This window comes from Pyrgilauda ruficollis, unplaced genomic scaffold (genome assembly GCF_017590135.1).
Source record: "Pyrgilauda ruficollis isolate IOZ18807 unplaced genomic scaffold, ASM1759013v1 scaffold20, whole genome shotgun sequence".
NCBI classification, from domain to species: domain Eukaryota; kingdom Metazoa; phylum Chordata; class Aves; order Passeriformes; family Passeridae; genus Pyrgilauda; species Pyrgilauda ruficollis.
This window is the reverse complement of record NW_024519207.1, coordinates 9876231-9948319: the sequence shown is the minus strand read 5'-3', so window position 1 is coordinate 9948319 and position 72089 is coordinate 9876231.

The window sequence follows — 72089 nt, the reverse complement described above, 5'->3', positions numbered from 1 at the left end:
CATACCCTCCTTTAATAAATGGGGTTCTACTGAAACTAAGTGGATTACAAAGAAAGTATTTTATAATTGATATAATCATAAAGCAGAAATGTGCTTTACTAGTTACCCTTGCATTTTGTAATCATGCTTGTTACAAGGCTTTTTCCCAAACCTACCTTCTTATATGGTTTTCTCTCTGGCAATTTAGAGAAATTCTGTAACTGTAATTATTTTCCTCAATAAATGTGTTTTAACATATTGTTTCAGATTCTAGAAGCATCTAACAAGATGCCTTGGAAAACAGTGCTGAAGCATCTATTATGGCATTAAATACTTTTGAGTCAATAGTGATTGAGGTTAACATAATAAAATTCTGCATCTGAAAAGAATCTTATCTGGTTCCTAAGATACATACAAATGTATCAAATTTTTTTGATATGGTTATTATAGTAATTTACACTTCTCTGTGCAAAATTGTGCTCAGAATTGATGAGATAGTCTATCACTATTTCTTTCTTCTACCTTAATTCTAAAAGTGTCAACGATTGTTAAGTTTTCCTTCTCTGTGGATTTGCTCTTCAGCAAAAAACAGAGCAAGGGCTAAAGGTAAAAGGTACTTAAATGAGAAAAGCAAATTAATCTGCTGTGTCTGTTAAATTTCTGTCCTTGTTCTCAATTATTTAATCAAAATGCACAGTAAACAAAATCATGTATCTGGAGATAGGATTATCTGGCATAAAGTAAAAGAATGACAGGATTTGCAGACTGTAAATTAAATTGTGTGATTCATGGATTTTCTAAGGGTCTGAATTACTTTCAAATGATGCAGCCACTTTATGCTTTCTAATCCTTTTTATGAAATAAATAAGAAAAATATGCTGATGTAACTTTTTCTAGCAATATATTCACACAAGTGCCTTTCAAAAACATGCACCAATCACTTTATTTATTAATTTTTTATTGCATACTTTTTAATAGATTTGGTTTTGGGTTTTGTTTGGGTTTTTTTCACTCAATCAGAAACTTCTGAGAGGATTTAAAATAACCTCTCTTCTTCTGTGTGGTACTTGAAGACTTGGAACAATCCTCAGCTATTCACACTAAGAGGTTTTCAAACACAAAAATAAATGTTATTAATTGAGTGTTTATTTCATGAGGATGATCTTACAGGACCTGGAAGGAGGCACTGAAGCTAATCCTTATGATTTTATTAATTGAAATGTTATTTATTTATGGGAGATTAATGTATTTGCATTTCTTATCTTTTGGTTTAATGTAAGAGAAATGTAAGAGAGACAGTGCACAAATGGGTTTGAAGTATTTAATCAGAATTATGGACACTTTTCAAGTATGGGCGTTTTTCAATACTAAAGGAGACAAGAAGGTTGTATGGTTGTGTGAGCAAAATACTGTCCTTTACATTTAGTCTCTATCTGTGAGTGCTGTGAGACCAACAGCCAGGCTCTAAAAGACCGGTGCTCAAGTCACACAATCACATCAGTCAGATCAGCTCAGAACTGAGTTATACCAACAAGGATACTTTGCCACGTTTTCTTTCACCTATTGTCAAAATGTCCTTCCAGCAGAGTAAAGCACTGTCAGGATGATATGAGGTGAAGAAAAACAGAAATAGAGTGTTTGCATTCTAACTCTGAGAAAAGTAAATTGTTAGTAGCTGCAGGGAATGGAGCATTTTCATTCCAAACAACATATATTTTCTATTATACAAACATACAGTGGGAGTAGGGTAGACAAAAACTAAAACAGAAAACAGTGTCTATTACAAGGTGAGGAAGAAAAAGATAACACATAAGTGCACATGTTACATAAGATCAGAGTCACCCTATAAGAATTCAGGATTTCTTTCTTTCCTGTTCCTTTTATTCCCAGTTTTCCCATCCCAAGCCATCTGTGCAGATCAGGGTCAGGCTCTGTAAACTCAGGATGAGATTCTTGCAAAGTTTTTTATCAAACTCTACACAACTTGATCAGAGACATGGTTTTATGTAGGATTTATAAAGACAGAAAGACAGTGAATGACATATGACAATAGTCCAGACTGCTTCATTGTATTGACTATATAAAGCAGGGTGTAATTGCTGAAACCCCAGGAATAAATGAAGCATTATGAAAAATATGAAACCAGTTATTGAACAGAAGTGTTAACCTTCACCAAATACAAGGTAAGTATTATTCCCCTTTAAAGAAACAAATGCAGTATCTTTTACATAAATAAAAGCCTGCAATATATTTCAGGCCTGAGTTTTTGCATATGATATCGTTCAATATAGTTCAATATGCTACCTCAGTTACAGACACACTGGTTTTATTTTTCTTCCTTTGACCTTGCAATGAGATACTGACAAGAAGAAAATAATTTTTCCCATTTACCTGATTTTAGCTGAGAAATAGACCCATTTAAGAAGGCAACTTGCTGTGACTGTGATGCATCATCAACTTACTGTAACCTTAGGCATGCTTCTTGTGTCCTCAAGCTCACCTTCCTTAAACTGAGTGTTTGGGGATAGAATAAACTGTCTTTAGGAGACCAGGGTTACAGAAAAATAACTGCAAAGGATTAACACATTTCATTTCTTTAGACAATTGCATAGATCTGAAAATCCCACTGCTCTTTTTTCTGCGTCTTTGAACAGAAGATAAAAGTATTAATTTTTTTCTGCCTTCTTATTTCCGTTTAAAACCACACTGTAAACATGTTTTTATTGTTTTTAAGTCATAAGATGTCAAACATTTTTTCCTAAGGATCAGCAGCCAAAGATTAGTTTTCTCCAAAATTTGGAATACTATTTCATTAAAGTTTTAAAACTAAATTAAGTTTATATATAATCAAGCAAAGAAAGCAAATGGTTTTGATAATAAAATTATTTATTTATTTAAGGAAAGCTCTTTGTTTAGTCTTAAAAGAAAGCAGTTAAAAGATTTTTAACTGGTTTGGCAAGTTTCACAGAAGTGTCTTCCTATGTTTATTTTTTAAATTTATTTTAAAAAATGGTTTTCCTCTCTTCAATTTCTATACAAGTAAATCTAAATGTAAAAGAAAAACATTTAACTACAAGGAAGCCATTTTCAGAGTTAACCTTAAAGAATGAGACTGAGTATCCTATACGCCTTTTTTTGTACAGAGGCTGGAGAAAAACATAAGAGGCAGAAGTAAAGTTGCTACCACTTCGGCTTCCTTTCAAACCAACACTGTTTACATGACCTTCTATTGCTACCATTTTAGCTTTCATATTTTTATCTGCTTGTTGGCAATTAAGAGGTGGGTTTGTGTATTTGCCCTGGAGGTTTCATTTCCTTGGAAATGGTAATAAAAAAGCCTCAGCAGTCATTGAAACAAAAAAAATTTGCATATTCTTTTTTCAATTAACATTTCATATACAGCAAAAATGGAATCAATTACAGCTGTGTAGAAATGTAAGGAAATTGACATTTAGTCCCAGGGAATTCCAGAAAAGAATTCATGGAACACCTATTACATGTTTCTCATTCTAATAAATGTAGAAAGTTAGCACCAGAGCTTTAGAGAATAACTGTGTGCCCATGTCTTCAACATAAAAAGCTACAATTAGACCTTAGCATCACAGTACAATTACAGTGTTTCAGGAAGCAGGGGAAACATGCAATCTAGACAGTTTTGGTTTTTTTATATACTCATAAAATGTATTTGATCTGATCTTTCTTGGAGTTCCATAGATGCATGAGGGTGATCAACATAAAGATCCTTTATAGCAAAGGAAGGGAACTAAAGATCTTTGGGCAACAAAAAAATAACACCCTACTTCCCCAATACCAAGTCTTTCGCCTAGGCACCAAACTAGACCTGAAAACTTTGCATTCCTTCCTCAGTTTGGAAAAGCATAACCTTTCAGCTTTCAGTCACAGTCCAACTATGTTTCTTCTTGAACTATTAACTTAAACAACTATGATTAGTTTCTGAGATAGAAAACTGAAAATTTTACTTGAAGGCCATCCTCAGTCATTGCAGTGGTAACCTGCATTAACCACCTCTCAAGGTCACATCAGCTTGCACAGTCTGAAGAAAAAACACCCAAGACATCTGTAAGAGTTAGCTCTGTACGTAGCTGAGACCATACTGTACATATTTGTGTTTCATACACACTTTCATGCCAAAACACAACTAACAAAAATGGAGAAACATTAAGAACTACACACAGCCTGTCTGTGAGGATCTCATCAGTGTCAAAGCCCTTCCTGAAGACTAGTTAGACAATATTCACTGCTCTTTATGAATGTCCAGTTTGCTTGTGCATTTCCTGACCTGGACAAAAGAATGTCCCCCTGATCTCTGGAACTTCAGATTCCTGAAAGCCAGTCTAGTTAGTAAAGACTTTGGCAAAAACAGCATTTAAAAATTCAGCCTTTTCCATTCCCTCAAGCTGTGTAACCAGGTCCCCCATCTCATTGAACAATGGACCCACATTTTCCATACACCTTTTATTTTTCTTTTATGTCATTCATGTACTTACAAAAGTTCTTCTTGTTGTCTTTGGCATCCCTGGACAGAAGCTATTCCAGTTGGGCCTCAACTTTCCTAACTTCAACCCTGTACACTCATTCAGTGTTTCCGTATTTCTCCCAGGTGACTCATCCTTGCTTCCACCCTCAGTATGTTTCCATTTTTTGTTTGAGTTTGGCCAGGAACCATTTTTACCTGATGTCTTACTCACTATGAATGAGCTCTCTTTACCTTGTAGGAAGTGATTTTTGAATATTAACCAGTGTTCTTGAGTCCCCACTTCATTCCAGGGCCTTATCACATGGAATCTTCCAATGAAAGGTATGCTTTCAGAAAAATGCAGCCTTTTCACTGCCAGAGAAAGTAGCTTCTATTGTTTTTCTATTTCTGTATTTTCCTTGTGTATTAGTAAATATTTGACCAAGGGAAAATTATCACAGAAATGTTTTTCTAGCTCCTGTGAAAGAAAAAATTCTCTCTCTTTCCTGTGTTATTCTGAGACATCATCTTTGACTGAGTTTAAGTACCACAGAAACTGTAATCCATTAAACTCAAAAGCTCTGCCAAAACTGTATGTTGGACTACTGTAGCAGTCACCTGCGAACAGAGTTGAGCAGCTGTCAAAAAAGAGAGCTGCTTGTAAAAGACAATCTCATGTCAGAGAGATAAATCTAGAAGTCTGAAAAAAAAATTTGGGAATTACCAAAACCAAAATTCTCCTACAAATGTGTTATGAAACACTTTCTCAAGCTCAGGTGAGAAACAGTGAAAATACATTTAATCAGTGTAATAGACTACAGATTAAAGGAAAGGCTGCCAATGTGGAGAAAGCAGCTGCAGTGAATCCACTAAAAGGAAGTGAAATTATGCCTACAGGTTACTGCATGATTCACAAAAGTTATTTATAACACCCATTTTTCATTAAAGCAAAACAGCAGAAAGAGATAGCCTGAACTAACCTTACAATAAATTCATGTAAAAATGGCTGTGCCAAAAAACTCACCAGGTTTGTTGAACACATTGGCCCCATTTTTAGAGGGTATGATGATGTAGATTTTTAATCATTGTGCTCTATGCTTTAATAACATTAGCAAATAAGACACATATTTACAGTAGTTCAGTAATTTTGAAAGTTAAAGGCTGTAAGCCATACCTGAATATTGTTAATAGTGATAACATAAGTCTTTATCTTTCAAAATTAGCTGGCAAGTAATTTGGTGACATTTTCCAACATTGATTATCTAAATTTCAGTTACTCAAAATTTCCAGTTACACAGAAGAGACAGTATGCCCTGCATCATAAATTGTAATTCATATTCCTTGAAACTATCCAAAAGCTGTTATCTAAAACATTTTGCCGAACCCTAGAATTAGTTTTATTATCCCAGTTACCTATTATTCTTCATAAAATGTAAACACAAAAGGGAAAGGCAAGAGGAAAATTCTTACTTCATTATAACAATTATGTTCTTTTCATTTTAAATTAAAATTGGTGGGAAAACCAGCCATTCCATATAACACATATATTACTAGAACCTACCTGGTCAAATACAATATGAATCTTATTGTTTTATATTGGTTTTGTGGTTGTTTGTTTCCATGTACACTTAAGATGGAGGGTTAAATTTAAAAGAGGATTTCTTTATGTAAAATTGTAAACAATTCTTTAGGTGACTTTTGAGACTGACTTTTGAGGTGACTGTTCTCTTGAGAGGTATGTGGGAGCCTAGGCTCTGTAACCAGTATCTGGAAAGAGTTAAGGTCTCACCAGATGCCAAAATTTCAGGGCATTGTGAGAAGGCTGACCTGAACTCAGTGAGCTCAGTGTGACTTTAACTGAGAGCTTCCCTGAATGGATCACTGAGCCTCACCTGAAATCTTGGCTCTTGCTTACTGCAGCCAAAGAGTCTGTGTGGCCTCTATTTGATCAGGGCTGAAGACACACTGGTATTTCTTCCACAGGACATTTTTTCACTTTGCCTTTTCCAGGTCTGCCTACATCACAGGGTTGAGGTGATGGATCTTTGTGACTGTGTGCTCTCACAGGTAAGGAATATCAGCTTAGTCTTTTCTGATGCCTTTAAGAAATCATTGAATGGTTTATGTTGGAACAGACCTTAAAGATAATCCAGTTTCAACCCCAAGCTCAAATCATGTTTTCTATTTTCCAGGAGAGAATTTAAATTGCCAAACTCAAACACAACGTGTGCAAGGAGGCTCTCAAACTCTTGTAACACAGCCTTGGCCATGAGCAGAAAGGAACTCAAGCCACAGTGTGCCATGAAGAGACCAGAAGGAAAAATTATCCCACTAGCACCTACAGAGTGAGGAGGCTCCCCTACCTGGAAAAGAAATTTTGAAGTACATTCAGTTGAGAAATCTCTCAGCACACATCATAACATTCTGCTACACAGAGGTTACAGACACCAGGGCTCAGCTAAGGAGATGTTTCTGCCACACTTCCAGCATGTCATGAGCAAAGAGGGAGAGAGACTTGCTGCAGACTTTGGGCTGACAGCTTTTACAGTACAGATAACTGGTATGTTGGAGTGGAAACCTGCAACATTCATGAATGCATCCCAAGCAAGCATTTTTTTTTTCCTCCTTGAGGTTCCTCTTTCCTGTGCAAAGGGCTTCTACTGTTAGGATAGCAAGAGCAGTGGTCTCAGTCTGTCCAGCAATAGCTTCTGTCCATTGTCTAGGAGAGCCTTTAACTTTCTGTATATTTGTTCCTTGAGAGGACAAGAGGTGTTTCCCTGCAGCTCTGCAACTGTGTGTGTGACAACACTGATTTCTTGGAAGACCTTTATACATGATGCTTCTTGGTTGTTTCTTCATTTTCACCCGGTCAAGAAAAAAGTTTTGCTTCTTCTTATGGTAAAAAAAAAGTCTGAATTCTCCCTGATTATTTTTCATAGTAAATTAATGTGAATATACTCAGACAGGGAGGGATTATATACTTGGACTTCTCACCAGATACCAATTTAATCTAATGGTAATTATTATTGTTTAATTGGGGTAAGATTAGTGTAAATTCCACCCAACAGCTGGTGCCAAAGAATTTCATGGTGCTCAATTAAGTGTTTAATAAAAACAGATTTCCTATATTATGTCAATTAATAAAAAATAATTTTAGCATATTAATAATAAATGAATAATCAGAAAATTATAGTATTTATGGCACAAAGTATTCCAAAGTACTGAATGAATACTGCATAATTTGTAAGGCAGAAGTTACCATCACAAATTATGGGAAGAGAAACACACATCAAATAAGAATCTGCTAATATACACTGCAGTGATGACAGCGTGAAGATGGAAATGCACAAGTGTTTTGTTTATCAGACACAAGTACCCTTTACACATCATGGGCTCTGCAAAGGAACAAGGTGTAGAGTGGTTTGGGTTGTAAGGGACCCTTAAAGGCTGTCTCCTTCAACCCCTCTGCAATGTACAGGGACACCTTCCACTATATCACACTTCTCAGAACCCCATCCAACATGACCTTGAATGTTTCCAGGGATGAGGCATCTACCACCTTTCTGGGCAACGTGTTCCAGTGTTTCTCCACCTTCCCCATAAAAATTTTCTTCCTTATATCTAGCCTGAATATATCCTCTTTTATTTTCTACCTCTTGTCCTATCACACATACCCTGTCTATCTTATTAGCCCCCTTTAAGTATTGAAAGGTCACAGTAAGGTCTCCTTGAAGTATTCTCTTCTTCAGGCTGAAGAACTCCCATTCTCTCACCCTTTCCCAGAGGAGAGGAACAGAGGCTTCACAGCCTCACCATGCATCCATAAGAGGTCAGAAGGAAGAGGAGGCTATAAGGAAACTGTTCTTGCAGATTTCACTGTTTTTAAAAATTATCTTATACAAGAGCTACCCAGATGCAGGTGTAGGCACATTTAGGGGAATGAAGTCAAACCCATGTCCATTAATGCCTCTTTTCCATGGGCACAGACCCTGACTAGAGTGCCATAGAACACATTTGGTGTTTTGGTGCTGTTTTGGTGCTTCAGAAAGAACTTTTCAGTTCCCTTCTGCCATCAAAAAGGGAGATGTAAAGGCAAGGACAGAGATGAATTAACATATCAATGTATTCAGGAAAATGGGACTTGCTGCTTCTGCTGCTTCAGTCATGACCAGCCTGACCTTACAGGATTTCAGTTATAAGAAAACTGCCGTCAACACAAACACAGCTCTTAGATTGCTCCGCTATTCAGCTTTTCCACACAGCAATTTTATTTTTGCTGTGCCTAAAGACAATTTAGTCTAGGCAGTGGGTAAAACTGGAAAAGTTGAAAAATGGGATTTATTTCTCTTCCATATCAGTGCAGGCTGGCCTGAGGCTGTCTTCAAAGGTACTATGCACATTTCCTCTGTGTGGAAATCTTGTTAGTTTTCAGATAATGAGAATCATGCTATACACTCCACCTTTCTCCAACAAAATACAGTTGTATGACAGGACACAATCAGTGATTTCTGTGACGAGGACCTCTGACGTGAAACAATTGGCCCAACCATCATGTAGTTTTAACAGTATGTTGTTACAAGCAACTGCAAGGTATTCAAAAACAATATTTCAGCTAAAGCATTTATCTTCATTTTTATCTCTGACCACTATCAATGCTGCTGCAGGCATAAATTCATCCTGCTCTACAGACATTTATACTTGTTTCTTCATTGCAGTGGCTTTGCTCCATCAAAAGCTTTATGAACATAATTCTAGATTTTTCTCTCCTTTGTCTATTTTTTCTTGAAGAGATCTCTTGTTATCAAATTGATGTAAAATACTTGTCATCAAATTTTTCAAGAACCTACATATTATCAAAAATTCATCCTGGCATAAAATCGTCTTATACTTCTGGATTTGAGACGGATGGCAGGAGGGGGTGGGAAGAAAAAGAAAACAAAACAACACAAAAGAACCAAACAAAAGAATCCAAGTGAGCCACTAATTAGTGAAATGCAATGAGAAAAATTCAGATTTCTGAAGATTCACCAAAAATGACACTATATCTAATATTCTGTATGCATTGATTTTCTGGGTTTTGTTTTATTTTAGATTTAAACAGTGAACACTACTGCAGCTAATACATAATAAATCAATGTCATCTGTAATGACATATGTAGGCTGGCAAACAGGAATACAGCCAAGCAAGCTTTTTTACTCCTACCCTTTCTAGTAAAGCACTCTATGTAATTCTTCTGCAGCAGTGAGATGTATTTTTTATTTTCTGAGATTGCTAGCTCTTCAATTTGTGATTATTTTAACAAGATTGATTGATTGTAAGGAAATGTAAGCATTACTTTCTGAAGGAATCTTGTAAAACCCTTCTAGTGATGCAAAAATCAGCTCGTGTTAATGGTTTTATTAGTCATTTCTGTCAAATCAAATACCTTCTGCTATGAAAAAGCAATGCCCTTTAAAGACTTAGAAATATTTTAATGCTTTCAGCTTTCATTATTGCAGTGAAATTTTAACAGAATTTATTCAAAACTGATCTAAATGCATTTTACTAACTTATTAGATTACAGACATTGATTTGCATAGCAATCTTAAAGCTTGTTCTTCAGCCTTTTAAAAAAAAAAAAAACACAAAAAAAAAACCAAACAAAACCAATCTCAACACCTTTTTCTCCTTGACAAAAGTCACAGTTGGAACTATGGAGAGATTATGATTCCTGTGGTAAGGCTTGCACGTCAGATTTAAATTCTATTAAAAACCCCTTCAGTATAGACTGCTAGGAGTGCTCATCATCATAGTTTCGGAGAAATGTGTTTGTTAAATGATAAACAACTCCAATGCATTTGTTCCCTTATACTCTTCTTGTGCTGAAGAATTGCATGCAGTGAAACACTTGTTTTAAAGCTCTTAAATCTTGTAAATCATGCCTTGCTAATTGCTTGTTATAGACAGTGTAGATAGAAAGGTGTTTAAAGTAGGAGGCATTGACCCTCCTCACCATCATAAAATGGTTTGGATTGGAAGGGACCCTAACAGTCATCTAGTTCCAAGCCCCCTGCCACAGGCAGGGTCACCTTCCACTACACCAGGTTTCTCAAAGCCCCATCTAATCTGGCCTTGACCACCTAGACAGATGAGAAGTCAAACACATGTGCCAGATCCCAGGAATGAAACAGGAACCTTTTGATCTTCAGTCTCCCAACTGATCTCATTCAGGTCTTAAAATGCTTCTCATCATCCTGAGGTGGATCCTGAGAGCAGCCCCTGGACAGACAAGGAAAACTGCTTCCTATTAGAAAATGACAACTGCAATGAGTCTTTTGAACAGAGAATTTCTTTATCCTTTCATTACTTCTGTGCACTGCTTTGAGTTTCTAGTAAGCCCCCTATTAAGGAAGGAGATTTAGTCTGATGTTTAAGAGAGAGGAGGAGAGGATAGGAAGACTTTTCTGATATAATAGCCACTGTTTTTAAGGAGGTGTACGGTAGTCCTCCCTAAGTGCTAAGAGTTTCGTGGCAATATATATAGTACAGTTATATGGCTTGAAAGGTGACAAACCAAAAATAACTGAGACTAACTATGATAGGACAGAGTCCTCTAGCCAGCCAGAAATTACAGGAAGCATTACTCACAGATACTGTCATGTCAGTGAGACTCTAGTTTTGCTTGTCTGTTAGAGAAGTAGACTGGCTGAAAATGGGAACCTTCCATGTAACAATGCTTTCACCAGAGGAAAATAGTTCTTTCTTTGTCCTACAAATAGAACTTTTGTGTCATTCAGACTTGAATTCTGAAAATCTGTTTTGTATCTTTGAACTGCCTATTGTCTGTCTTCTGTGTAATAAATCAATGTAATGCAGGGTAGGACTGTCTAGTACTGTCTAGTACTTGTGAGTCTAGATGCTAGTTACAGGCACTGGTAAACCAGGAAGTTGACTATGGTGGCTACTGCTGGGAGCAGTAGCTTTGTTTAGGATCTTTACAGGTTCTCACGACTAGTTTGTCTTTGACAGAAATAATAGAAATCAGCTGAAGTGGGGCTGAATACATAAATCTGTCATGCAATTTCACAGTCTGACTTTTGATGTTTCTCCCTTCTAGGACAAAAGCCAACATGTACAACAGTAACTGCTACCTTGGCCTGGAAAGGGTAGAGTAGATGCTAAATATAACTAGAAAGAGAATTGACCTTGATGGGATATGAAGAAAAGGGTTGAAATGTCTAAGAGTAAGTTTCTTCTCACTTTAGAGAAGGTTGGAATTATTTTGATGGTTATTTTTCTGGATCTCTGTCATGTCTCTGAAATACAATAGTATTATATCACAAGCAACAGTATTAGAGCATCCAGAAGGATAAGAATCTTCAATTATTTAGTGGGTGTTACTTAGCAATGCCACTAATGTGATCTCCATTCTCTACTGTGCTGCATCAAATGCATTTACTTCAGAATTTGCAAATTGATTAAGTGCTCTGTAGCCCATTTGGCATGGTCAGTGTCAGCTTATGTACAGTGCATTCCAAGCAAGTTTTCTATTGCGTGGTTCTGACAAAAGTCTTGCTCCTGGTAGGCTGCTAAAATTTAAAGAGCAATGCATAGTAGAATAAGCAAAGCTATGTGTCACCCATTGCAGCTTATGACCCAACTTTGAAATAAACTTGCCTTCCTGTCTGTGTTTTTCATCTCCGCACCTACTATCACACTGTCAATTCTCATCCTTATTTTTATTTTAAAAAGAAATGCAAGGCTTCTGCAACTCAGTTTCTTGATATTACTTCCATTTTTCCCCAACCAGCTGGATTTACAGAATATATTTGAGCAAACTAAGACTGTATACTTAAGCAGCCTCCAATGAATTTCTAGTTTACATATTGTGATGATAAATTAAGAGCTTATCTCTTGTTCTCAAACATCCAGGATAAGGTTAGTTAAATGTTTAAATTTTACTGTGATTACCTCAGAGCATTTTTTTTTTCTTTGACTTTTTATGGAACAAAAAAGCCTCATTTGTTCTATGGTTTGACTTAGTTACAGCTTTTTTTTTTTTTTTCCCCAGACAAAAGAGGTTTGAGTTTGTGGCTTTTTTTCCTTGTGTTTTTATTTTTTTTGTTTGTTTGGTTGGTTGGCTGGTTTGGTTTTTTAAGGTTTTTGGGTTTGATGAAGTTTTTTTTTTCTTTTCTCTTGATGTCTGAACACGTTGCAGAGTTTATGGGTCTAGGTTACCTCCATACTAGGGAGGGAATAGTCTTTTCTGGATGGTTCTTGCCATCCAAACTTCACTGCAGTAGAATGCTACAACAGCAAGTAACAATTTTAGTGAGTTTGCTTTTGCCAAAACAGGCCATCAGGTCTGCATCCATTTAGAATTTACCTGCTAACCTCTTCAAGAGAAGGAAAAGTCAGCTGTAACTTCTCCCAGGCTCCACTTTTTATTTGTGAACACAACTAGATTGCTTGGTTATGTCACTACCCTCAGCAAACCAAGAAAAGTCCATCAGCAAGGATCCTGTCCAGGCTAATTTTCTTTTGCCAGGAGAATACAAGTAGGCAGTGAGTCTGTTGTTAGGACTTGCCTTCCACAACACAGAAAATCCAAATTTTCCACAGAGACATGATTCAGAGTAGTGTTCACAATATATGGTATGTAAGACCCCCGACTATCTGGTAATTTACCAGCGAATTGTCTACAATTTCTCCACATGCCTCTTCAACTGGAGACTGTGGGATCTAAAACCAGACAAAATATTTCATCTGCAGCCTCACCAGTGCCAATTCCAGAGGGGTGGTACCTTTGCCAGCTGCTCTACACAGTGCACTCCTTTTGAAATGAGTGTGATGTTGATTCCCATTTGACTTGTCATCCACCATATTTCCCAGTAATTTTCAGGCTGCTGAGACCCCCTCTCTAACCTCCACTAGTGTGTAAGGTTCTTGCACCTGAAAGGCAGATCTCTTTCCCTTACTGGAATTTGTGAAGTCCATTGGTTCAAGACTATCAGTCTCTGAAAAGAAACTCAACCAATCCTTGTGTCAAGTGACTCTTCTTGTATTAGTCTGATACACAAACTCACCAAGGATGTATGTTGTGTCCTCATGCACAAGTGTGGATGAAGATGCTGAAAAGTACAGGTCCCAGTAAGATACTCCTTTGTCATCTGACATCTGGATCTTATGTTGTTTATAAATACCTTTTAAGCTCAGGGGTCTATCCAAATTCCACTCCATCTAACAGACCATACTTCCTTAGCTTCCAAATGAGAAAACTGAGATTTAGTGTTGAAAAGCCTTATTAATATTTCACAGAATATTGTGTATAAGCCTCTCCAGCCACAACCTACTCTAGTCTACATTTACTTCAGCATAAATTTTTGGACCATAGAGAGACCAGTGTCTACTGTTATAAACCAATAGTTGGACAAAAAAAATTAGGCATCACTCAATTCTTCCCAAGAATCTGGGAATCATCTTTGAAACCAACCACTAAACAACAGTTTAGTAAAAACAGTGTAGTTAAAAAAAAAAAAAAAAAAAAAAAAAGTTTCCACTATGGTGAGGGCATCCATGTGGGTACTGCATTTTCATAGAATTGCAGAATAGTTGAGCCTGGAGGGCAGCTCTGGAGATCATTAAATACAACCTTCCTGCTCAAAGAAACGAGAGTTGTCAAGCATTAGAACAGACTGCTCAGGGAAGTGGTGGAGTCACCATTCCTGGAAATGTTCAAGAAATGGCTGGACATGGCACTTAAGTCTACAGTTTTGTTTGGTCAAAGTCTGTTCCACTTTTAATGATTTTATAATTCTGTGAAATTGCTCATGGCTTTGTCCAGCTGGGGTTTGAGTATCTGGAAGGATAGAGACTGCACAATCTTCAGTATTCAAACACCTCTAGAGTTAAAAAAAAAAAAGTCCTGTATTTCAATTTGTGCCAATTGCATGCTGTGTTTTTACTGGGCACTGGTGAGAACATCCTACCTCCACTTACTTTAGCCCCCACCTCACGAGTTATTTATACACACTGATATGACCCTCCTGATCCTTCTCTTCCCTGGGATGAAAAGTCCAATCTCTCTGTCAGCCTCTCCTCTTAGGACAGATGCTCCAAAACTTGGTTCTCCAATGAGACTGTACTCCAGCAAGACTATGTCTCTCCTGTACTGGTGATAGCAGAGCTGGACCCAGCACTCCAGATGTGTCCTATCAGTACTGAACAGAGAGGAAGGATCCATCCCCTCAACATGTTGTAAAACTCTTATGCAGCCAGGAAGCTGTTGGACTTATTTACCATAAGGCTATACTGCTGTGTCATGCTCAATTTTTTGTCCATCAAGGCCTTCAATTCCTTTTCTGCCAGGAGAAAAAAAGGGAGTTAAAGCTCTAATTTGTCAAGGTAATAAGACAGCGATGTTTTCAGAAAGTGTTTTCTCTGGAATCTTTTCTTTTTGCTTGGTAACATGTCATATCAAACACTTGATTACCTTCAATTATATAGGTCACACTGACAGAGTGTATTGCCTCTGTTTACTCCTAAACTCTGTCCAAACCATCTGAAAATCTCTTTTCAACAGCAGGCTTCTTCCCCTCCCACTCTTGCAAAAAACCCACTGCTCTTCTTTTGCTGTGTCCGCAAAATACATCTGCCTGTTCCCATGCGCACTGCCCTACTGTGACAGTGATACATAAAGGAGCCTCAATATTGCTTTCTTTCCTCACTTTTAGCAAATAATCCTCCTTTCCCCTACGAAACTGTCCACTTTCCTCTGACCTCAGCCAAAGACTAAGCTGTGAAGTAGCTGCAGTCCAACAGAAGCACTTTGAAATCTTTACACTGATGCAGGCATGCTTTGCTGAGCTCCAAAGCCCAGTTCCTTTTAAGTTAATTCAGAACTGGTGGAGAGCTCATTTCAGGGAGCTTGACACCTCAGAGGATAAGGAACTGTTGCCTACATGTCTTCATAGTTGCAGCCTCAGGGCAAATGAAGTACTAAGAGATCCCAGAACTGATGGAAAATATGTCATTTGGGACCATGCCCAGGAACCTGTAGAAGAGACCACAGCCCATCTGCAGAACTCCAAGCCTCCTCATGGATAGCTTCAGTGTGCAGGCAAAATGAAATCAGCATCTGCTTGGTGGCGGAGTGCTATGCACATTTGGCCAAAATTGATTTCCTCTCCTCAAGCCAAAGATAAATTTTTACTTTCTCATGCGGATGATTGCAAGCCCAAATCTTGTCCCAAGATGACTGCATGGAAAATAGCTCTGGGCAGAAAAGTATCTACTGGCACAGAATTTACTCCAAGTCTAGAAAAGTAACAAGACTCTAAGGCCATCTTAAGTATTGGCAGTAAACTGTAAGCTACAACCAGCAGGAAAAAAACAAAAAGGGGAGAAGAGAAGGCTAGTAATTTCAGTAAAAAATTTGAGTCATCTTGCTGAAGACTGACCACCTGTAACTGCACAGTTCCATGTTTAATCTTTAACTCCTTAGTGTACAGTTAAGAAACTTGTGTTGAAATCTAGGTGTAGTATTTTTCTACTCTTTTCTGATTCAAGACAAAAATTTCACCCAGAATTTGCAGCTGCCTTCTTCAGCAGCACCAGTCCAGGACCTATGTGCTGGACCCCAGCCCAGTGCCCGGAGAGCTCGGGTCAGGCTGAAGGAGGCAGATGCTGCTTTCCCATTTTTAGGTTCAGCCAGAAGTGAAGTTGGGCACATATCCCAAACAAACACATTGAGTGCGGGACACATACAGAACACTGAAACAACTGTAGATATGGTGCTGCTCCAGTATCCCCCACGTTCAGGACCCACACCAGACACTGGCACACAGGGACATATCCCCTCCTCCTCTTGGGCTGCAGAAGCAGAAGGTCACAAGCGCAGCACACACCCCACACTCCCTGGACATTCACAGATTCCTTGAGCTGCCACAGAGCCCCTCTGCCAACCTGGCATCCCTGACAGGATTACAGCCCCCTTACCTCACCCTTAGCAACAGGCCCCATTTTACATGTCAACCGCTTTTCTATCCCTTTCTGCCTCTCTCTTTTTTGTTCTTCCTTGCTCTCCTTTCCTCTGCACATGGTCTCATCAGTTAGCACAGTCCCACTGAACGCCTTCCAATGTTCTGGACACTTAGATTTGCATCACTAGCCATTGCAAAGTCCTGGTTTGCCTTGCAGTTTTTTGATACCCCATCAGTTAGCGTGACAGAGAGGTTTGTTTCTGGTTGTGGTCTTTGTTAGTGCTAATCATGTTTTATTACTTTGTTTCTTTACCTCCTTTTCCTTATCTCAGTTTCCTTATCTCAGTTTCCCAACTGAGAAAGAAACCATCCTCACATTTCACATATCCTTATTAATCAGTGTATCTGAGCAGGGTTGTTCTTATCAAGACCTCCCTTATCATATGTTTGTTGCTGTATGATCTTGTTCATGCCTTGTCTGATCAGATACCATTAAAGGAGTAGACATTCTCCCTCCACATACCTTTACAGGTTTCTTTGAATCCTTGATGGATGAATAAGACACCTGAAGAAGAGGATTCTTTTTCTCAAGTAGAAGACTCAGAAACTGATCTCTGGCCTTTGGGGATGTGTGCCTCTTTCTGTTACATTTTAAAGGATGAGGATGACTGGATCACATGCAACACCTAAAGGGAATCCCTCCTACAGAAGAGGAAAGATAATTGGGAAAAGCTACTGAAAATGGCAAATTATAAGAAGAGTGGCTAATTTTGAGAATAATTACAGTCTCCTATGTATTGGTGTAGAAGTCTCTTTATATATTATAAGTTTCTTTATATATTATTATTGGATATAAAAACAAGTAAAGAGCAAGGTATTAGTAAAATACTGAAATCTCTGTTACATTGAACCTCTGTTACTTCTTGTGATGCATCGGGAAACAGGTTCAGTTTTCATGTTTTGTGAAGTGTATTGCAAAATATTTTTGGATTTTTATTGACTGACTTATTGTGTTTGAGGATTTTATTGGTATGCTGTCTGGCTCATTTCATCGAGACATATTTTTGTTTTCATAATTTCAGACTTCATGACTACTCCTTTGATTCCTTAGCTGGAAGGATTAAAATCACAAAATTCTTTACTTGACTGATTTCTGTTTATGGAGATTCATATACTGTAGAAATGAAACGTGTTTGGAGATTTTCATTTTATATTTATTGTAGTGCTTAGGGATGACTAATGAACTACAAACATACAATGTCCTTTAAAGGTAGTATTTTGCAAAAAATTATTAAAGCACTTTAAAAAACTCCCCAACACCATAAAACTCACATAGAATCAAGCTGTAAATAAATATTATAACAAATAAAAATGTCAGTTCCTCATAAAAGCACTTCAGTATATGTACTTCAAATGTGCAAAATCCTTTTATTAATGGTGGGTGAGCCATTATGGTTTAAATAATATATACATCCAGAAATTGATACAGAGCCACTTGGAGAAGTTCTATGACCTGCTTTATATTCAGAAAGTTCAAGCAAATCATAAAAGTACCTTTTGGACTTAAAGACTAAATGGAAATGCTCTGCATGTAGTGAGGTTGAAATCCCCTAACAGCTACTCTTGAGTTTTCATGTATTTCTGATTTATAACATCTTATTTTTAGTCAAAAAATTTTACAAGTGTGCTCTAAGTCTTCAACCTGCAGTTTAGTTTTACTGTATTTGTTTTGCTAGGCAAGAAAAGAGACTTGATACTAGCACAGAACTTAATTTCAGCTAAAGTGTTGCATCTCTATTGACTTCATTGAATTTAATATCTACAGCTGTAGCATGATTTGAATAAATTTCCACCAAACTTTACTGGATTTATTTTTAAGTCTCTTCTGTTAGTTAGCCTGCATTTATTTCCCTTTTTCTTATCCTAGTCTTTTGTGACACAATTATGTCACAAACAATAATGTGATAAGATTTCTTGTTCTTTGGAATGCCATCAGATAGATCCTGTAGCCAGTGTAGCTGCAGACTAAATATAACTAAAATTGTGATTGTCTAAAATGATAACCTGTGGATGTTGGGATATTGGACCTCTAGCTATTCAATGAGAAACTACTCAATGATAAAATTTTACTCCGTCTTTTCCCAGCTTCATTTTATGGGTATTGCATGGATGACATAAAATTTCAGTCTGCCTGACTGTAAAGTTCAGTGTGTTTCTGTGTTTTATCTCACTTGCTTGTCACATTTTTTTGGTCTCAGCTTGAGAAAAGTGGCCATAGGACTTCCAAATGACTATAAACCATAACATAGATTTTGCCATGAGCTTCACTAATTTTTTTGTAATATGGGCAAGGATTGAACATGGGGGAAGCATGCAAAGACCTGGGCTTGAATGTGGGCCTTTCAATATTACAGCAAGAGTTGAAGCAGGAAATCTCACCTTCTCCAATGAACCTGATCAGAAAGAAACAATGTTTAAAGCCATAGATTTTGTGTTTTACTGCTGGAAGCATCTACATTGAAGGAGTATGATAATGATAAATTCTTCATGTATTTTGTGTAATGGATGACTGTAAAACACTAAAATTTGGAAGGCAATACAGGGCGAAAAAGGAAAGAAAGGAATAAACCCACTTCCTTATTCTTAATATTTTTCTCTTTCAGTGATGTACACCACTATTGAGGCAAACAAAATAAAACATATCCTTAGGATTTTAAATTAAGCATTTAAGGTAACTCTAGAGTGTATTCTGATGTCAAACGACACTTAATACATAATCAGTTGGCTGTATTATATATTTCATCATGCCTCTCCAACATGTTATATTTTACTGAAGGTATTCTGTTCTATAGGCACTATTTTTTTGCTCTGATGGTCTTGTTATTCCTGCCAACAGGCAAAGTTTAGAAGTTTAGTCCACACTGAAGTATAAATTATCAAAGTTTCCTTACCTGGCAATGAATGAAATCCATTTGTGCTCAAAATCAATTTGCAGCAGTACAGAAAAATAAACTAATTTCTAGATATAATGAAGACTTGCCTCAGTCATTTACATTTACATGAAAACTTGTAAACTTTGAAAGTGGCCAGGTATTTTTTTAATTAATTCCTGTACAGAAAAATTTTAAATTGTTTATTAACAAATGTGTTTTCTTATATATGTACATAAGTATAGATACATTAAATTGCACACAAACGGCACAAGATGTCATTATGTATATGGAAGGATTTACATAACTGTATTTTTATTTCTGTGAACTATATATATAGGTACATTATTTGATATATTACCAGAACAGATTGACTTTCAGCCATAGACAAAAGAAAAGTTTTTTTCAAAGTGTTAACATCAAGATGGAATATTTTAAGCCAAGAGCTGTTACCTTCTAAATTAACAATGACAGTACCTGCCATCTGTGTGACTACATGCAAATAGTGCCCATAATTTTGAATTTCTGGCAAGGTACCAGTGTTTAAAGTTTGGAATCTCTGCTGAAAACAGCAGTGAACATTTGGGGATAAGAACTATTCATGTATGTCCTCCAGCATGCATGGATGCAACTGAGAATAAATGGGTTGCCAGTCTCATAAGAATCAAAGCCAAAATATCAACCAGCCTGCTTTGCAAGACACCATGGAACAATTAGTATTCAGCTAGCCTTCTACCCAAGACATCAACTTTTCAGACAGCAAAGGTTAAACACAAAAACTTATCTCAGTCTTCCAGGCTCATGTATCTTCTATAAACTGATTTACCTAGTGATAGCTGTAATTAAATAAATGAAATTCCCATATGCCAGATGCTCTACATAACATGCTTAAATTATTGCTGAGCCTCTTCATTCTTAACCCCTTAGAATAACTCAATTTCCAGTATTCTTGTCATCATATTCTGCCCTTTTTGAACACTGTAAAATGAGGAATTATCCAGACTGGACATATGACTGTTTCTGCAGATGAAAAGTGTAAATCCTTAAAGTTTAATGTATCCATACCTTCTACATTTTCAAAATCTAATTTAGGATATTGGAAAAGTTATGAACCTAAATCCATAACTGGATAATAAAAATAAAAAACAAACAAGTACTTACGAATCATAGTGCAACTTATCAGAAAATACATCAAAAAAGATATATGTCTCAAAGTTATATTTTTGTTTCATAAATATAATTTCAAGTTCAGATCTAATGTGATTGTGTATGATTCTCCTTCTTTCTAGTCACTGGTTTAGGAATACTGCTGTGAGGTTTTCTTCAATATGCTTATTAAATGAGCAGCAGTCAAGGAAGAAGCAAATACATATGAAGCTCCAGCCTTCTGGTTTTCTTTCCACCAGATGCCAATGCTTTTCAAGAGAAGGCACATTGCTGACAACCACAAAATTGTCCTCATCATTTAATTGATGGGAAGGATCACAGTCAGGAAAAGCTGCAATGAAAACTTTTAAATTCATTAAATGAGTGAATTAAATTCATTTACATGAATGGATGTATTTCCATTGATGTGTTTTGGCTTTGGTTGGCTTTGTAGCTGCCTGTAAACAGTTCAGACCTTTCACACGCCAGGATGAGTGCAGGCATTTCAGAAGACCTTGTCAGTCCTTCCTCACTTTGAAAGTGAAAATCTGTTCCTGTTGCATTTGAAGTTCATAAGAGAGAAAAGATACTTTTCCAACAATGTGACGAATCCAAAACCAAAAAGACTTTTCTTCTTAGTAGGCTAGAAATAAAGTTAGCCACAGGAGTTTCCAAAAAAATACATATCAATAAGATCCCAAGAGGATAAGAGGAGAACACAGACAGAAAGGCAACACTGACTTCTCTTTAAAATATAGGCTACTTATCTTTAATTTTGCCTATACAGACTCTTTACATATAATGGATCCTTTTAGAGAAAATCAAACACTATATTTTATGCTTAAAAGCTTTATGCAGTTTCTAAATTGTTATTTAATTTGCCTCTTAAGCACCACTAAAAACACACTTCAAAATATCCTCCTTTTGGGTTGATAGAATGAAACTTTCAAATAGCACTGCTTAATTGACATCTGCAGTTATTTGCCTCTATCACTTATTTATTTAAATGGTTTTAGTTGAATGTTTGCACATGTAGCTTTCAAATATATTTTAATTAACAATAAAATAATTAATTAATTAACAATTAATAAGTTCATTTTTCCTGGATCAAGTCTGTTTTGCCCATGAATGAAGTCAATGTGAGTGATGTCCATGCCTTTAGGTTCACCCATGAGCTTTTCATCTTATTTTCTCCCCTGCCTTGTTGAGGAGGAACAACTGGGTTCTGGCAGCCAGCTAAGGTCACTACACCACAGAACTCAACAGAATTAAACTTTTCAGGTTTGAAAACTACAAAATATACAATATTCCCCAGAGTCAATGAAAAAAAAAGAAATACCTTTCAAGCTAAAGTGAGGAAAATATCAAAGTTTCCACCTTTGTGGTATTTTATTATTTATTTGTAGAATGACAACAGTAAGGAAAAGTAGAACAGGTAGTCAAATTTGTTGGGGGAAAAAGCACTAAAAATATATTCAACCAATTAAAAAATAATAAAATCACTGCAAACTGTGTAAAATTGCATTTTTTGCATGCTTCAGAAGAGAAAGGCTGAATTGTGCAAGTGTTAATTAGAATTTGCTACATATCTACACATATGTGATTTAGGGAACTATCAAATGCAAACTAGCATATTCCTCAAGAAAGTTTCACACTTTATTTATTCTGTGTTTATTGGGAACTATCTTCTCTGCCATATTTTTTTCCATATATTCCTTTTTCTTGCATCCCTTCACTCAGAACTAACAAGAATCACATCTCAAAGATGCTTTCTTCAGAAAACAATTTACTCCTTAATGCAAAAGAATGTATGAAGGTTTATAACAAAGCTAACTGCACACACAAGCAAAAAGGCAATATTAGTTGTGTAGATGGATCTGAAAGTAAATTAGCTGTTAGATGATTTGCTGCTATATAGGCTATGTACATTCAAAACTTGAATACCCTCAGCATTATTTTAGCAAATAATCCCCAACTAAGTGAAAATAAATCCCTGGCTTAAATTTAATCCATTGTGTGTTAATGAAATCCAACAGAAATAAAAAAAAAAAGAAAATAACAACTATCCGCTCAGTTGGGTGTCTTCTCAGAAGAATATTTCAAGAAATGCTATTCAGACTTTTCCTGTCAAGTACTGCTCTATAAATATGAATAATATTCAGAAAACTATCCTAGTAATTAAACAAAATTCCAGATTTAGAACAAGCTTATGTGGTGATGGATGTATCTTTAATTCCAGTCTTCTTACATAGATTTGAGCCTGATGCTCACTGAACAGAAGAAGGCTGGCATTGTTTGGGGGAAATGTAAAAATTAAACTCTCCAAAATCTCTAATGTGGCTATGTAAACACATAAAATTAATAAGATTTTAATCCATACTACAAAAATTTATATTGACTATTAATACTTTTGATGTGGCTGGTGTTTGTCTCATCTTAATACATTCAAAATATCTAGAATATTAATTTAAACCTAACCAAGTTCAATTGCATCACCTCTCTGATCCTTTTACATAGATATATATCATACACAATTTTAAGAATATGAGTATTAAACAGAATCATAAGAGTATCTTAAATGTGATGACTGAAATGAAAAAAAAAAAAATAAAGCATCAAAAGTTCCATGTCTGAACAGTTGTCTCTTTTTCCTGAGACAGCCATCTTGTTACTTCAAGAATATAAGTAGTAGAAATAACATCTCATACAAGATCTGCATCTAGCTTCAAAATTAAGTCACTAAAGACAAATCTATTTACATTCCCACCAAAGGAAAAAACTCACCAAACAACACTCCATCACTATTTCCTTTTACCAGCCATACGCCAGGGACTACCCAAAGCATGATTGAAAGCTACAAGCTGGTTTCTTAGACTTTGAAGAGTTTGATTGAAGTGTGAAAGCAAGCAAGAATAAAAAAGTCACTCACCCAGCTCCCTTTCTATTTCAGAAGACAGTAATATAATAACCCAGAAATAAATCAAACATCCCAGCAGACAATGAGCTTCAAGAATTATTGGCCATTCCTGAAAACATGCCAAGAAAGGACAGTTGGTTTGCAACAACCTCACATGCATGTTTCTGATCACAAATATTCCTTCCTATCAGGAGAGGTGAGAAAATAGGCACCTGCTCTCAGCATCTAGTAAATGTTTGGTTGATTACTAAAAGGTCTGTCTAAAATGTACAAATCCTGTTTAATCACTTTCAGCATTAATGGTCCACAAATAGCAGGAAAACTCCAAGACAGAAGGTTGGGATGCTGACGATTCAACATCTCTTAAACATATAGTATTGAGCAGATTTGTACTGCCTATAACTCTCCTGGGATTAAAGGTTTTATTCATGCACTGCAGTAAAGCTCAGAATGTCCCTGAGTCTTGCTGGAAGCAGCACATCACCACAGGATGTCTCTGCACACTTAACTGGGCTAGTGTCCTAGGTGTCCCTTACACCTGCAGTTTAGATAACATCTTGACAGGTAGTTATCTACATTTAGCTGTCTAAAATGCTAAACTGAATCCAGCCCTCTGGATTCATGTTAGCTGTCTAAACATAGGTGTCCATTGCCATTGGATACATCTCTGATGTATCAAGCCATCTCAAATATTTTTATAGCAATGGCACACAGGATTCAGGAACTACTGGTAATCCAAACTCTTCCAGATTGAAGGATGGTAGATGGGTGGAATGCCTTACATCTAACGGCATACTGCACATTCCCATTTAAGGAACTGAGTTCTACTTCTCTATATAAGATGCAGTGTCCCAGCTCTCAGATAATCCCTGACTTAACCTGCTTAATCATTTTCTAAAGGATAGTGTAGCACCTGTCTTTTTTCTCAAGGCTTTCTAGGGTTTTTTTTTGGGTTTTTTTTCAGAGCAGTATAAAAGTAATTTTGATCAAACAAGTACAACACACACCTCTTCTACATTCCTGTGCTACATTACATTTAGCCAGATGGAATTATCCTTTTCCCTTCCTTTCCCAGTGCCAACCCCATTGTTGACAACAGTGCCAGCCTGTGTAATGAAAAGTAGGTGCTCTGTCCTTCTGCTACCCGGCTGGGAAGACCAGTTTGTAGACTGTGCAACACACCAAGATAAAATGGTGTTATCAGGCTTACATAGTCAGCCTATTAATATTCTCCATTTTATGCTAAGTTGAGGCACACTCAGCTGAAATCCTCCTGGGGGCTCAGTTGAAATCTCCATGAAATCTCCACTGCAAGTGCATGACTCACAGCAGGGGCTGGCATGAGGAAAACCATAAGGCACACTTGCACTCTGTCTGCTCCAAATGTTCTGCCTTCTCTGCAAACAGAACCCTGCCAAAGGCAAATGTCCAAAGGCCTGTGAGAGTTAATCATAGTGTCCATGATCCTCCCATAATGATGTGTCTTGAAAGTATTAAATACTTACAAAGACACAAGGGTATTAAATTAGCAACTCCACTTGAGCATACTGAAGATTTTTTGATGAAATAGCATCTTAATGCTTAACATTGGCAAAAGGGTTAATAGAATACAAAACAGAGAAGAAAACAGCATTATGTCCATGTATTAATCCAGTATGCTCTTGTTTCTTGAATAAGATGTGCATTCCTGATGCTGCCTCACCTCAAGCAAGGTAGACTAGATTTTAAAAAGTGTCCAAAATATCACTAAGTAAAATCAAAGGACTTTAACAGTTTCTGTACAAAGAAATGTTAGTGAGGTTTAAATACCTTCAAGATAAATGCTTTAATCAATGATTCAGCAAGAGTGATGAAGAAGCTATTTACTGAATTTTCATGTTGAGAAGATCAGGGGGCACACTTGAAATTTCAGACAGAAGCTTTGAATCCAAAATGTCAAGCATCTTACCTGAAAGATATGATATAAAGTTAAATTGTAGAAGTTTTGCTACAGAATCTGTGGATTCTAAAAGTTAATGTGAAGGATGGCGATGGGCATAATCTCTAGTTCCGAAATTCTCTGAACAAAAGACTGACAGAATATATAAAATTGCCTTATTCTTGTGCTCCCTCCTAAATATCAAACAATCATTGTTAGATGCAGGATTTAAGGCTAGAGGAATCCAACACAACAATTATTATATACTTGTATAAATGCAGTAAAAGTTAGTGAAAGGAAAATGTGGCAAAAGTCTGATTAACAAAGAAAATACTATTTTTATCTCTTTGTTATTTTTCTCAAAAAAAAAGAAAAATGAAAAGCTTTCTTCAATAGGCACTCAGGTGTGTCTCTTAGGTACAAAAAATTGAAACTTCTAAGACATAGTAAGAAAATAATAAAGATTTGTGCTGTTGAAAGAGAAGGTCTTTCATAGCAGAGCTTAAGGGCACCTCACTAAATATTAAATGATGAATTTTAGGCAAGATTATTTCCTAGCACACTTAACTCCATAAAAGAAAGCACTGGTTTACTTTACCCATTGTCTGCAGAAGTGAGTGTAATTTCATTCCTGTAGTTTTAGCCCTCTCTTGAATCAATTGACTTTTTTTTGATTGGTTAGTTTTTTGATGTTGTTTTTGTTTGTGCTTTGAATTTGTCACCAACTTCAGATTATTATTCCACTAAATAAACCTCCACCAGGGAAAATTATATGAGATAGTTTACATTTTGGATTTTGGCCAACCTGTTGAGATTTCTTTATACATAAATAAGCTAACATCCAACTCCTGTTAATCACACAGGCCCAGGATTCCATACTGAAATTCTGTATGTATTGAGATATTTTCCCTAAACAGTAGCCATCAACACAGCTAGTGATTACAAATTCAGTACTTTTAGAGAATACAAAATATTTTTTAAAGCATGAATTTAAAAAAAAAGTCAGAAAAACAAGTTTCAGAAAAGTAATTACTGTAGAATGAAAAGAGGATTTTCAACAGCCAGCTTGCCTATAGGAATAAAATATGGTTCAGCATCCAAGCTCTTCTGAGTGATTTATTTAATCAACTAATTGAAGAGGCATGAGAAAGAGAAATATTTGATCCTATAGCTCATGTTTCATAATTCTTTGCTCTCCCCCTGGTGTCCTTTGCTCAAGACCTCATACACAGTGCCATGGTTCTTCAAGATATTGCTCAGGGCATTACAAAATTTGTATATCAAGTCTAAACTTCTGTCATTAATTAAAATTTGCTTCTGTAGTTGCTATGAATGAAAGCAAATTACTCCAGTTAAACATACCAATGCAGGCAATGTGCTACCTAATTTGTTTTTGAAAAATCCTATCTGCCTATTAAGATGAACGAATCACTCTGTAATTGGGATGACAGGATAACATTGGGAATACCAAACAGGATTTTAAGGTTTGTGTATCATTTGTATTTGTGTTGTAGGTATATTTTTATTAACAGGAAAATGGTATTTCCAAGGTGTTTTAAGGTATTTCTAATTATTTAAAAAAAAAAAAATTGAGAAAAGAAAGCCAAACAGAAAACAAAAACAAGAGTTGCATAAAGAAATACAAACATAGGAAAAAAAAAATAAAGGGCAAAAGTGAATAAAATGTGAAGATCAGCAAAATAACAATATAAATTGAGTGTACCACAGTGCTTTTTCTCTGATCCATGTAATTCTACTATCTCTTGAAGACAGAGACCCCTACCTCAGACTGTAGTAACTGAAGTGTTGGTCATGCCTTATATAAATAATGTAGATGTCATGGCTGTATACAAAGATCTGTGTGCCCTAGGCTCCTCTTAAAGCAAATGTGAAGTCACATCTGAAGCTTTTATTTTCAAACTGTGATGTCTAAAATAAGTCAAATGATTCAAACCAGAAAGAATGTGGGATATTTATCTTGTGCCTTTCAAGATGAAGCTCTAATATTGTATTGCAGAAATTTTTACAACTTCTCTGGGCAACCTGTTCCAGAGCCTTACTATCCTCACAGTAAAGAATTTCTTCCATTTTATGTCTTGATTGTTGGTTTGTTGTTTTTTTTTTTTTGTTTTTTTTTTTAAATTTAAATCACCTGAAGGCATGCACACATACCCAGTCCAAAAAGCATCAGAATAAAGAGTTCTGACTCTTTCTTCCCCCAGACAGGATTTTAAGATATTATCTGGGGAAATCAGTATCAGCATGGATGAAAATCAGTTGCTGTTGACTCAGTGTTAGTTAATAATATACCATATTGCAGAGTCATGTTTCAGCAATGGGAAATTGGTTTGGATTTGCATAAAAACATTGTGAAAAACAGCAGAAGGAAAGGAGAAGAGTCTTTTGTAATCATTCAAGGTTTGGAAACACTTGAGTCAAATGACGCAAGACTTTGGTATTAACATCTAATACTTATGAATGGCAGAGTGAGCACAGGATGTTAGAAAGAGGAAGAAAAATTGCAGCTTTTCTTTTTTAGAGAAAATTAAAATGCTTCCACTGCAACAAAAGCTATACTTGGTGTAGTTATTTATATTTTCTGGAGAGAAAAATACAAAATCAGCGCAATACAGGTGGAACCTAAGGTGGAAAAACAGATTCTTTGTTTGGAGCATAGAAGGAAAATTATAAATGATGCTTTACATTTTGTCCATTTCTCCTTGGCCTTTTCTTCTGTCATGTCTGGGACACACTTAAAAATTGTTTCTTTTTATTTTCAAGATTGTTTCCAAAGTCCAAATGTATTTTTTGCTCTGGTGTTCCACCACACCTTGAAAACTGTTTTTTTTATTTTTGCCCCAGAAGTTAATACCTTTAATAGCACTTTGGAAGTCAATTCTCCAGAATGCCTGAAGCGGAAGCACCTAGCCAAATATATATATAGACATATATATATATGTGTGTGTGTGTGTGTATATATATATATATATATGTAATTACCAGCAATCAAGGAAGAAGCAAATACATATTAAGCCTCAGCCTACCAGTTTTCTTTCCACCAGATGCCAATACTTTTGAAGAGAAGGCACATTGCTGACAACCACAAAATTGTCCTCATCATTTAATTGATGGGAGGGATGACAGTCAGGAAAAGTTGCAATGAAAACTCTTCCTTAAATTCATTTACATGAATGGATGTATTTCCATTGATGTGTTTTGGCTTTGGTTGGCTTTGTAGCTGCCTGTAAACAGTTCAGACCTTTCACACGCCAGGATGAGTGCAGGCATTTCAGAAGACCTTGTCAGTCCTTCCTCGCCTTTAAAATGAAAATCTGGTCCTGTTGCCTTTGAAGTTCATAAGAGAGAAAAGATACTTTTCCAACAATGTGACGAATCCAAAACCAAAAAGCCATGACTTTTCTTCTTAGTAGGCTAAAAGGAAAGATGGCCACAGGAGTTTCTAAAAATTCTTCTCCAACCTTGTTGCCAGCAGACGGAGAGGAGAATACAGAAAAAAAAAATTACACAAATTATTGCTTTTAGTTATCAAATAAAGCAAAATGAATTACAAAGGAATTAAAGAAAAATACACAGTTTTTGACATTCTTTCAAAACATCACTTATTTTATTCTGGCTCAGCCCTTCTCTGGAACCCCTTTAGAACCTACTTATGCTCTGCCCTTCTCTGCTTTATTTTGCCCCCGGGACAAATAGCTTTCCTTCATCCTTAGCTGCTGAAAAAGACTAAAGCAGATCAAACAATTTACTTGCTTTCTTTTTTTATAACTTTCTAGCTGCTCTGCCTGGTGAATCCCTGATCAGCCCTACAAGCTGTTCTCTGATCCTTTCCAAATGACTTTATTGCCAAGGTGACAAAACAATTCTCCTCTGTGGGATTTAACTTATTGTCAGAGCAATTACGTTTAAGTGATACATTTTAAGCCAGTAATACTTCTGTTAGCCCTGGATCAGAACCCTTTATGAATTTTAGTTAAGATTCAGGCTAAACTACTGCAGGAAAGCAATGATTGTCTTTGCAGTAAAAATAAAGTTTGCAATTTGTCAGGCAGTAGCAGAACACTTAGTCTCAAAAATGAAATACGCACACTGCACAGATAATGTCCTCAAACTATTGCACTAACTGAGTAAAGGCATATTATTAAGGTGAGAGGTTTATTTTCAGTCATTGTTTCAGCACAAGGTCTTGGGCAAATACTATGTTGGAGAAAAAATCAAGGGAAGATTATGGCTGCTAGCTGAGAAGGGAGCAAGACACACGGGATTGCTACTTTCTGAAGGAAATGGTTCCTCTTTCACTAGACACTCATTCCTGTTGCTAAAACAAGAATGATTCCACAGCAAGTACAGAATGAAGAAACAAGGAAAAGCTTATAAAGTGCTGCTAATAAGCTTGGAGACAAGACGTAAGTATCATTAATATTCACTATTCATTATGATCTAGTAACAGAGGAATAACGAATGAGATCCCAGGGCTTGGGGGGCCTCTACTTCCCCCACTAACAGCGTGCACAGGGAGCACTTTGGGAAAGAAGTCCAAGGAACTTCGGGGCAGACAATGTTTCCAAAATATCTTTTTATAAGGAAGTATGGGCTGCATTCTCAGCCATACTTCAGTTTCAGTATAAAAATATCTGAGGGCACTCACTGAATTTGGGCCACATTTCTTGTGCAAAAGTTATACTCTCTGAATTTTCTTCTCTCTCTCTCTCTCTCTCTTTTTTTTTTTTTTTTTTTTTTTCCCAACAAACCTTCTATTTGTCTCCTGGAAAAAAAGCAGCAGCTCCAGTTTCATGTTTTAGTAACAGACATACAGACATATTTTGGCTTCAGTTCTACCCTTTTGTTTTGATTTAATCCTAGCTGACAAGTAAACCACACAGAACCACTTACTCACTTACTCATCCTGGGGATGGGTGAGAGAATGGGAAGGATAAAAGAGGAAAACTCATGTATATAGAAAAAACAGTTTAAAGCAAAGTGTGTGCACACAAGCAGAGCAAAACAAAGAATTCATTCCCCACTTCCCATTAGCAGGAGGGTGCTTGGCCATCTCCACGAAAACAGGGCTCAATCATGTAGAATGGTGATTAGGAAAGACAATGCCATCACTCTGAATGCTCCGCCCATTTCCTCCTTCTTCCCACATTTTATGTGCTGAGCATGATGCCATATGGAACATCTCTGGTCAGTTGGGGTCAGCTGCCCCAGCTATGTCCCCTTCTGTGTCTTTGAAACGGAGCAAGAGGCAGAAAAGGCCTTGACTCTTGGTGAGAACTGCTCAGCACTAGGAAAAATATCCCTGTATAATCAACACTGTTTTCAGCATAAATCCAAGTCACACCCCCATACCAGGTACCGTGAAGAAAATTAACACTATCCTAGCCAAAAACAACATCTCTTTGAACACTCAGCAGCTTTTTGTCCCTCCCAAAAAGTCATTTTTGTCTTTCCTATGAGGCAGTCATTTCACACTTGAGTGAAAACGTGCCTTCAATCTCTGATTTTCATTTCTTTATAGACAATGCTTCCTTTTCCCCTGTCTTGGTTGGTTTATGTTTTCCCCACTATCTGGCTGTAGCATACATCAGTCTTTTCCCAGTCAGATTTTGGGAGGTAAAGGTCTCTTATGTACTTGTGTGGTATCTAAAAAAAAAAGTCTAACTCATGTCTGAGTCCATTGGCACTTCTGTAATTCAAATAATCATTATAATACATGTAAAGACAGAAGAGAAAATTAGATAATATTTCTTGAACTCAAAAAGCAAGTAAAACCATAAGTGCTGCCATAATTCTTCCCTATGTGTGCATGGGGAAGTTTCATTAGGTCATGTCCTAAAGGTATAAATTGGTATAAAAGGAAAATGTTACATCTATGGGTTTATGTTACATTATCTGGCCAAATAAACCTTTCATTGCTTCTGATAGTGCTAAAACAATTGTAAAACTTTGTAAGTTATCATGCTGTTTGAGAGCTCTCTTATGGCTGCTTTTCTATTCTATTTCATTTTGCTGTCTTAACAAAACTGCAATTTTGATATGTGAAAAAAAGGAATTAAAAAAAAAACATGTAAGATTAAATTTGTATCTTTGTAGGAACTAGAAATCTCTTGTTCATTTAATTGAAGATAGTTCACATATCATCTAATGAATACAAAATCAATTAATTTTCCTGTGAAGAGTGATATGTACTCATTTTTGAAATGCAACCTAGGCCCTTTTCCATGTCCATTTCAAGGATATTTTAGACATCTGTAGGATTCAACCTTTTATCATAATTTCATGCTGGGAAGCTACAAAGGATTGTCTGAGTCAATAAAAGACTATTCAGGATAATAGACAAAACTTTAATAACTCATTGATGATAAATCTTATTGTAAAAGACAGAGATGATTTGACATGAGTGTGCTAACTCTTTAGCATGATGTGTGATTTAGTTAATATGCTCCATAGGAGCTAGTGATCTCCTCCCCACGCAACAATCTTCTTTTATAAACCTTCAGTAAGATATACTTGAGAGGACTGCAAATTTGCCAGCACTATGTAAAGGCTTCTGGGAAAGAATTGCACTGTCTCACTGTCCAGCTACTTCCCAAATGGAAGATATCTCAAATGGATGAGCAGTACTTTATAAATTAAACATGATATGAGTATAGTAGTGGCAGAACCCACAAAAGCTTACCAGCCTGATTTCCATCTCAAAACTACATAGTGATATATTAAATCCCACAGATTAAATACTGATAGTTCAAAGCACCTTTCATTGCAGAAAAAATATTATACAGTTGTCAGAACATATGATTTTACATCTCCATCTGAATCAGCTCAGTGGTGTTACACTCAGAGCCATGATAGTTTTCTAGAACAATCATTGGTCTCCTCAGAAGAACCCTGTCTTGTGTTAAGGTGTTAAATAGTCACATGCATTTTCTAAATAGCCAAGAATCTATTAATAATAAGTAAGAGTCTATGAATTTACTGAAATAGCAAAGGACTCAGGCATACAGCAGTACAAGATGAGAGGACACAATAAATGCATACCATTGCCATGTATGTGCTAAGGTAGTGATTTATAGCACTGCAGAAAGGAGAGTAAACTTACTACCATTCTGTATATTGGCTGCTTTTGGCATCTGCACAGAGCTGCAATGGCTGGCATCAGTGTGAAAAGCAGCAGCAAAGTTAATTCTGTGTGTATCCACACCCTCAGAGGAAGGGCTGATTGTGTGATTTTCGAGAGATTACCAGTAAAATACCTTTCTGTTCTGATTGCATAAACTACACTTTCCTCCTAAAAGCCAGAATTTAAGTTTTCTCAGAGCTTTCAAATGATGTATTTAGTGGGGCTGTGGAGTTTCATTTCCTCTGGATGCAAGGAGTAATTTTTTTGCAATCACAACAGAATATCCTTCATAAATGAGAGTGATTACGAATCCCAAAGGTTTGCCTCTATTCTATTAGATGAGACAGAGAAGAAAAGAAGATTTTAAAAAGTTGTGACATCAATATGTTTATGATCTATTATTTTATCTAATGCAATCTAAGATTTGCGTAGTATTCAGGAAGTAATCAAAAGAGATGAATGGGGATGCAATGGATAAGAAAATAAGATGACAAAGCCAACAGAGTTCTGGAGAAAAATGCAAGGCAATAGCCAATGCCTAGAAAGCAGAAGAAATTTAATCAATGACTAATGTAGGTCTATCACCCAAGTCGTCCTGTAATGCTTTCTCTTTGTGATTTTAAAGTTTAAGTAGCAAATCCAATGCTTTTGAGGGATACTGCTGTCACATTGAGAAAAACTAATGGACTTTAAATACTGACTGAGCACGTACCCAACTTTTCCACTTCAAATTTAATTGTACTTCCTTTACACTTTATGCCTTATTGTGATGATTTATATGTCATAGACTTAAGCACATTTAGTGTAGTCAGTTTCTCTTCTACCAATATTCTGCTTTAGTTACATTTATGTATATCCTTCATACTTTCACCTTCAATTGGTCTACGTATATTTTTAACGTGTGATGATAGTAAGTTCTAAAAAATGTAGAGGATTAAAAGTTCACTTGCAGGAGTAATCTCAGTAAAACCAAGGCCCAACTCATTTATAGCAGAGCTTTGCAGAATTTTCACATAGTGATAACACCTTCATAGGGTCTTCATAGCCTTCACTGGAGCCCTTGGTGTTTCTTACAATGAAGAACTTTGTAGGGCACCTGAGCTTTCACTACAGAGAAATGCCTTCACTTGCCCTTCAAACATCTTACAGGGGAAAATACAATCAAACAAATTTGAATTGTGAAGGGCCCAGGCTGAAGCATCCAAAACCTGAGGAACAACATGACCTCACAGGGTTATTGCACATCAATTTAATATTTCAAATAATATGTTTTGGACAATTTTTAGTATATTTTAGGGTGACTAGGCACTCCTTTAACATAGTCAAGCAAATAGATATGTATATTTTCTTTATTACTTTCTCTCCATTCTAAAAGGGTGTTTCAATTTCAGACAATTTTAGGAAGACTTCATAGTATTAACTATGTTAAAAAAGACTTTTTAAATTATTTTGTTAAACTACATAAAGTTATTTAATGGGTTTTTATTTTAAATGACTGAACATTTTCATTAGAGTTCAATTGTAGGCATGATCAAAAATAGTATTTTCTTGAATTTTATCTTCCATCCAATAGTATTTTCTTGAAAATAAATTTCAAGATAAAAGAAATATTATCTGAATGCTGTATGAAAAATAATTATTAACCAACTACTAACTTATAAATAAGATTCCTTAATATCCCTATACTGAATAGCTATACTTTTGTCATTTTGCCACAGGTTGTACTATACTTAATTATCTCTGTAAAGAAGACAGATGGCCTGTGTTTTATGAGCTCTCAGCTTTCTTCCCCCTTGATTGACCATGCATGCCAATATTCACAAATTACAAAACTCATACTCTCATTTTCCTTAATTAGCCTCAAGCAAAAATAAATCATGGCGTTGGATCTTTTTTTTTTTTTTTTTTGCCTTTTTCCCTCTTCTCATACAACATCAAACTGCTTTAAAAAAATTATAAATCTCAAGTAGACTTAAAATTTTATAAGAAGTCCCTGGAAAATCTATCAGTCTGCTATGTCTATAGTAACAAGTATTATAAGAGGTAATACTTTTGTTGCCAATGCACTTCATGTGCATTGTGCTCTTTTACTGCAATAACTAGTGATATTTACTGTACTCAGGGAAACAGTCAGTGCTCAAGGATCTTCTGCTAGTTCCCTTTAGAAAACACTCTTTTATGCATACTCTTTTTTCTACTTCCATGACTATCAAAATATATTTTCCATTGGATGTACTCCATCACATTGCACTGAATGTAGAGTCTGGCATCATGAAAGCACAGATAAGTGTAAGCAACTCTAACTTCAGTGTGATTTAAATATCTGCCTGCAGTAGCACACAGATTAAAAGATTTTAGTGTAACATGTTTTAATATAAATCACTGCTGTCTAATCTAGTCCTGTGTGAATTGTCCCCTTAAATCTTAAAATTCTGTACCATAACTTTTAATACTGTATGGTTTTTGTATTCTGCTTTTCTATGAGAGGTGCAACTGTTTGGTGTATAGGTCCACAGGAGGAATGGTAAACAGACAGCAAAGATCCAAGATATGACCTTTGGGGAGTTTTCCACTATATCATATATAGCAAAATAATAGCTGTCATGTTCATTCTTTTGCTGTACTTATGACTAAACTAACAAGCAGCAATGTTATGGTTGTTATGAATAAGTGTAGGAAGTACATCTGATTGTAAATGAAGGACCTTTAGGTTTTTAAATTTGTCAATGTAACTTTTATATAAAATAATTTACAAAAAGAAACCTGCATTTTTACACAGTTTAAACAAGCTACTCTATATTTCCAGTACACCACCCATGATTTTCCCATTTGCCTTTGTACAATATTGTTTATTCTTTTAGTACCTGTAAATTGCTTTTCCTTCTTCACTGATTGTGATCTACCCTGTTGACTATGTATCCATTCTTCCTTGTGCACAGTGAAAGCTGTGCCTACCCATGGCTCTTTCTCAGGCCTCTGCTTCTTCTCTGTCTTCAGGCTGTGGCAGTACTTGGGAAATTTGTGTTATAAAAATGAGAACTAAAGTTTTCATAGGTAGAGAAGATTTTTTTTTTCTCTTCACGCTAACAAAATTGTCTCTGAAAGTCATTTTTTCTCCCACTGGTCTGAATCACTTACTGTTTTTTAATCTAAGACAGAGGAGTGCCAACACACCTGAAACACCTTCTTATTCTCTCCAGTCTTTTCACACATGTAGCAACCACATTGAATGGCATTTTGATCTGATTCAAATCTTACATGTCCCCTCAATACCTTCATTAAAGCTGAGAGAGCCTTTACACCTACCCTCAATGTATTCTGCTATTTTTTGGATAAACAGAAAATAAAAACTGTAATTGAGAATACTTTGGCAATAGGAAACCCATTGTGTTTGCTCCACTGCAATCCTAACTATTCCAAGTGATCTTCAATCTGCGATTCTTTGCCATGATAGCCCAGTGTGATTCCATAGGAATAATTTCCTTTATCTTATGGCTATGTACTTGGGGAGTCTGTAATCCACACATCACGACACAGTAAACTATAACTCATTTCGTACTTTGAGCTATTGCCATCTATCTGGTCAATAGTTGCTGTACTTGAAAAAAAAAAGACAATATATAATTCCTTTCATTTATAGATCAGTATATGCACTGCAGGTATGTATATTTAAAATTGCTTTAAAAATAGCTAGCATATATGTGTAATTTTTTTTCTTTAAGCCAAATGGATTATTTCATTTTATTCAAACAATTCAGTACTCATCCAAATTACACACTCCTTCTATCTTCAGCCTGCTTTAGGGATTTATTAATAACAAAAAAATTGCATAAAATAAAGTAATATTTTAACTGGAGTAATTATAATTAGCAGTGATACATGCAAATGACTGAAATTATAAAGACAAGTTTTGTGACATGTAAAGTGAAAATTGCCTCTGTTCAAGTCTAACTTGATTTCAAAAATATTTAATGACACACACTTTTCTAGTATTAAAAGAGATATATCATGTTTCACCTTAGCTGACTCCTCATGGTTTTTCACCAATTTTTGGACATAAATATGTGTTCTGTGGCTACCTGGATCTTATGTGCTCCCTTCTAAAAGCAGATTATTTTATTAGACACAAAATCAATGTATTTAAAAAGTAAAAAGAAACATCATTTTTTTTTAAATTTCTTTGTTTCTAACAGATCTCCTAATCAATTGTTCTTTAGGTCTACTTTTCCCAGCCTTTTCAAAATTACCCTACAAAAAGGTAGGGTATTATTAGGTATAAATTGTCTTATTTTCCATGAATTAAACATAAGCTAACACTATTAATTTCAGTTACTGTCTCAATGATTATATCCCTCCTCAATAAAGAATTGCATTCCTTTTCCATGACACAATGAAGCACATAGACAAAATAATTATGGCTAAGCATTGTTAGACCTGGTCCTGTAGTTGTGAAGCTGCACTTAAGTGAATCCATGATTGGCCACGTCACAAGCAACAAAGAGAGCTCCAGGAGGCCACACTGTGAAGAGGGTTTATTAATACCTCCCTCCTCTGATTAGCACAGGAGGAAATGAGGATTCTTACACTTCTAAAAGGGGGAAGGCACAAAATGCCAAATGTAATATTAATTTGCATTTTGGGATATGGGGGAAGAAATTACATCCATTGGGGTTGGTAGCGTGCATTTCACTGATAGGACAGAGGAGCTGAGAATAGTGGAAGTCAATGTATCTGTAAGGGATGTGTGTGGATCCTTTGAGGAGAGGTTCAAAAGTGCTCTTCCCTGCTGTCTTGAAGAAAGGACAAGCCAATGGCAGCACCCTTGCAGTGAAGCAGACATAAAAATATAACTTGAGAAAAAGGTTGTCACCTTCAAAATGCATTCAATATAATAAGGGTTTAACTGTACTGGGCAAGAACAGCATGGGTCTTTGGATGGTTTCAGCTTCTTTAGATTGCCAGGAGCTGTAGAGAATCACTGAGGTGTCAGGAACTCCTCACCCTCTACACTTTCACTCCTTCTAGCTGAGTGTCAATAGTAATTTCTTGCTTACACATTCCTCCATTGGGCAGGAACCAACCAAATTAAAAAGTATTGATGATGTGCATAACTGCTCCACAACCAAACAGTTTATAAGGCAAATTTCCCATCCATATGTCCACCTTTCCTACAAGCTCTGGTATTCATGTACAGATGCCTGAATTCGCAGGTCAGATGAATGTCAGGTCCAACCCAAAAGAATGATTTCTTCTAAGGAGATCCCAACACGCCCCAGATGCATTTGTCTGAAGGTGACCTTGGTCAGTCTGAGGCACAGGAAACAAACCACTGGGTTTTTGGTTGGTTTTTATTTTTTTTTTCCAAGAAGAAAAGAATACTAGAATATGAAAGCCAGAACTACTCTGCTTTAATGTTATGGAACTTCCTTCCCAGATATTTACTAATTGTACTATAGTTCTGTAACATTACTATATCCTTTTCCTTCTCAAGTAAGGAATTTAAAGAAGATGATATCAGGTAGATCTGCACATAACATAAGAAAACCAAAACTTCTTTTCAATGCACCCATTATATTTTTAGGTTTTATTCTGTTCCTGCTGTCTAAGAGTTTCAATTCTTGTGGTAGAGGTCCAATGCTGCTAGATATTTCAGAATTAGTAGTGAACTTCCTTTAGAGGGAAAAAAAAGAGGCTATTTTACTGTTTGCCTTGCATTTTTAACCGGAAAGCATTGGTGATGAAATAGATTAGTATTCTTTTGTGTCCGCTTTTCCAGTTGAAATCTCTCAAAGTGTTTCCATGCCAAGTATGATCTTTTGTAATGCATGACCTTTCCCAGGTAACCTCTTTGCTTAACCTCATTGCACTTTCCTTGTAGCTACTAAAAATGCAATTTGGTTTGTTTTGTTTTGTTTTTTTTTTAAGGCAAATGTAAATTTAAATTTTCACCCTAGAAGACAGGAGTAAAATCTGTTTTCTAAGGACAGTGCTTAATTTCTCATTAGACAAAGACTGATTAAGTTCCAGAATTTGCTGATTTAAAGCTTGAAAATGAAAACCTTGGTGGCTTTTTTCTCCTCAGACTAAACAGAGTTATTGTTGACTGGACAATTAACTATGGCTATTGTGTCTGAAACTGAAATATCTGCCTGCAGCTGCAGCTGAAAACATTTTCTCTAAAATAGATTGATTCCAGGGTTAATTATCTTGGATTCCTAACAAAAGTAAATTAAAGCTGGGCCTGCAGTATTTTTAAATGTAGAAAATAACAATTTTTTTTAGATTTCTGTAGTTCGCAGGCTCTGCATCAAACAATTCAAGAGTAAAAGGAGCAATCCTTGTTCAATCAAGTGCCAAGACACAGAATTTTATGGGTGCTGTTCAGTGACTTCGACACAATAGCACAATAGCAATTACAAGACTTTCTCAAAGAGAGTTACTCAAACAGAAGGCAGTCTTCATATCACTGTGCTGTGATTTTCTGGTCCTTGTCAGAGCTAGTACCTGTGAACCACATTCTGCTTCATGAAGAGGTAGACTGCAGCTGATGTACCAATCTCAACCTAATAAAAAAACGTTAATTGGACAGCTGCATAGTGAAAAAAGGAATTGTAATTATGAATTGTAACTTAGAAAGAGTGTCCTGGGTAAAACAGAGTATTTAGAAAAGGGTTAGAGTCACTGTGGTTATATGCTGCACAGCTAAATGTAAGAGAGACGTGAACACTAACTGGCACACACGTACACTGCTTAGGGCTAGTTTCCTTTAAGGCAAACTTCATCTGGAGATAGCTAGTGGAAGCAGACCAAAACTGATCTGAGGAATGGGCCAACACCAAGGCAGGCAGAAAAAATCAGAGTCCTGTGTCAAAGCCTGCCCTTGCACATCAGTTTAGCAGTATAGAGGTATGTCTACTATTGCCTGTGAATGTAAATTCAAAGAGGACAGAAGCATAAGGTCTGACCAAATGTAAGCAGAAGATAGTTGAGAAATTACCAGAATAATTATATTTGTGGACACGCAGTAAGAAATAATGCATACCATTTTACTCTTCCTTCAGCTTTTCCCCTTACATAGAGCATCTCTAGGAGACCCACAAATCCCCTACATTGAACTAGACCAGTTGTACCTACAGGATAATGACTAGGCTGAAAGGAGCCATAGAAACTTAACATGTATTAATTTAGAGTTAGCTTTCAGATATAGCCAAATAAATTTCTATGGAAAGAAGGTCTTGGCTTTACTTTGCAGATGAAGAAATTACAAGTAATGCTGTAGTAGGAAAGAGTTAAATAAACACAAGTCTATAGGACTACTGTGTATTGGATGGAAATAATTTTAAAAGAGGCTAGCATAGTATTTTATTAGCTAATTTAAAAAATAACACTAATGACTACTCTCTTGGTTCTGACAGCCATTTTTATAATAGACATTTTAGATTGCCTTTTTGATAGAATTCAGAACTCAAAGACATCTGTGTTTAGATACCTATGTGTAGGTTTTTACCTGACACTTAAATATAAAAACATTCATTACAAGAAGTGGATATCTGGAATTTTTTATCAAGGATCTAAAACAACAACTCCAGAACCAGTGACAAGCCATCCCAGCTGGCTGCTATTCTCTAAGGGTAAGTCTCCTCTGTCTCTGAAATGAAATTAAGTTCTCAATTAAATTATCTCAAAGCAACATCAAGTGTGACTTAAAGTGCCTTTGTTTGACTTGAATCATCCTGGTGATGACTGAAGCCATACCTTGTTGAGAACTATCGTGAAGTCTGGACATACATCTGAGGCCATGTCACAACAGAGGTCACCTCTGCTCAGGCAAATAAGTCCCACCTCTAAATCTTCTAGGAGTAGGCAACTAAATCAAACCTCTTGTCAATAGAGTTGATGGAGCCTGCATGGAACTGCCCACACACAGGTATCTAGTGCTCTTTGACACATCCTGAGGTGTCCCCACTGTCCACACTGTCTCCTGTATGCCCCAAGGTGTGCCTGCAGCTGTAAGATGATGCCTCAGGATCTCTATGACATCCCACACGACACCAGATTCCTATGTTTAGTCAAGCAAATAGAGTCCCAAAGAGCTATTTCTCTCACCCTAAAACAGATGTCTAGTGACTGGACAGCTGAGTCATTACCTAGGATGCATTAATTGCACTGGACATGGCTGAGCTTTAATTGCCAAGAAAGGAGTCACCTTGTGCTACCTGCAATACCCAGCAGTACCCTTGGCATATGCACGGGGCTGGCCTGTTTGACCCAGCTAAACACACAGATATTTGCATGTGGACAGCTCTATCTAGGTGTCTAAAGCTTCAAATTCTATCCTACTCTGCATAATGCTTAATATTGAAGATTTTTTAACATATAAAATATAAAATCAAATAATTTGAATCACAATATTAATGAATTTGAATTATAAGCAAATGTTTATCTTGTCTTCTGTTAAATAAACAGGTGGAGACATCTTAATATAATTAAAATTGCTCGAGATCTCAATTAAATTTCAAATCACTTTCTTTTGTAAGAGACCTTTTTTGGGGTTTTTTTTCCCCTGTACACAGCTGCACTTTATGATTGCAATCAATTACAGTCTTTCTGAAGTAATTTCTAAATCACTATTGGATGAACTTCAAAAATCAGCCTTGCAATGGCACACAGTGTGCATGAGCAGTAATTCAAGTGAAACTGTGCTTAAAAGACTGACTTCTAAAATATGTGTGCAAAATAACAAAGTGACAGTATTAATTCAGCTTTGGGTTGTGGTATTGCAATATGTTGGTATCATGCATGCAATATTGTGAAAGAAATATGCTAGATGATAAAATGAATCTTTATTTAAGTTTTTGCCATTTCAAGAATTATTTGTTTATACAATTTACATCATGGTGATTCAAAGGGCTTTTTCTACATTTTATCATATGGATAGGGTAGGATTAAAGTCACATTACAAAGCTAGAATTTGCTGTCTGAGAAAAAGATAAATTTTTTTAAAAACCCATATATTTTACACTCCAGCAGTTGCATAATACATGAACAATAAATTTTAAAAAATGAATTAAGTTCAGCAAGGAATTTTTTCCCATGCCTTTACAGATACTAACATAAATAAATTACTTTGCATGAGCTCCTTCTCACATTTAAAAAAAAACAATTTTCAACCTTAGTATGTCTTCACTGCATTACATCTCCAAAGAGACACCAGTGAGGATGAGCATTCAGTACAAAACTCTGTGTGTTTGAAATAATACTAAAGATCCTTAATAGACATTAGATAATTTTACAGAAAAACAGTGTGGTTTTAGTAAGTAACTTCATTAGTATGAAGGTGGATGCATACACTTAATTTCCATGAGTGTATTCCTACCACTCTCCTGTCTTTGAAGTCTAGATAGACATAAAAAACTAAAATTAATATTTTCTCTGACATTTTGAAAACTGTGACAAAATATTTCTTCACCGCTTCTTGCTATCAAAGCTGCTAAAGAAGTAAAATCCTTACTTTTCAACAACATATGTGAAATTAAACATACTTCAAAATATTTCAATACATGTTGCAAGGAAATGTCTAGTTTTCTTTGCTGGGCATAGCAATCTTCCTTCAGAATCGGAGTTACAAGGTAAATTTATTTCTTGCAAGATTGTGCAAGCAGCACTTTCAATGTGTTTTAATATGATTTACTCTTGTTTCTCTGAAAAGAACATTTACATAGTTGCAAAACGTGATTGTTAATAGGTTTGATCCAAGCATGCTATGGTAGGACTCAGAGGATGCATAGGACACAAAAAGATTCTTCTGATAAGGTGAATTGACTGAAGCTTCAAATTACAATTCTCAGTGCTAACCCTAGTTCTGGTATTTAAGGGCTTTTCCTAAGAATACTTTACCAATCTTCACTGCTTCAAGGAGAATACCAAAGTGTTTCTATCAAATTCAGGAGCTTCATTTTTATTAACCCACATTTCTCAGATTTCTGTCAGGTCCAATAAGAATCTGATTATCATTTTCCTAAAACTTCTTTCTCTGGCATTATTGTATTATCAATATTTTACACAGTAAGGTACAGAGTACATATGATTTTTTTTTAAATTTATAAGAAAATCTTATGACTACCTTATGCCATTAATTTAACGAAAAACAATGAAAAGAAGAATGTAAATCCATGGAACTCAGAATGCAAATGAGAAGCCAAAATAATGTGCTTAACATTTTTGAAGTTTTTGTCTGACCTTTTACTAATCATTCTCTATCATTTGTTAGATTTCATTAGATTCAGCATCAGACACAAAATGTTTAATTAATGACATATCCAGGTACTAGTCTTGATTTGAGATATTCTAGCAATTTTTATAGGTTGCCTGAATATTCAACAAAGTATGCAGTGCACAAGAGCTTTGAATTCACAAGAAAGTTACTGAAATTCATACACAGAGAGCCACACACCTTCTTTCTAAAGCATTGGGAAAAACAATTTATTTTTCCATTATATTTCCAGATAATTCTCAGTATTTGATATTATGTTTGTCCTTTTATCCACCACTGAAATTCCAAGGAAAGGTTCCGTCACAATCCGGCATTCTTTTCCTATATGTCTGAGGAGAAAGGCAATGTTTCCAGTCTCTCATCTTCTGATTTTCCTTCCCTAAGCAGCAACCATTTCTTGGTATGAAATAATAGCGCTTCTGGGGAAGATGAAATGGAACCGGAACACCAGTTGAGGAATGGCTAATGACTATGGCTCATAAAATGTTTCAGAAACAAAATAAATGATCTGGGAGGCAAAAGAATGAGGCTCCCATTGCCACTTTTTTTTTTTTTTTTTTTTTTTTTTTTTTTTTTTTTTTAAATCTTCTTCTGGGGAAGATCATTCTCTGCTTCTGATTTATAATGCCCTGCTTTCCTTGGAACAGCTCTGTGGCAGAATTAGAGTAGTGTGAAAGAGCCTTGTAAATTAAAAACCTTGAGTTCAACATACTGATAAATACTGCAATAAAGTTAATGTTTGTTCTATTCCTGGTCCTACTGTAGAAAAGTATAATTATCTCTATTGGCCTTAGCATTTCTGGTTTTCATCATTCAACTTATTTTGTTTGCATCAAAAAACAGAACTAGCATTGTTACCAGAAAAGCAGCTTGAAAGTATTTGCATTTGCATAAATAATGGTTGGGTCTTTCAATATCAAAAAATTGAGGTTTATAAACCAACCTATAATTGAAATGGTCCTGCTAAATTACTGACCCTTCCAATCATTAATCACCTTGATATTAAAACAGGAAACCCTCTATGAAGAGAGACATTTCACACCTCTCTGGGTGATTATTTCAAGATTACATTACTCTAATGCACCTCATACTTTTATGAGCATGAAAAATATGATAAAAAAGATGAGCATTTCATTTCCAAATGAGCCTTCCTAATGTACCACATTCCTCAAAAAGAAGAAAGAGTTCAAAGTGTTGTATGAAAGGCAAAAGAGTGTGACTGGAAAAATCAGTCAGGTAGGATTTAATGACCTGAGCAGAAAAGGAGAGAATGAAAGGCATAATATGGAGGAAACATCTAGAATAAAACTTGATAAGAGCAAAAATGGCTGTCAGTACCAGCTCCAGTGCAGTAAGAAATCTTCAGCTTAACATCTAATTAGAGTAAATCTAAACAGGACAATGAATCCAGTGCCATGAAGACATACCTGAGCTGACAAATACATTTGTTTAATAGAAGCAATACTGTTGAATTACCTTCACTCAAGCTAATAAACCTCATTACTCCGTAGAAGTTATTTCTCCCAGGGGAAAACTACAATAATGCAGTTAGATATAAGGTAGTGCAAATGTTTCTGTCAAAACAGGTAGGGCAACAGGACAAGAGAAAAGGCATGAATGAGACAACCTAGAGGCCAAAGCACTGTTATTTCTTTTGATACAATTAAGAGTTTAAGGTGGTTTTGGAAAATACAGTCCCAGTATTAACCAGTGCAGTGGATAAGAGGGGTTTTAGAATTGCAGCTGCACTACAGAGAGCCTCATTTTACTGTGTAGTAGCAGTCGTGTTCAAAAGTTTATTTCCTCAGCTGTTCTCACACTGAATTCAGAGTTTAGTGGGGGTTTTTCAGCACTCCAAATTGACCTAATGTTATTTCTCTTACTAAGGGCAGCTTGGCATGGAATTTCTTTATCTCAGCCATTTCAAAGTCGTAAGTAATTTAATTCTCCATCTCATTTATTAATGGACCTACTTTACACTGGTGCTGATTTTTTCCTGATACATCTACACAAGCATATCTCATTCTCCTGCCACAACTTCACTGAGGATGGGATAGTGCAGTTTGATTGCAGACAGTAATGAGGGGTACTTTAAAGCTTACAGCCACTTTGTAAGTTAAGTTTATACTGCCAGTCAAGCACAAGTCTGTTCAAATTCAGAAACGTCATTGTCCATGATTGAGAGCTAGCTCAGTCTCAGGCTTTGCCTATATTCAAGAGCACCCCAAAGGGAAAGTTTCAGACACCTCATGGTATAATCTACCACCATGCTTTTCCTTCAATGTTTTTGGACATGGTGAGAATGGAAAAGCTCAGTTCAGCAACTGGTATTTCCAAAGAATAATGTTACATACTGATTTAATCTAGTTAGTATCTATAATACTCCTGTACAGGTAACTTGTTTTCCATAGGCCAGTATATTTCAGACAGCTGGTATTTGCAAAGAGGGAAGAAGATAACCCTCATTTCATTGAGATTCAAGGGCTGGGATCTTGACAGAGTCTACAAAAGTCCTATTCTCTCTGCTTCTGTTTGAATACATAAACCTCTATCTTAATACCTTTTCCTCTATGACCATATTTATTACTACAGGAATGATCTGACTTCCACAGCATTTAGCAGCTCCTCTGCTGGTTGGGCTGAAGTTCAAGAACCCATTTAGGACAGATTCTGAACTACTTCTATTCCAGTTAGACCTCCTACAAGGCATTCCTTCCCGCTCTTTCTTATACAAGACCCTGTCTTTGTTAATCTTCTTTTTTTTATCTCTCACAGGTCTGGAACTGAATAATATAATATAATATAAATATAATAATTATGTTTTTGATACTTACTCTTCTAGAAATGAATGGAGTTTTTTGTAGTCTTACTACTGCTTCAGAAAAAAAAATATTTAAAAAATATAGGAGCCCTGTAGAAAATATGAATAGGAAAAATACCGAGTTGGAATATACTTCTGGGTGTCTTCTTGCCTAAACTTCCACTCATAGCAGGACTGTTGCCAGCACAAGACAAGTCAGCCATGGTTTTGCCTTGTCTTTTGTCCTGTCTTGAAGTCTTTTGTGTTTTCTATGGTCCTTCTGGTATTTTTTTCCCAGACCAGTAATTTTCTGTCTTGCCATTAAAATCAGATAGGAATAGGAGCCATCAACCATTTAAACCCTGATCTTCTGCTGGCATATAAATTACAATGCACCTTTTATTGTTGTAATACTTTATGGTTTGGCAGCACTTCCAGGGTTACAATACAAAACTTTCTGTAAAAACTCCTAACAAGGTCAATATGAAAAGTAGGCCAGTTCCCATAAAAGTTTAGTTATCCAAAAGTTATGTATCAAAGTGCCATAAGTTATATATCTGTAACTTACAGGCAATTCACCCTTCCAGTGGAATTTGCTTAGGCTCTCTATACAAAAGAGGTAGGCACCACAGAGAAAGATCTAAAAGACTCAGTACCCTCTGAAGTGAGCAAACCACAATCAGCATGCTCAGCATGCAGCACCCTGAAGTCAGAAATGACTCAAGGCTTAATCAGAGTAGAAAGGTGCCTAAGGCACCAGTGTGCTTGAGAGGAAGGGAAAAGGATTCACAGGCACAGCCTAGCTGCCCGCATGTTTGGTCCCACTATGTCTGCATACTTCTTTACTGCTGTCTTCCACTGGGGAAAGGGGATGGTGATTCTGGTCATCTCTTATCACATGACAGTCACCTAAATACAGCAAGCAAGATGCTGACTTTCAACATCTTTGCTGTTTTTGTTTGTTTCTTAGTGGCTAGTGTATATGACTTTTTTGGCTGTTAGTTCTACAGACTTCTGAGATTTTAATCCCTCCTTATGTTTTAAGAAATGCTTTTCCAAAAATCAATCTATAATATATCACATCAGCATTTCTTCTATGCTTACACTATATTATTGGAATTATGCTTCCATTACATTATTACTTACAGTTCAGCCAGCATTTCCTCTAACTGCATCTTTGGCTTGTTACAGGTAAATACGTGTATATTCACTTATGAGAAAATAATATGTGTATGGAATTTTGGTCTGAAATGTAAGACTCTAATCTTTAGAGTGTTTTTTTTTAAAAAATATAAATGCATTCAACAGGCATGAGGTGAGAAAATGTAATGTTTTTAGAGAAAAATGCAGAACCCAATATACTCAGTGCTCAACAACAGGGCCGTGTAAATTTCTAGTCAATTGGTATTGAGCTCTAGCTTTTTTCTTGAGGAGGTGATTACAGTGAAAGAATATAAGCTTCTTATCCTAATGAACAAAATTATGTCACACCACATGAATCCCTGCTAAGTCCCTTTCAATGAACGCAAAATCTCACCTTACCTGTGGATTCCTAATTACACACAACTATTTCTGGCTCCAAATTAGCAACAACAGCAAAAACCCACACCTACAAGCCTCTCATGAAGGTAAGACCTTCATAGATCACTCAGCTAACAATTAAACCTGATTAAAAACATTGCAGAAAAGCCGTCAGGTTCCACTGTGAACCCTGATTTTCAAGTCTCTGTGACACACTCTATTTTTACATAAATGTAATTTTCATAATGGCAAAAGTTGGAGTCAAATTTGTTATTTGTTGTTTCTTTTTTTTTTTTAATGAGATGCAATATTTTTATAAAGAGCTTGGATTTTTCCTTTCTTTAATTTCATAGGAATAGTCAAAAAAATCAGAGAATGAGCATGTGATTGGTATCAAGGGAATGCACCAACTCTCCTTCAAATTACTTTGATTTTCATGAGACTGTAAGAAGTCATTATACATCATAAGTCAAGTATTAAAGATTCAAACCTGAAAAAGGCATAAGGATCTTTTATGGTTAGCTTTAAAAAGTGACTGTTTTCACAGCTTGTATGAAGAAAGGCTCTGGCGCTCAGATTCATTGGGCAAGCCACTTATCCTCTGTCTTCATGACAGAGGAAGAAACAGTCCTGTAAAAGGGCAATCTGGAAAAAGACTGATGAGAGTCAGCAGGAGTTTCTGAACAAAGATATGTGCCTTTTACAGAATCACAAAATTAACTAGGTTGGAGAAGACCTTTAAGACCATCTAGTCCAACCTATGACCTAACACCTCCTCATCAACTGAACCATGGCACTGAGTGCCATGTCCAGTCTTTTTTTAAACACCTCCAGGGACAGTGACTCCACCACCTCCCTGGACAGATGATTCCAGTGCCCAATCACTCTTTCAGGGAAGAGTTTTTCCTCATGTCTAGCCTAAGCTACTCCAGGCACAGCTTAAGACTTTGTATTGTTGTTCTGGTGTCACCTCTTGGTCAAAGCTGGGACACAGAACAGGTCATTAGGAGACCAGAAGAACTCTATGTCAGCCAAGAATTCAGAAGTACAGAGATGGCACCTTCCATGGAGAATACCTTAATATCTTCATAGAAAACTTAGCATAGAAAACATAGAAGACTATGCTTTAAAATCTTCATAGAAAACTTAGCAACTCTCTCCCTTTAAAATTTGTCCAAAGGAGGTAAGACCACATCCCTACAATATAATACTCCAGCAGCAAGATTTCCTGCTCAGTGAATGGAAGACCAGATTTGTTTGGAGAGCTCAAACCTCACAAAGTATTTTCCTTTCATATCTGCTGGACTCAGGCTGAGAACAGAGAGTTGGCAGGAACATCAGTTCCTCCCCTTATATTTATTACATGTGCCTTCACAAAGGGTTGTCTGGGATCACTGAATGTGAGCCTGTGCAAGTGAGTGGGAAGAAAAGTGGAGAATTGTGGAGAATTCCTGGAGAATTCTGGAGCATTGTGTGTGTGTGTTCTCAAAAACACTCCCAGCTCAACATGATCAACAGCGCTGAGAGTCGACATAGGGAGTGAAGAACCAAACTGAGGATCCAGATGTAATATCGTCACTGAACATAATCAGTCTGAGCTTCTTCCCATATAGAAATTGTACAGGACTCCAACCCATTGTGAAACCAAGCCACCAACCAAGAAATTATGCCACAGACTCAAGTTCGGTGAAAGCAGAATACTCTTTGAACCATCACCCAGGTGTTTCAGAGAAAGAATCTGAGGCACTGTCACACCATAAAATCAGCTTTACAGGCCAAGAAGTAATACACAATTTAAATGTATATATATTTCACAAGGACTACTTAACCAGGTTCATAAACTTCCAGTTTGAGCCCGTCGTATATATTACCTTGACAGGATTAAAATCAGAGTGTAAAACAACAGTATTTTTTAATACAAAGTGGCTTCAAAGACAAAAATCAAAGAACAGTTGATTTCATTTGGTACAAAAAAGAGAAGATTTATAAAATGAAGATATTATATTTTCCCAAACAAAATTTCATATTCTAACATTGGTGGAAGAAGAGAATCAAAATGCAGTTCAGGCTGTGGACTTCAGAACTGCTATTGAGACTACAGTACTAAACATTCAGACCATGTCACACAGAGATCAGTATGCACAAATTGGCGCCTGAGGACAATCCAGGAAACATTAAAAAGTGTAAACCTGTTTTGCAAGCAGGTCTTCCAGCACACAGCCCAAATTAAATCTAACTTTACAAAAGTGGAAATCTTGCAGTTGTTTAAAGGTAAATTATCTTCTGAGATGAGTTATTTTTTCACAGAGGACAGCTAATTTACTGAGATTTGACCTCCTGCCCCTTTACTGACATGTACTGAATGTGAGTCTAGCCCAAGGGTAATGAACGGTGTTTGAGTGAGAGATGTTTTACACCAAATTGTGACAAGGGTAATAGCATGTCACTGAGACTACAACAAATGTCAGGAAAAGGCTGAAATCATAATGGCTTTAGAGTAATCATTATTTGCTGGTAGAAAAACTGCAACAGATTAATTCACCACGTATCTAATGTGAATGTGGTACAGGTTGATGCAATGTGAGCACAAGTAGTGTGTCATTCTTCCCTAGTCTTAACACATGAAGTCCAAATTGATGCAGCAAGTTACATTTCAACTAGTATCATATTACATCCTTTGAAGAACCACATTAAAATTCATTTTGCATTAGGTCTTTTTATCTTGTTATGAATAAAAAGAACATGACACTGATTACATATAGAAATCTTTAAATTCCTGGCACATAGAATGAATGCTGAATCAAACCCAGGAATCCAGATGATTTTAATAGAAAGTGAAATTATTTACCTTTTTATTTTTTCTAAAGAAAGTGATGCAGGAGAGAAATTGATTTCTAATTAAGTGTGATTTTTACTTTAAAAAAAAATAGATTATATCCCTGATGGTTGTCCTGTTTTTTCCTCAAGTCATCATGACTCAATAATGTAAAAACAGGAACAAATGCCTTTCAATATTATTTTTTTTTTGTTTAATACTTAGATATTGAGTTTAGCAAGAGAGTGAGAAAGCTAATTCAAGATGGTAAATAAAATAGTTTATCAAACTGGGGGAACAAACCTAAACTGATACCTCCTAGAGCTGCAGTTCCAAAATATTTTTAATACTCACCACATTGCATTTATACATCTAATTAAAGCAATTGTATGCATAATTTTTATGGTTTTTGTTTTCAACTGAAATTGTAAAAATAATTTTTACATTTTATAATATTAAAGCCTTATAATTATAAGGCTTTTAAGCTACTCAGCATGCTTCTGGCAGACATTTTCACTAAAGCTGATAGATCTCTGACAATTGGCACATCAGTTTTCCGGCCTGGCACCCACATCTTAGTCCTAACTGGACTGGATCTAACCCTGGCATTTCTCCTTGCTGTACAATATGGAATAATAAAGATGTGTCAGAACACAGAAAACTCATATTTATATGTTAATCCTGTATCAACCTGTTACCCTTAAAGGCCTTTAAACCCTGGAGTAACTAATTTGGGAGAGTTTGTAGGATCAAAGACTAACAAACTTCATTTTTTTCAAAAGACATGCTGGTCCATGACATCAAAACCAGAGATGTTAAATGCTACACTTCCATTTTTTGCAACAACTATTCCATAGGTTACTCCATACTAGTTGAAGCAGCAGTTGAACAGAAGGAAAAGCCTAGAACTCCATTGAGACCTCACCTCTAGCAAGAGACAGAAAGATGTGGTAAATTGTGAAAAAAAGCTCCTTTACTGAACTGGAGAAAATCTGCACTCAAGATTTCTTGGTTTAAACATCATTATCAGCACAGCCAGTCAGCAGGTGATTAAAATTTGTCATGGTTTAACACCAGCTGGCAACTCAGTGCCATGCAGCCACTCAAACACTCATGAGTGGGATGAGAGAGAGAATACAAGCAGTAAAACCAGAACAAGAATGTATCCGCAGTGTTGCTGCTAGATGGATGGAGAGTGCTGCACACCACTACACAAAACAAGGACAAATCATGGTTAGCTGGCATTTAATTTCTCAACCATATGAAAACTTTCATAAAATTACTTTCAAAACAAAAGAAAATCCCAAGTCATAATTAGTCCTACGTTTTTCAATTAGACTGCAGAGTTGTTTAAAATAGTTGTAAGAATTAGAGTCAGAATTAATACCGAGACGTGAAACAATCAGAAAAAAAATTATTACAGAAAAGAAAAACAGTGGGCCAACACAAGTTTACATCCAACAATCAGATTATTGGTCTAAAACAGTTAGCTTATCATGAGATGGTCTTGTGTATAGTGCACATAAAGGTAAGAACTACAATGGTGTTGAGGTAACGGGATTAAAATGGCATTAGAATTTTGGACAACTCAAAAATTTTGTCTAAGAAGAGACTTCATCTTAGCCCAGTCATTGCTTACCAGAAAATATCTTATTTTCTGCTCTGTTCTAAGTCTTATAATGTCTGTAAAAAGTAACTTTTAAAGCCACCATTTTGATTTACTAGTAGTTTTTGGAGAGCTTTTTCTGGACTCAAAGATGATAGTATTTGCAAGCATTTAAAGTAATACAGAAACATGAAAGCAGGAAATGAATGTGAAAACAAGAAAAAGAGGGTCTAGAATAGCAGCATCAGAAATAAAGCAAATAAGCTTTTTTTTTTTTTTTTTTTTTTTTTGCTTCTTTTAAATGCCTCACCCAGAATCACAGCTTAATATCAGAATATATTTTCTGGTTAAACATTATCATTTCATATAACTCAGAGCTTTCATCATCTAATTGCAAACTTCAGCCAGTTAGCCCAGTATAGAATTGGATAAATAAGTTCAAAATGAGCATTGAATATTCAGGATGAGAAAGAGGACCTCTTCTCTCAATCATGAATCTGGATACTTGCTGTTTAGTATGCACCTAAGCACCTTTGATACTGTTATGCAGTTTGTTTAGACTGCTTACAACACAAAACCAGAGAAACTTTATTTGTGTTAAATTGCATCACTTAATTAGTTTATAATCATTGTACCTGGAAGAAAATATGAAGAAATCAGACTCAAGTATATGTCTTAAAATAGTAATGCAATCACAAAATAAAATACAAATAACAGGTTTCATTGTTTTTATAATCACACACACTCCATCTGAAAGACAAAGAAAGGAAAAGGTTGAAGCTGCTAATTCTGACAGCTCAGTTAACAGCCAGAGCTCCTCAGACCTCTCTTAGTATTCATGAATCTATGCTGACTTATACAAAGCCAAGATTCATCTTTTATTAAAACATAATATGTGAAATGAACGTTCTTTAATTTTCTTTCAAATAGCTATCTTCAGCTCTGTTAACTCTATTGAATTCTACTCTGTATCATCCAGGTCATATCTCATTTCCCAGTTCTAAACATCCATCAAAGACTAAAAGGTTCTGGCCTATTTTACACATTTTTAATTATGTTATAAAGACTGACAAGACACAAAATTCAGTTTGTGAAAATCTAAGCAGAAAAGATTTTAATGTCAATGTCAGGCACAGTAACATAAATGACATCACAAAATCATTAAATCAGATTAGCAATGATTTTCAGAGAAATGAATGGCATTATATCCCAGCTACAAAGAAAATGCAAGGGGAAAAAAATGTACATTGTACTTTACTTCAGTACGAACATTTTTGGAGCAACTGTGGAAGTTTCCTTGTTGCTCTGCCTTTTTCTTATTGTTTTAGCTTTTACTTTTGCTATTTTACAATTTTGTTATGACAGTGGATAACACAACTTAGATGAGAGCATTTACTCACTCTCAAAAATAGATTAATATGATTTTACAGTGCACTGAAATCATACGCAAAAGTAATAATTTCCTTTGAACTAAAGCAAAGAAAACAGCAAAGGACAAGTAAGCATATTTCCCAAGAACAAAATTTATACCAAGATCAGGAGTATATTAGTCAAATAAATAGTGCCAGTGCAACAGAAAGCTTTATTAAAAGATTGATGACAATAAGCAAGCAATCTATTCTGAATTTATCAGCTTTCTCTGATATTGAGTAGTTCTTAATAACTCTCAGCAAAATCTTAACAAAACAAATTCTAGGACTAATAAAATCATTTTTCTCCTTGCTATAATTCTAAAACGATGCAAACTTAACATTCAACTTAAAGAGAAGTTTTTATTATCACATAAACCCTAATGTAAATTTCACGTATGCATATAAATTTTAATATTTGAAAGGGTTGTATGAAGAATAGAGTATTGGTTAAACTCCTAATGCTTTGATAATGGTCACTGACCGTGAATCTTTTTCTCTGTGTCATATCTGTATATCACAAATCTTTAATACACCTTGGCTCACAAGCATAAGAAACTTAAAGTATTTCCATTATCTTTGCTACTTAGCAGTATGCAAACAAAAAGTTTGCACAGAACTCAGTGTTCTTGCATTATCTCATAAGTGTCCAGGGAAGGGCCACAAGGTCAATGAAGGGTTTTGAACAAGAATCCTGTAAAGAGTGGCTGAGGGAGCTGGGGTTATTCAGCCTGGAGAAGAGGGAGGTGAGGGAGGACCTTGTTGCTCTCTATAACTACCTGAAAGGAATATTTTATTTTATCAGACAAATGTTTTCCTAAGTACTCTAATTTCCCCGTTTCTATGTACAACGTGTCTTTTCCTTATCCTTCCTCCAGTAACTTCTGGCTGCCTGGGTTCACAAACTCTACACAGTCATCTCAAAGTAACAGGAAAAATATTTTGTTTCTGGGTCCTCTGATGTCTGGGCCCCTGTTCAATGCCCTCCTAGTCTCTGCTTATACTGCAAACTCCAACTCACCCTGTCTCTTCTTCATCTACTCTTGACACTTCTCTCCAATAGAGGTCTCTTAGCTGACTTTTGGGAAGGTAGAGTCCCTCCCTCCAACAGGAAGTTTCTGTTGAATCAAAGGACCAACAGCTGAACAATGTAAACATGCAACAGTTACAACTTTTTACCATGCCTGTTGCAGGACAAAGATAAATGAAAACATCTGATTTGTATCAGTTTGTATCAGACATCTGATACAAATCTTTCTACCACCTTTCTTTAGCACCAAAATAGCTTCCTGGAAAGAGGGTAGAAGGTAGCCAAATGCTAAGATGAAGGACTAACTCCAAGCCTACCTCTACGGGAGAAAGGAATCACAAATATTTCTGGTAGGAGCATGACATTATCACAAAGCCACAGTGGCAGAGAGCAGTGTCCCTTCCTCCTGTTGAAGATGGGGTGCTGCACACTGAGCGTCTGGATGAAATGGAGTGGAAGACAGCAACAGTAACCTGGTCATAAGGTGTCAACATTGGAAAGCACTGAATTCAAGCTTGTTTGGGATTTCCCTACTTATCCCTGTAGGGTGTATTACCCTCTTCAGCTGTATCTCTTCACTGAGCATAGATGAAATATAAGTAAATACGCTTTTAAATTTGAAGCCTACATTTAAGCGGGATGAATTTGGATCTAAGTGCCTGTACTAGATAGGCTCATCCAAAGTAGAGGAACTCCTCTGCTTAGTGACAGAGTTCTGGGGGAAGGTGAGTAGGCAGAGCATATATCAAGGAGAATGGGAAGCTGACTACTGGAATTTTATCCTGCCTTCCCTAAGACAGGCACAACAGGCAGATAGGACACATGACACAGAGGATTCCTTATCCTTTCTTCATTTGGCTGAACATGGTGACTTTAAGGGGAAAGGGACTATGGTGAAAAGCTCCTGCTGGATGCAGAAGGTAAGTCTCCACTGTGACTGCCCCACCTTCCCAGTGCCCTGGTATAGTAGGTACGAGGCTCTGCAAACAGAGCTGAACAATAACAGTGGCGATGTTGTTCTAGGCCAGGAGTGTCACTGAGCTCTATGCCCTGTGTCAAAACTGCTTCCAAAAAGGAAAAAAAGAAGACTCCCTTCTGAAGGCCAGATATGTAGAGGGGTCACCTTAGGGAGCTCTTCTGCTTCCCTAGAAGTCAGGATGAAGATGAGAAGTGAAAATTTGCCACCAGGTAAGGCACACCACTGCTTGAAGGCCAGTCTGCTGGCATGGTCCTTCAGTCTGATGTCTCAGTGGAGACAGAGGATTGAGAACCATGCAGCAACAAAGATGCCAGAGATATTGGTTTGTTAGAACCCATGGAATTGTCTAAGACATCATTTGTTAGAAACCATGGAGGTGTCTAAGGCTCATCACTCAAATATTCAGGCTTTTCCCCCAGAAATGTGGTGGCATCAATAGCCCAACAGAAGTGCACCTACACCAATGCACATAGAATGAGGGAAAAAAAAAAGACAACAAAAAACCTAGAGGAGCTGGAAGCTTCTCTGCAGCAGGAAAATACAGATGCCATCACAGAAACATGGTGGTTGACTCACAACTGGAGTGCTGCTGCGGTTACAGAGGGTTCAGAAGGGATAAGCAAGGACGAAGAAGCGACGGGGTAAACGTTGACTCGTCAAAGTTTAATGATGGTGATGATAGGGTAAAGTGTCTATGTGTAAGAATTAGGATAAAGGCTAACAAGACATATCCCAGCCAGGATACAGCTGGGAGAACTGTCATGATCACAAAATCCCAAAGAGCTGTGAATGGAGTTATATCTAGTTGGCAGCTTGACATTCAATTACACTTTAATCTCCAATATTTCTACTGCTTATAACAGTGGTCATATTCTCACTTTATTTTTCTTGGGTCAGCAGTCTGTTTACCAGAAGAGAATAAGGATACCTTTGGGAAAGGACTGTTATTAGATCAGTCATTTTCCCCTTCTCTCAGAAAATAAATAACTGCATTTATTACTACAATGTACAGCAAAGGACGGGGGGCGGGGGGGAAGGATATTAAAAATATCTTTTATTGAGGCTTGCTTTGAAACAACTGTGCTTTTATTTTCTGCACCACCTCATCTTTGTGATTATCAATGGATATGAAAAGAGGACAAGCTATTAGACAGAAAATAGGAGATGAAAGCATACAGAAGACTTCTTGATCTGCCTATAAAACTGAAAATATTTAGGGGGGTGGGGGGAAAAGGGGACATGATTTCTCTACTGTTTCATGTGCAGTATTCTGAGCACATATTAAAAGTATCTTGTTTCTCACATCTAATTTCAAACTGAGTTGTTGAGAGAGAGAGTATATTCTTTATTAAACAAAAAGAAATAAAGGTGCCTTATATATATAAAATTTAAGTTGAATGCATTGAAATTTTAGTGCATATACAGAATATTGAAGATGAACAGCAAATCAATTCACTATGCCCATACCCTTAATCCAAGAGCCTGCACTGAATAGTTTCTCAAAAGGAGTTTCAATGTTGTAAGGAAACACCTCATGTTAAAGAACGCTCTTAATTTTTGTATTTTAAACCTGATTGCTGTCTTAGAACTTTCTGAAATACAATTAAAAATACCCAAACAATTATCTGGAAATTAAAAATGTAGTTAACATATGGGGGATAAAAACACCTTGTGGAGTGAAGCAGAATTTAGTTGTTTCAACTCAGATTATTTTCTTGTACCCAAGATTTCCATTTCTCATGAATTTTGGCTAAGGTTCAAGCCTGAGTGTCTCACAGACTGCTGTCTTGAAAAGCAGTGAATCTGAACTCACTTAAAGCTGCTCCTACTTCCAGTTAAAACATTTACTTGATTTTTTTTAGGAATTAATGTTTATCATTTCATGTTCCTCTTCTTTTAACATTCTGTGTCATTAGTGAAAAAAAAATGTGGGATAGATCACTATAGACTGGCAAATCAATAGCAATTTATACTCTCTTAGATTCTAAGACAAATTTCCACTTATCTATCTGAGATTCTAGGATAATTTTCCACATTTCAATTTTTCACATTCCTCTAGTGAAAAATTTCTCACAAAGAGAGAAAATTCATGGGAGAAAGGGGGAAATCATACATTTTGGCCAAACATTTACAGGCCAAATAAAAATTGACCTTCAGAATGACTGCTTGTAACTTTCTGTACCTGTATGTGCTCTTGCAGTTTGTTTAAATGAATGAATTAATTCAGTTCAGAATCACAAATAATTTTTAATGGTGTCAGCAACAAATGTACTAATGTAATTTCACTGCTCTGAGATTAAAATCTAAAAAATATAGTACACCTCCTTTTTTAAACATGCCACTTGGTTCAGACTCTAGCAATTACAGTAATCCATGGCAACAGCAGGTGTAACATCAGATATCATTGAAGCTCTGTTCAGCAGGAAGAATTCAACTACACACATTTCTACACAAGAAGTAGACTGAGAAAGTCCTAATCCTGTTATGTCATTGTCCTGATGTGCTGCAGGATTCTGGCTCTAGAGTAAGAGCTGAGTGAATACATTTTCTGTGCAATTACTCAGATAGCACCTGCATACTTCAAAGCACATAGAAGTGTTATAGCTTCACGAACATTTATTCTGAAGTGTTACCAAAGTTGATTGCAATGATTTCAATATATTTCTGTATCTACTTAAAAATTCCATCATTCCATGAAATCTGCATTAGTCCTTCAGCCTTTCAAGTGCTCCATTCCCCTTAGAAGCCCTCCTCTGAACTCACCAGTTTGTCATTATCTCCCTTGAGCTGTGAGCCCTAAGCTGGACACAGAACTCCAACAGGCCTCCTCCTATATGCTGAAAAGAGATTAACAATTGCCTTCCTGGAGCTTTTGCCTTTCTTGGATGCAGCCTAGTATGCAGCCAGAATTCCTCTTCCTAGGGACTGAATATATTATATTTTTTCAAGGTATTGGAGTACTGCCCTGGACGTCACAACTTCTGAAAGATGATATTGGCCTTTTAATGACAGCAGCCAGCTCACCTTTGAATACATCATCTATATATGGGCAGCTTACTGAATTAATCTCCAACTCAACCCTCCTTGATGAAAAAACTGTTTATAATGCATTAATTATATTAATTATATTAATTATATTATAGCAGGACTTTGTGGTCTTACAGCATCTACTCATTGACTGGAGTGGTACACAAGATGCATGAGTAGTTTGTCAGCTTTTCCAAAAGAGACACTCAGATGGCCACAAAAAAAGTGCTGGGCAGGGCTTTTCCTAAGAAATTCTTTTGACCATCATCACAGAAAGTAACGGTGGTTTATTCTAAAAAAAAAAAAAAAAAAAGAAAAAAGAAAAAGAAAGGAAAAACTTTTTTATCTTGTTTAGGCCAGCAAGAAATAAACTTAACATTGTTTCTTACTGGTTTGCTCCAGAACAGGAAAAAAATTCTTTTGCTTACATGAGCTGGTAATACTGTTGCCCTTTTATTTGACAGCCCTGCCTGTACTGCCTTCTTGCAGACATCAGTTTGTTTTATTCTCCTGTTTGAGAGAGATGAAAAGCTTTTGTCTTACCTATAAACAGGATCTCTCAACACATACTATTAAGAGCACAGAAACCAAACTTAAAGACAAAAATAGGCATTCCAGAAGTCTCTAGGTAATTTCAAGCCTGTGTCTGAAGATGAGAGCCTGAAACACTAAATTAAAAAGACAAACCCAGGCAGTATTTTTTCAGTAGTTCCTGTTTATGTTGCTCTTTCTTGATCAGCTGAATATATATTGACAAATGTGGAAATGAACGGCTGGCTTGCAGGACCTTCACACCTTCTGAGGCAGATGGAGTCTTGGTTCCAGTGAATGTTTCATACTTTTTGTAAAGGTAAATAAAGGAACAGGAAAGAATGAGTGCACCAACTACTGTATCTTGTTTAAACCAGTTCCTTACAAAGCTAGAAACCAAATTCAGTCCTAAGTCAGGACAGGCAGATCAAGACAATTTAGGTCTCAGTGTCAGGTCATTAAGGTGACAGTAGAGCCTCATTTTCCTATGAAGATACAAAAATCTCTTTCCTCCAAGCTTCCCTCCTTCAAGATTTAGGAATGTTTGTATGGTGAGTTTTGCTTTAGTGCAATTTTGATAATTAGTATTGTTATTACTATTATTTCATAAAGAAAATACATAACAATAATCAATATTGCATCAATTATCTTTGAAGATTTTAGATCTTTAGGGGAAAAAATTATTTAAACTCTGCAGCTGTAGTTTCCTATTCTAACTGTCTACAGTTTAATTTTTGAAGTTGCAGCCAATGAAGCATTTGCTTTGTTCAGAGAGCAAAGAGAAAGACTGATTACTAAGCAGGGAAGCAGCATCTAGGTCTGCTCAATTCCCCTTTCATGGTCCTTGAAAAAGTAGAAGCAAGTGTTGAAAAGGCTAACCTTGTTTCTTAACTTCTGTATAAGAAAGAGCACTGCAACCTCAGGCTGACCCTAATAGTTTCTATTTAAGCTGCTGGAACAAATGAAAATATTAAAACTGTAACAGTAAGAAATTCACAAGGAGGACACAACAAAGTGAGTAAAAAGAAGAGGGAAATGCCTCATGAAAAGAGAAGATAAAGAAGGAGGCAAATGCCCCCAAAGTGAGAATTGTAGAGGAGGCACTCTCTGTGTGTTTGACCTCTGCTGCAAAAGGACTTATTGAGACAAATAAAGATACCTGTTGCTTGGGACTTTAAACAATTGTCCCCAAATATTTTACATGGCCTCTCTAGTCCTTTTACAGTTGTTGGAAACTTTATGTCTTCCAGTCCTTCTATCCTATAACTTGTGGAGGATAAACAAATAAATAAGTTAACCCATATAATATACCTCTTGACATCTTTGAAAGCACTTACACAAGTCTTAAATAATTAATATTTCCAAGATAACTTAAGCTGTGATTACCATTTTTCTGGTAGAAAATATAAGTGAATTAAAGCATACAGAGAGGCAATGTCACACTCAAGATTAAGATATTGATGTTCTTTCCAGTTTATTGCAGATTAAGCCAATTTGTCCTATTTCTCTAATTCTTTGTCTTGACTAGCAGAGGTTGCAGTGTCTCAGAAAGTCTTTGAGGATAAAGAGGATGTTCTGGTAAATGCCATTGTCACTTAATGGTGAAAGGGAAAATGTATCACCTGCACCACAAGGAAGCCTCTGAGCTTCTTGCATGAGCATGGCTCAACTACACACAGTAAATCTACCATGACAGGATACACACTCTGTCAGTTGTACAGGCATTGTTCATCCAGTGCACAGCACAAATACATGAGGTTTTTTTTCCCTCAGAAAATCCAGGATAGAAAAAAGAGATCCCTATGAAAATTAAAATCCTAGCAAGCAGGGTACATCTAATGAGAAACAATGAATGCACCATCAGTTTTTAAGAACTGCCTCTTAAGACATGACCTCACTGATGGTACCTATCCTTGCAATAAAAATTAGGTTAATGAGTGGAACTAAGTCTGATAATAAAGTAATTTAAAAGAGTATTGTTTGTTTAAGAAGCAAAGTTAAATCAGTTTTGGTTTTGTTATGGACATATCACATTAGCCATATAAAAGCATCCATTCTTCCCTTCTGTTCCACAGTTTGAAAGTAATTTTTTCATTAATAATGGAGAAATCCCAGAATAATTTTACTTTATTTGCCTTGAGGGAAGCTCTGAATATTGGACTATTTGAGGGAAGTCTATATGTAAGCTAGTAAATCTCAAAACTGGTAAAGGTCAGTGACCAAATTCATCAACTCCCATCTACTCTGATGATGCAAGGACCTGGAAGCCTGCACAGGTAAGTATGATTTAAAGTAGATTTCTGTTTCAATGCTAGTATAAAAAGGTTGAGAGGTAGATAGATAGATAGATAGATAGATAGATAGATAGATACAGATATTAACAGAGATATAGAAATGTGTAAATTATTATTAGATATAGATAGAGTTATATAATGGAATCAGTTGATTCACAACAGCAAAAGTCTATGACAATTTGCATGCATGCACTGTAGTTATTGTTTATATAAAAGCTATTTCTTATTCTTTCTGGCTCCCCAGGATACCACTCATAAAAGATCCTAAGTAAAGGGAAAAAAACCCCAAAACCATAAACTGCCCCAGACAAACAAAACAAAATCATTACTTTCTGTCTAGTTAGGCTAGATACTCATGATAATCTCAGTTGCCTAGCAGTAAGCACAATAATGAAAAAATAATAGCTGTTTTAGATTAAACAGCAGGCTATTAAAAAATAGAGATAGAAGGCAGCATTAAATAGTGCCATAAATCTTTTGCAGAGATTTAAAGATATACTCAGTTAGAGTTACATTCAGTTACAGCAATGGACACTCGTAAGCAGGAGTCTGCTAACAATTGGCACCCAGCAGCATCTCAACAGTCACATGTGTTTAGATCTCTTAGCCATAAATCCCTTTTTCATAGATTTGGAAAATTTCTGAAATAAGCTATCAGCTATTAACAGTCTCATGCTGTGAAAATAGCTTTTCTAAAATATTTTTTACTTCCTAGTCCAAAAAATTTCTGCCTTGTAATGTTTCTAAGGATGTATTAGCCTTTGTTACTGACCCCTATATAAAGACTATCTTCACAGCCCTGTAGAATGAATACAGAAATAAAACCATCTATTAGAAGAAAGAAATTATCAAACTGTAGAGGCATTTATCTTGTTCTGTGGAGACAGGCTGAGACAGCTGGGATTATTCAGCTTGGAGAAGAGAAGGTTCTGGGGAGACCTTAGAGCAGGTACCTTACCTTTCAGTATCTAGAGGGGGCTACAAGAGAACTGGACAGGGAGTTCTACAAGAGCATGTAGTGATAGGACAAGTGATAATGGCTTTAAACGGAAAGAAGGCAGATTTATGTTAAATACTAGGAATAAATTCTTTACTGTGAGGGTGAAAGGGCACTGGAACAGGTGGTTCAGACAAATTGTGGGTGCCCCATCCCTGGAAGCCCAAGGCGAGGTTGCATAGGTCTTTGAATAATCTGGTCTAGTGGAAGGTGCCCCTGCCAGTGTCAGAGGGGTTGGAATTAGATGATCTTTAAGGTCCCCTCCAATCCAGGCCATTCTATCATTCCATGATTCAATGATTCATCTGCCAATTCCAAGAATGGACTAAATTCCTATAACAGTGTCAGTAACCAATGCTGAGATTGGTTGCTGTTTAAGATTTAATGGTTTGTGTACATGTGCTAGTGAAATAAGAGCTTAAATACCTATCATTTTATTATTATCTTATATGGGAATTTAATTCAACAAAATATTGTACACACTCCCCTACCTAACTGGATATTGGGCCATCCTCTATCACTTCTTTTTAATTTCATGTAAGTGTAGAGGAACTCATGAAAATTCTTCATTTTCAGCGCACAGCAAGCTCTGTAAAGGATAAGAATTGATGTTGTTGTCATGCCAATCAAAGCTAAAAGCTTTTTTGAATGAGCACTCAAATCAAGCTGATACTAAATGTCACTTCTTTCCTACCTCATGGCTGAAAGTGCTATAAATTTTAAGTACAGTTATCAGGAAAAAAAGGCTGTGTGCTTTTTGGAGGAACCACCTAAGCTTAAATATGGAAAACTAAAATTGAATACTTGAAAAACAATGGAAAGCAAAAGCAGAAGTAGTCAATAATTTTAATTTTATTATGAAAAATTAAATTTTTAGAGTTCAAAATGCAGTAGTTACAATACACAGAGATAAGAAATTACCTTATAACACAAAGTATAATATGCACTAACTTGTTCCAGAGAATAAAAACATTCGGTGACAAAATTGTATCTAAAAGTGACAAATAAAATAAATTTTGTCACCGAATAAAAACGTTCGGTGACAAAAATGTATCTAAAGGTATCTCAAAAAAATGTTAAAAATTAAAAAAAAAAAAACCAACCTAAAAAAAACTACTACCACCACCAACAAAACAGAAGTTAAGGAATGACATTATCTGACAGGTATGTCACTTGATAGTAGTAACAGTTTTGGCCTTAAAACTTTTATTTCTCTGGGTAAAATAGAATAAAGATAGACTGTTATGTTTTTCAGATATGTGTATTTACCAATATTGCAAGAGCATGTTATACAGAGTAAAAATGTATTTAAAGATTTGTTCCAGATAATTGCCAACAGTAAAAGAACTAGAACCAGAGTTCAATAGATCTGCAGATATCTTAATGGTCTGTATACAAATCTGAGCTAGGAATGAGGATATAAACATTTTGGGTAAATAGTTTTAGAAAAAGAAGATAGGGAAGTATTATGTGAATTCCTTTTTCAATCAGTCTTATCTTGCAAATCTGCCTGCAAATACCATCCCACCTGAGGCAGAAAGCAGAATTATCTTATAAAGTGGCAGAAACTGAGTTCTATTGGGTCAAAACCACCCAGAGATTTAGTTCTATGACCCAGTTACATGGAAAGCAATTCATTTATTCACACCAGAATCTTTGAAATTTAATGAAAATATACACATCCACAAGCCAGTTAATTTAATATATTTCGTCTCTATTGGCTATAAAGGGGTAGACTGTAATTTGCACATAGACTTGTAACATTTAAAAATCTAACTTAGGCAAAGGGATCTCATCAACCATTTGTATGACACACAGTCATAGAAAGCAGAGAAAATTACTTTAAACTTAACCAGATAAAGAAGTGTGTGGCATTTACAAAGCTAGGATTCTAATGGATTTTATTTAAGGAGCAACTAACTGTCACACCTAATTTTTTATATTTATACACACATATATATGTATACATATATATATATAATAGTTTATGTTATAAAAGAGACTCTGTGCAACATATATTGCATATATAAAACACTGAACTTATACATACATGAACAATGTGGAAGTGCAGACAAAAATTAAGCAATTTTCTGAGAAGGCCAAGCAAAAGGAAAAGGTTTCCTTCTTGTTAAATATTTTCCATCTAAATCTTCTGTGATTTACATTTACAGCTGTTAGACAGAGAAGAAACAAGATCTACCAAATACAGAAATCCAAAATCTGAGATTTATGTGTCATGCTAGTAAAGTATTCATGCAGTGCACTGTTATACACACACTTGGAAATAAAGCATAGTTACTTGAGCCAAGTAGAAAGATGTTGAAACTCCAGAACATAAATCTGAATTTTAAAGACTGTCAAGTTGAACCTATCAAGTCAACATTGGACAAAGAAGCAAATAACTCATTTTCCAAATAAACTTTACATATACAAACACAAGAAAACAAATTTAAATTAGCATAGAAAATTTCTTTGTTTTGTGCTTTACTTCTCTTTACTATTACTATTATTTAATTTTAATTTTGTGCAATACATGGCACATAACAGCTCAAGGGATTTGTATTTAAAATTTCATTGCTTTGAACTCTTTTTAGTAATAAAGGATTTTACCATGGTTTTTAATGCACATAGATAATGAAATTCTAAATACATCTACTAAGCTGGAGATGCAAATGCAGGTAATGAGCCCAGTCCTGCAATTAATTCACGCTGAAAAGTGTAAGGGACTCTGACATGCAAATGAGCTTAGTCAACACTCCCAGTTCCAAGTAGAGACTTGGAATAAATCAATATGTTTTATTTTGAATACGTCCATGTTTTCAAATCAAACCAGAGATACCTGAGTCATTAAAGTAGATATGAGCCAGGAGGCTGTTTCTCTCATGGATACTCTCCCAAAAAATCTTTCAACTTTATTTTGCATGTGACATTATAGCCAAGCATATTTGTGAGACTAGTTTAGGCAAGCTGAACATAAAAGAAGCAAGAAAAGCAAAAGTTGGATATGAAAACTAAGACTATAAATTCAAATTGCAAATTACTGCAATAATAATGCAAAGGTAAATCATTCTTTCTGATTCAACTGGTTGTAACTACTATATGCGATTCCCAAGAATATCTGTCAGAAGAATGGGAATAACAAAGTGAATCTGTGTTCTCATATGCAACCTCAAGTGCTTCTTGAAGAAGCGTTGTTTTCAACACTGCTTGAGAAGTGTTGAAAATATCCCCTTGGTCTTGATGCTCTGGAACCTTACCTTAATTGCTCTTTATTTGGCCAGGCTGAACAACTGGCAAAGCGAATTCATGTCACAAAGGACCGTGTTCAGTGCACAGCACTCTAATACCTGATTATGAGCTTCATCTTATCAAACTGCAACTGCTTAACAAATCAGTGTCTAGGGTCAAGCAGATATTGAGGCCTCTTGCTGAAGAGCAGCAAGCACTTCTGGAACCGAATAGAGTCCAAAACAGCATATGTTTAAGACTCTTGCCTCTTTTCCTTTTTTAAAATAGAGCATAAAGAGCTAACTTAGACACCTACCTTATGCATGGCAAAGGTTGGATGAGATTAATCACCCTCTTAAGGAGAAATACCTGTCAGAGAACATCTGGCAGTACAGCTTCCTTCTCATTTTCAATTATGTGGAGTACTTCTGCCGCAAACCTGTCATATAGCATATCTGTGACCAGCTGAGTAAAGTGATATTATGAAAGGGCTGAATATATATAGCCATCTTTGAGTGAAATTTAGTAGTATTTAGAAATAAGGAGAGAAAGTAGAATATAATAATTGATTGATAAGAAAAGTAAATGTCCTTAAGATCAATTGGGATTCAAGGACAACAACATGAGAACCTCTGTTCTGGGCATTTTCAGAGAAACACGGGTTTCCCAGTGTTAAAAGAGATATTTCCCTTGGTGAGTTATACCAGTTTGTTTCATCACTTCAGCCTTAAACTCTGCAGCAAAGTTCTCCATTTTGTCCATTTACATTTACACAGTGCAAACTTCACAAAACGTATTGTAGACACTATGGGGTACACTAACACTAGTGCTCAGAATAATGGGAAGAACACTGATGCAGAAGGAAAGCATGCCGCATTAGCAATAATTCATGTCTCTGTAACGTATATAAAATGATACATTGGAGATGATTGCACTCTGCTGGACTGCGTAAGAGTTATGCAACATCCAAGACAAAAGGGGGTATAATATATATATATATCTGATGTCATCACTCCCACATCAGACTTGTCTTACCGGAGTTGCCGTTTAGAACATTATAGTCATGATTTGGCTATGGGTAAAACTTCACTATGGAGGTACAAATGCTGTTCCACAGAGTCAGCAATTTTTATGCTTTTACTGTGTCTGATGACTCCAGAGGTGAAAAATCCAATAAAATATTGATAAAATGTATTTTGAAAAAAGACAAATTAAAAAAAATTATTCTTTCCATTGACTGCATTTGCGGTTTTTTTTTTTTTTATTTCAGCCATATTTTTGATTTTGAAAGAATTTAATATCTTTTTATGAATATTTCAAATTTATAATTTTTATGTCAGTACCTGTTTCTGTTTTATTTGTTTGTTTTTAAAAGGATCCTGACCCATCCTGGACTGGCAAATCCTAGAATTCGAGATCCTAGCTGCAGGACCATACAGCAAATATTAAAGCAATACATTATTTCCAACTCAAATAAATAAGTTGGCTACCAAAAAGCAGCTTTCTTTGTTTATTAAAAAAAAAAAAAATCCTATTAGGCAAAAAATCTGATATCAAGGTAAAAAAACATTTGTTCACACTGGTTATTGCCTGTGTGAGACCAACAGCATACTGTGGGTAGACCAAAATAAAAGACAAGGTCATTTGTAGCTTAGCTCAAAGTGTTTCCCAAAGGGAAACTGTAGCTGCTGTACACAGTGGGAAACGTCATCTGAGGAGAGCACACTGTTCCAATGGTTAAGAACAGTACTGGATTTACATATCCATACCCCTGCATGTCCAAACAGAAAGATCACTGCTGCAAACCCTATGTATGTGCAACCACAGAACCCTTGAACTATAATGAGTCGATTTTCAGGTAACCAGAAAGACAAAGTGAGTGTCTCATGTCTCTAAATCATTGCATAAGTAAAGTGAACAGGCAGATGCAAACTAGGCATGTACTATTTTTTCCCTCCTGTTTCAAACTCAGACTAATTACCCGGGCAAAGAGATAATTTTTTTGAAAGGATGTCTGCTCCACAAGGATATGGTTCACATAAATATCATCCTACTGCTCTCAGTGCCTCCCTGTCTTCTCCCCCTCACATCCCAGCCTCCCATTTCAGGCATCTGAGAATGCTTCAGGGAGTTTTACTGACAACTTGGGGACACACAAACAAGGAAGCAGTGTAGCTCAGATATATTTTATTTCATAATCTGTAAAAAACATTTTAGCTCACGACCTGCAAGAAACACAAAGTACCAGAACCTCAGCTTCTTAAGATGAATTAAGAAGGAAAAAAAAATTTAAAATCCAATTTCTCCCTTTTAAAAATTGTGGTAAATAAGAAAAAAAATAGCCATTACACTTTAAATGTCTGCCTCTTTCAATATATGATAGTAAGAAGGCAAAAATTTTTCAACACTTAATGAAACATGTAAACAGGTTAATGCCCATATTGTAGTTAAAATCATCATGCTCATTTTTTTCTTTTCTCCTTAATCTGCACTCATACCTTGGAAATAACATTGATCAATAGATATTGCAGTATACTTTGAAAGCTGTGGTGTGTCCCTCTGAATTAAGTTCCCGTGGTTCTTTAAAGATAAACATTACTCTAAAATAGTTTTAAAAAAACAGTGGATAAATCCGAAAGCATGTTTCCTGGCTTGAGATGACAGAGCTCCCTTTTTACTTCAAGCAGTAAGTATGAACCCAGAGGACAGAGATCTGAATTCTTGTTTTGCCAACCACTTCTCTGTATATGAACTTGTTAAGTGGGATGTATACCTGCTTATTTTGGAGATATTAGCTGAGTATGTTTCTATTAAAAATACTGTAATCAGAGTAGGCATTATTAAAACAGACACTAGAAAAGAGCCAACTGAACATTGAAAGGTACTTAGGACAGGCTGGTGCTAAGAAAGTTCCCTTTATCCACACTTTTACAACATTTTGCTTTCTACTAGAATTTCTAAAAGCTTTTATGCAAATACCAGGTCTCTGATGCCTGTACTCAGTGATCATTGCATTAGTCCAAAACACCCTTTAAAATTCAACAGCAGCTCTTCCAAGCTATAGCAGCAGGGTATCTTTCAAATGAATCCAGCAGAGTAGCAAAGCTGCAGTGCTTATGTTCAAGGCAGGTACCAAGTCTAAAAGCAATTTCACAGATGAAAGACAAGTTATCAACAGCATTACAGCCACACTGGCATATTTTCTTTGGAAATTATCTACCACATTTTAGAGAATAACGATAAAGTGGAAATCTACAAGCCCTGTGTCTCTGCAACTAACTTCACATGTGGCTACTGAAAGCCATCAAATCATGCCCTGTACATGTGTCAAGAAACTGAATGACAGTAACCCTTCACGGTGCTTTGTTGTACTGAGCTGATTGACAAAGTGACTAACTAATGCTTCAAATGGTGTGGGAGATAAGTGTTACTCTCCAGAGCATCTCTAAGAAAGTTACTGCTGTTAAGTACATCTTCAAAATACATGACCTGCTTACTGATTTTGTGTGCAACTCAGGAAAACATTTTCATTAACTTTTCAGTTTTTCTTCCAGGCCCTAGAGGAAACGTGCCTCAGCTTTTGTGGTTCAAGATGTGTATTTCTAGAAGCAACAGGAGACAAGCAATACAATATCTGACTCCAGTAGCTAGTGTCATAAGCCACTTGACTGGATTTCTTTCTACTCAAGTTAAAATGCAGAGAGTGACAAGAACTGGCATTATTTTCTGTGTTGTCTTCATTTTATCTAAATTAAAGCTTCATGCAAAATCTGTGGAAAATACTGGTCTTAGCAGTTATTACACTTCAAACACATTCAGAACAATACAACATCGGGTGTCTGGTATAAAATTTCAGATAGGAGAAACAGTTGCAAATTGAAGAACTTCTCCTTGATATTTATTCATCAATGCTACTTTTGCTACAGTTGGGAAAAAAATAAATATTGTGCACTTACATGCAAATTATTACATTCTTCAATTTGCAAACACAGTAATGAGGTTTTTGAGGGAACAGCATTGATATCGGTTATTCTGTGACTATGTTTGTAAGGTAGGAAAAACTGAATAAGTAAAATAAGACATTAAGCAAATGATCAATGCAGAAACCTTCATTGAGTTTGGAAATGCAAACAAGAGCTTCTGAAGAGTACAGTCCAGTTTATGTATGTGACTGAGGATCTCTGAATGAACAGTGACGGTCTCAAGATTCTCATTATAAATATCTGATATTTCCTATTAAAGTTAATAATGTTCTCAGATTCCTGCCTCTGAGACTAGGAGAAAAGGCTATCTAGATATAACAAAATGCATTGAAAAAGTGGTTTTTATACCATACAATCCCTTTTCCAGGAGAAAAAAAAAAACTCTTCCAAGTTCTTCCATAACTATAATATAAAAAATTTAAAAGTAAATACAAAATTAATCTTCTTGCCTAGTGTGGAAACAATATTTACCTCTGCAATTCTATTTTATCAACTCACATTGACCTACACAAGATATTACCAAACGGTAAAATGTTAATAAAGCTATTAATTAGGTCAGCAGGTACTCATGAAACTGCCCACCCTCTCATTCTGCTTTGAATCTCTTCTCCCCATAGATAAAGGATTACAAAATATATCACTGGACTTGCAAAAATGGACTTCTGCTAGAAACTCTTTATGATGGCTGTGCTAAATGTGTCTCTTATGTCTTCTAACATGTCCATTTTCCTCTTCTGTTTCTCATTTAGTTTTTCCCTGGTTTTTTGTCCTCCTTGTGTTTTCTTTATACTTTTTTATCCAAAGATTACATCAAAGTGGTTCAGTCACCTCCCTTTAAAGACAATTTCTGCACTTTAACTTATTCTTGAAACGATATTAACTCATGTCACACAGCATCAACATCATCTATTAAGAGAAAAACACCACGCAGAGATTGCTAATTTTGTGTTAGGAATTAGTAACGTTTGTAATGGAAATGAAAAAAGGAAAAGAGAAAGAATCTTAAACACACACATGCAATCAAGTAGGGAACAAAATGGAACTAAAAGCCCTGAAAGCCCAAAGCTTCATGAATAAGTAAGTATTTAGACTCTAACCTTGGATTGTTTGCATTAAGTGTAAACAGTGTTTTCTAAACTTTTTATGAAATTCACAAACTTCATAAAACAAAGCTCTTTAATTAATAATAACTTCACACAGTGAAGTGTCAAGTAATGTACCTAAGAAGGAGAATTTTCAGCTTACACAGCAACATAAACTACCCTGCCTCATCTTTGAAAGGCAGAGCTCTAACAGGTATTCAGGGGCACTCTGCCCAAGAGGAACTCTTACTGTCAGGCAGCCATTATATAGGAATGCACAACATTAATCTGAAAGGGTAAACTTCTTTTCCCAATGCTAGACTAGATTTTTCTAGATGCTATGACAAAGCTATAGTCTGTTAGATGTCTGATGTTGGGATTTGTTGTTATTCTGAGAATTCTAAAATAAGGAAGACCTTTAATGCTAGAATAAAAAGAAGATTGTTCCTCACCACCTTTATTTTGTTCAGTAATGAGCAAAATCCAGATTATTGTGTTCAAGTATTTTAAATTAATTGCTTAAGTTGCACCAATTAAGTCTACTTGAAACTCATCTCACTCTTAAACAGCATAGAATGAAGCAATATAATTATTATTTGCCTTTTATAATGTTCCGAAACTTGGGTGTGTGGAGTTTGGATTCAAATCCCATATGATTTTCACTTCAGGCTTGCTTTGAAAACCAAAATATTTAATTTAATACTTTCTTCTTTATATACAATTATTTTAAATTTAATTTTCAGCTTGTTTGGGAGGAGGGGCATTGCCTTTTTTTCTCCAAATGGAAACATTTCTGAGCAGAGCCTAAAATGATCTGTAACAAACACCATAACAAAAAATTGAACTTCATATTTATTTTACAAAACTTATAATGCTACCTGAAAGACATACATCAGTCTTACTTTGCTGATTATGAAATGGGTCTATAAAAACATAAGACATCATTGTGAATAACTGGAAACCCTTATGTGACATGCAGTAGCTCTACTCATATCAATAATTAAATTAATAATTGATTTCGTGTCAAGGAAGAACTTAATATGCAGTCTCCCAGCTATCTCCTCCTGATCCTAACTGTGGTTAACTGCTAGTGGAACTCCTGTTTCTGAGGTAATTCTACAGTGCTGTTTGATATTTAAGCTTCCAAAACCAAATTTGTAACCTCTATTTCACTATCAGCCTTCTTTAATTCACAATTCAAGGATTACTTTTTTCTGCTGTTTGGTCTCTTAAAACCATCCCATCTACTATTTTTTCTTTCTTTTTGGTTCCCTGTTAATTCTGTTCTTATCATTTTAATATCATTTCATTCTCTAGAAGCTTATGTGATGATCAAATGGACTGGATTATCTAATTCACCTTTGTATTCTTTCCTTACTTAAAAGCATAAATCACATCTTCATTCAAATTTTTTCAGATCTACAGCCAGAGGTAGAATTATAGAATTATAGGAGGTAGGTTATAGAATTCGCCTAGGAGATACAAGGTTCCTTCATGTGCTTCTCAGCAATTTTTTTTTCCTTTCTGAAAGGTTTCTCTCTGCTACTAGCAATTTAGTGAGAAGCTGAGACATGAAAATAACCTCCTATCTTGTTTATTCAGGAAGAACACTGAGCAAAAACTCTAAGCATACTCTATGTGGTAAAAAAGACTTTTTAGATGGGCTATTTCTGCAAGGAAGAAACTCTTAATGAAAGGTATGATTACATTCATTTTCTCAGATTGCATACTGGAGTCTCAGATATATGGGGTTTTTTCACAGTAAAACCCAAACTAGATAATATAATTGGTCTAAAATGACAAGCTCCTGTCTAGAGATAAGAAGGATTGGTTCTATTCTCAGTTCTGCCTCTGACTGTATCTTTCTTTCTTCCCTGCATAAATTGATGAGAGTGTTTAAACTTTTTCATAGTTCTCTTTGAGATCTAAGAAAGAAAAGAGGCATGTAAATGTCAAGTGTCATATTTAACTGCCTATAAGTCTTCCTGATAACATAGCTGTGTTGTCAAAATAGTATTCTGGAGGCAGCCACAGACAAAAGAAAA